The sequence below is a fragment of the Rutidosis leptorrhynchoides genome, chromosome 9, assembly GCF_046630445.1.
Source record: "Rutidosis leptorrhynchoides isolate AG116_Rl617_1_P2 chromosome 9, CSIRO_AGI_Rlap_v1, whole genome shotgun sequence".
Taxonomy (NCBI): Eukaryota; Viridiplantae; Streptophyta; class Magnoliopsida; order Asterales; family Asteraceae; genus Rutidosis; species Rutidosis leptorrhynchoides.
In genome coordinates this window covers 56,296,093-56,368,181 of record NC_092341.1, presented here as the reverse complement: position 1 = coordinate 56,368,181, position 72,089 = coordinate 56,296,093, and the positions used below count along the sequence as shown (strand labels likewise).

The window sequence follows — 72,089 nt, the reverse complement described above, 5'->3', positions numbered from 1 at the left end:
AGGAGTGTTAGTAAGCCAAAACAATCTAGGAAGAAAAACACTCAGCACACCCCTGTTAAGTTTGTTAAGGATAGTAGTACTGTGAATTCTCAGATTGTTGATCCCAAAACTGAACTTCCACCAAAAGGTGAGGGTTCAAATTTAGGAAGGGTGACGAAATATATTCCGCCTAATCGTAGAAAGACCGTTAAACAACAAGTCACGTCACCCACTCCGGCTAGGTAACAGAATACACCCCCGAGGAGACAGTATTCAACTTCTAGGCGTCAAGTGTTTAATGCTAATAGTTTTGATAATGTTAACTGTTTTAATTGTGGGATGTTGGGACACATGGCTATGAATTTCAAACCCATTCGACCGACACCACACAGGAAGATTGATCTTAGCCCTAAACGTACTTTCAATAGAAGATCATCCTCACCTGTGTTTAAATCTACTTCGGTGAAATCAACTGAAACTAAAGTTTTCTAAACAAATGACTATTACAGGAAACCTTTACCAAAAAATACTATTTGGAAATGTAAGCCAGAAGTAAAAGGTGTCTAAAATTCTGAAGGTCCTTCCGAATCTAAGGGACAATGGGTGGAATTGCCAGTGGTTGGCGTTGATGGGAAACCCACTGCCATTCGGGCATAGGTGGCCCTTTCTTACTAATCTCCTTATGTTTATGTGCAGGTCGCCTACAATCCTCGTTGCAGTACATAGATTGTTGATAGTAGGGCGTCCAGGCACATGACAGGGAACTTGTCCTTACTTTCTAATGTGAAAACAGTGGATGGAGGACCAGTTTCTTTTGCAGGTAGTGAAGGAGGTTTTATTACTGCGCAAGGAGTGATTTCAAATGAGAATGTTAGCTTTGATAAGGTCAATTTTGTAGAGCAAATGTCGAACAATTTGCTTTCAGTTTCACAGGTTGCTGACAAAAAGTATACGGTTGCTTTTGATGACAAATTGTGTTATATCTTGAAAAAAGATTTCGTGATTCCGGAAGACATGATTTTGATGACTGCTCCATGGTGTAAGGATCTATATATCCTTGATATGCGAAAGGCACGTGTTAAAGCAGCTACATGTGACAACCCAAAAATTTCAAACCAAATTTAAACTTTAATCTTTATATGTTTCCGACACGATAAGCAATATTTGTTAAGTTAAATTTCAAGAATTTTAAACTATGTTCATACATTCATTCAACCTCGACCAAGTTCCAACGATTCACGAACCATTAAACGAATATGATTATATATGTATGTGTGTATATATATATTATAACTTGAAACGTAAACAAAATATTAGATTAAATACTTTATATGATTGTATCTGTTTCAAAATGTTTATCAATGGAATTAGAAGATAAGATCAAATGATTGAATTATCAGATATATTGAATTATGATTACAAGTCTCTGTTAAAAGGCCCACGTTGATTTGAGAAATCTTTTCATTTTAACAATATTCGGAAAATGGTAAAGTGATTTATAAATAAGAACAAATTGTCAATCATTGAGAACTAGACAAAGGATAGTGGAAGATTGAATCTCATAAAGACTCGATTGATCTATTTAGTTTCAAACGTACAAAAACGTTTTCAGTTTAAAAAGAACTTTATTATTAAAACGTATATAACTTTTATAAATATCTAGAACCACTTTTGACAACTCATTACTTAACTAGTATGATAAATATAACGATATTTATATTTTATTTTATTAAATATATATAACGATTTAAATTAATATTATATATATTTATACGCGTATTATACGTACATAGTTTTATACTTTTACTATACTTAAACTTTACCTTTACTTTATTTTTACTTTACTTTAACTTTAATATTTCACTTTAATAATTCATACTTTAATAATTCACTTTAATAATTCATACTTTAATAATTCACTTTAATAATTCATACTTTAATAATTCACTTTAATAATTCATACTTTAATAATTCATACTTTAATAATTCACTTTAATAATTTAAAAATCTATTATAAATAGAATTCAATAGGTTTCATTATTTCATAGAAATTTAAAAATATTTTTTTCTCTAAACTCTCTCAATCGATTTACATAAATATATTTACTCTGTATTATTTCAAGATATTATTAGTATACATAAAATATTACGACGGAGTGCTGTCCGAGTGATTTCGAAATTGTTTTTCAAGTGGGATAAGATTAAGGAAATTATGAGTTATAGCTATGGAGGTGATTGAGTATGGTTCATGGGTATGCTCGTGAGGTCAATATAGTGTTTATCATTTCCGTTGCGTCTACGTACCTTTCCTACAATATTGAATCTCAATATTGATACGTGAGTACTCATAATTTAACTTTTACATACTAATAGTGTATCCCTGACTAGTGCTCGAGTATTTAGGATTATGCATGCTTGTACTTTTGATATTGCCCTTAGACAGGTTAGGTTGAATGTTGAATTAGTTACACTTACGGTTGAGATAAGGTATAAGATATGCATGTCCTTGGAAAGCTAGCGAAAAATTAAGAACTTTTCCTTTAGATATCGAATGGTTTCGATGAACGGATTAGAAGTTATAATCAATTGAATTTTCGATATTTTTATTAAAAATGATTATTATTATCGTCGTTTTTATCGTCGTTCTAGTTTTATCTTATTATTATCATTATTATTATCTTTATCAATAAAAGGGATTTATCATTAAAAATTGTTATTTTTTTATTATTACTGTCGTTATTATCGTTAAAGTTATAATTAGTATTATTATTATTATTATTATTATTATTATTATTATTATTGGTATTATTATTATTATTATTATTATTATTATTATCATTATTAATATATATATCATTATTTAAAAATGGTTATTGTTATTGTTATTATTATTATTACTATATTATCATTAAGATAATTATTAGTATTATTGTTAATAATGTTATAGTAACTATCATTGTTAATATTAGTGTAATTAAAACAAATATTTGTAACACCTAATTATTTTGATTACTATTATTATCATTATTATGAACACGATATAAAAGACGATTAAAAGCTATTAAACGAAACGATTAGGAAATAATGGGTAAGAGTATCATGATGAAATTAAAATATTATAAGATATTGATTTAGATAAAATTATCATTCTTATTATTTTTATCATTACTATTATTATTAAAAGTATCGTTAGTATTAAAACTATCATTTTAACAAAAATTATCATTTTAATATAAATGTCATTGTTACTATAAAATATCATTATTATTATTATTATTTTAAATAGAATTATTATTTTAAAGATAATATTAAAAATTATCGTAAATATTAAAGTTATCATAATTAGAATTATCGTTTTATCTAATGTCATCTTAGTAATTATAAATATTGATATTTTTATAATAATAATTATTATTACAAAATAATACAACTTTTACTTACTATCATTATAGATATTATTTTATCAAATAAATATGTGATACAAACATATTTTACTACGTGTAATAACTTACTTTAATAATACCTATCATATTATCTTTATGATATTAAATGAACCCTATAAATTTTATTACTTAATATATATAAAAGTATATTTTATTATATAAATTTAATATAAAATTTTATTTATTAATAAATAAATTATATTATTTACTCTAATAAATCTTTTAAAAATATTTAAAAATATAAAACAACGATATTTAAACTATATATTAATCATGTATAGATTTTTGGAAATTATTTTGAGTTAAATTTACTTTTGTTGACTTTTGCATATTAGTCTCGAGCATTAGGATTGTGGTACACTATGACTTGACTTAATTTGTTAGACAAATATTGACCAACACATAAATATATATAATTAATTTAGGTTCGTGAATCCGAGGCCAACCTTGCACTTGTTCAATGACGTTATATGTATTTTTACTACGAAATACAGTATGGTGAGTTTCATTTGATCCCCTTTTACTCTTTACATTTTTGGGGCTGAGAATACATGCAAATGCTTTATTAACTATTTTACAATATTTATATGCGTGAGTTTCATTTACCTTTTTACCCTTTATATTTTTGGGACTGAGAATACATGCGCTTTTATAAATGTTTGACGAAATAGACACAAGTAATTGAAACTACATTCTATGGTTGAATTATCGAAATCGAATATGCCCCTTTTTATTAAAGTCTGGTAATCTAAGAATTAGGGAACAGACACCCTAATTGACGCGAATCCTAAAGATAGATCTATTGGGCCTAACAAACCCCATCCAAAGTACCGGATGCTTTAGTACTTCGAAATTTATATCATGTCCGAAGGAGGATCCCGGAATGATAGGGGATATTCTTATATGTATCTAGTTAATGTCGGTTACCAGGTGTTCACCATATGAATGATTATTTTTGCCTCTATGCATGGGACGTATATTTATGAGAACTGGAAATGAAATTCTTGTGGTCTATTAAAATGATGGAAATAAATGATTATGATAAACTAATGAACTCACCAACCTTTTGGTTGACACTTTAAAGCATGTTTATTCTCAGGTGTTAAAGAAATCTTCCGCTGTGCATTTGCTCATTTTAAAGATATTACTTGGAGTCTTTCATAGCATATTTCGAAGAACGTTGCATTCGAGTCATTGAGTTCATCAAAGATTATTATTAAATCAATTTATAGTTGGATAGTGGATATTATGAAATGGTATGCATGCCTGTCAATTTTCGATGTAAAGAAAGATTGTCTTTTAAAAACGAATGCAATGTTTGTAAAATGTATCATATAGAGGTCAAATACCTCGCAATGTAATCAACTATTGTGAATCGTTTATAATGTATATGAACGGGTCCTTTCAGTTGGTATCAGAGCGGTGGTCTTAGCGAACCAGGTCTGCATTAGTGTGTCTAACTGATAAGTCGATAGGATGCATTAGTGAGTCTGGACTTCGACCGTGTCTGCATGTCAAAAGTTTTGCTTATCATTTTGTGTCAAAAATTAACTACTTATCATCCTCAGAAAATTACCTGCTTATCATTTTTAGTCTAAGACACGTCTTGCTGCATTGATTGCATGAATAGTGTATAGACAAAAATTCATATCTTAGCATATCTGCTAAATCATATCTTATTGTATCTGTTACTTTAAACTTTGCCTGACATATCTCGCAAATTCCTCCGTAATCTACGAAATCTTTTGATATATATATATATATATATATATATATATATATATATATATATATATATATATATATATATATATATATATATATATATATATATATATATATATTCTATGTAATTAGAATACCATTCGTTAGCCAAAATCATTTCATATCGAAAAAAAATCCTTTATCCAATCGTACGAAATGGAATTCGTCATCAGTACAAGTCACTCAGATTCCGAAGTGGAATACCATTCAAGCTCCGAAAGCAGTGTGACCGGAATAGATCAACCAATCAGTCATCACCTATTCTGGATGAATTGGGGATGGGTTCGTAGCCTCCTCAATCATTGGAGACAAGAAGAAGGTGATCCCTTCCATCCACCACATTGCCCTCTTGATGAAGAACCTGAAGCACTTACCGGCGAACCTGTCCGAAACACCATGTTCTCGCTCATTTCCAGAGTATCTCGTCACGATTATATATTACATCAAATTTTAGATTTTATTTATCCGCTCGTCCGAACCGACAATCACCCCGGTGTAATAGAAGAAGTCAACGAGCTTCGCGCTCGGGTAGTGGCTTTGGAGAATATGGTGCAGAGATTACAAACACCAGCAGCAGCATCAGCAGCATAACCAGTACCACCATCATCAACGCCAACAGTACCATTACCACCTCCAACCACAACCGCGTCGTAAACCTCAACTTCACAATCTGTCCCACGAGCATCAACGTCATACGCACCATAGATATCAAGGAGTTCCAACAACAATAACTGACGAAGTATTAATTCATAACTTCATTGGAGAAACATTCCGCGGCGATTATGTAATCTCTAAAGTCTTAGAGAGTATCTAATCTAGCCCTAACCATAAATCAGTTAAGCGAACCAAAAATGATAGAAGGAAGAGTAGAAACCCTGACAAAAATGGTGTGTGATTAACAAGCTAAACTTGCTTTACCAACAGCATCAGCAGTACCGTCAGAGTTACCAGCATCGTCAGTACAGTCAACATCCGAATCAACAACACCGATAACATCACAAACTCCGTCAGTTCAAGAATCACTGTGGACATCATTACGAATCAATAACTTGTATATTGTATCAACGAGTTATGAAGAATTAACTCATTCCCTCTGAAGAAATTATATGTATATTATATATATATATATATATATATATATATATATATATATATATATATATATATATATATATATATATATATATATATATATATATATATATATATATATATATATATATATATATTGAAATAAATCTTTCCGTGCTAAACTATTGTGTGTGAATCTTAACTACTCGGCTAATTCATATTACAAATATGCAATAATGTACGTCCTTCGGCCGCAACTTAACCAACGTTAACTACAATCTCTGTCGCAATTCAACAAATTTCAATTCATAATAAATCAAGTATATATTTGATTTTACACTTTCATCATCGATGTATCCGAAACTTTTCAGATAACATCATTCGTACTTTGCGAAATTCACAAGAATTCCACGAACCGAACATCATACATCAACAAATAACGAAGTATTGATTCATAATTTCAATGTCATTAAAGAAATACTGCGTAAAAGTTATGTACTTTTTAAAGCCTTTAGGGATTATTAAATTCTAGTTTCAACCGTAAATCTAATGAGTTTAATTTAACATTAACTCATTAAATCTATGTTACATCTGAATAAAATATACATATATATATTTTCATAAAGACTGTAATAAAATTCTTTTGTACAAAATATTAATTGTGAAATTTTTTTTTTAATGGGTAGGTAATACCCGAGAGATATATAAATTCACAAATAATATATTACATTCTTCGAATCTGATTCAGCAAATCATCCATTATACTCCCTACTTTCACAACAATATACATTCTTTTATAGAAATCAAAACAACCATACTCATTCAAAATTTAATTACATATTCTGATTTTGAAATCTCAAAATTCAACTCGAGATATGACCAAAATCATCACTCTTAGATCCTTACATCTTTCACAAGGTATATTTTGACTTCAAAACTGTGTTAGAACATCAAATGTATGTTAACGATTATAATCTGTGTTCAAACCCTTCAAAAATTTTTGAAGACACTTCGAATGATGAGCAATCAAGATGATGATCCAACCACATGTTACCCACAGTTATGTACCCGAAAAACTCTTGAAACCAAAGTAAAAGTTTAAACAACGTATCCGCGTCAGATTCTTTGGCATTTATTAGCAAAAATAACTTTGCGACTCCTATTCAAAGTAGCCAGTTTTGTCACAGCTCCAGCAAGTCAACTTCGACTTTTCAGTCAGACTAACCTTATTATAACCTTGAGATATACACCATCGTTACCAGGGAACCTTTTACATTCCACCACATTATTAGCAGATGTACCAACAACTTCATTACCGTTTGACTTTAACCTCTCCAAAAAGTCATTATAATTATTTATTGAAACCCCATCATTTACTCATTCGCATCTTGTAATGAGAATTGCCATACGAATCATTGGGAATTAGCAATCGGTATTTTGAAATCTCGCAGCATGTCTACGCCAACAGTTATATGTGTATATATAACGTCTATCTTCTGGACTTAATTTGAATGTGAAGTTTCTGAAAAACACTCCGAACTAAGAATTCGTTCTCCGAAAATGGAAAAAATGCTGATGAAGCAGCAAAAACTAAAAATGACTTTAAACGGTAAAAGCTGGATGATAATGATGAAGTGTGCTGGCAAAGCGCAGAAAAAGAGAAGTTTTGGAACTGGAAAACGGATTGAGCAAAGTAGGAAGGAGGCTTTGGACAAATTACAAAGACTGAACCTGACTTCAAAGGATCCAAATGATTCAGTACCTGCTGAAGTCATTAACGAATACCTTGCTCCTAACTCTAAACCCCTGCGGACAATATTCTTCATCATTCTCTGATATTAGAAATTCTAAAATATCATCATATCTTTCATTATAAATATCCTCCATATTTCTGAAGATATTTTCTTAATTTTTCTTATTTGAAATCATTTACCTCTTCGCACTATCTGTATTACATCATAAAAGAAACTATTTTAGTTTCCAAATTCTGAAACATTCAAGTTTAAAATAGGAATATTTTGAAGTAGTGTTGGGAACTGAAGCATGAATTAGTATAATATAATGACACTTGATCAATGTGATTATATTACAGTAAGTCATGCTGAGTTTCTAAATGGAAGGTGATGATTCACAGATCATAATATCATCATGTGCCATGTTATACGACTCTTGTATTCTATTTAACCTCTAAAATATCAAGAAAATATTTCTTGATGATTCAGCCTTTTCCAAGGTATTCTAGTAAATTGACAAGTCAAGATCGTGCCATCACAATTTCCTTCCTAGAACATTAACAATGTTCATTCCGAAATTCATATCTGTGAATTCTGGACCATTACAAGCGGTGCTTAATCGCAAGAAGAAGAAACAAAAGGACAAAACTCTGAAATAGAAATTGGGGTATAAATTGCAGCAAATAAAAGATAGCATTAACTGTGAATGATAATGATTATAGAAGACAGAAGCAGAGACTTTGAAATATAAGGGAACATATAAAGCCCAATGATAAACCAGAAATTATAAACCATATATATTGATGCATATAGCAATATAAAGACACGGGAGAACTAGAAACACTATAAACCCAAGAGTATAGTAGAAGTAAATAGATTCTTTCAGCGGTAGATGAAAAAGAAGAATGACCGATACGAAAGTTAGAAGTATATCGAGAATCAGAACTGGATGGAGCATATTGATGAATACTTTAAAATATGAGTTGAGAGGGAAAGAATAGAAGGTGATGAAACATGACTAGGAACTTAGAAATCAACAGATTTAACTCACACAATGGCGGAATAAGTGATTCAAACCCTCTAGTGAATAGGTTAAGTTTTTTTTTTTGATTAATTTAGTCAAACCACAACTAAATCAAGTGTGATTAGATCAACACCTAGAGCTATTATTCACCACCTGGGTGATTTGGACTGAGAGAAAATCGAAGGAGCTCACTAGATCTGAGTGTGTGTAACAAATGAGAGGCTTAACCTAAAATGAAGAACATAAGACTTTATATACCCCTGATGTTGACTCACCCATACGATTCATTCATCACACGTACGAGTTGGCTTCATCAGCCGTACGGGTGATCACTCACTCGTGTCTTCTCATTTAGGTTGTAATTGTGACTTAGCTCAGCATCAATCGTGCGTATGAGCCTGTCAGCCGTACTAGTGAGGCTTCACTCGTATGTCTGACTATGTTTAACATGGTCAAACATCTAAATCTCATTCCTGCAGTTCCTGTAACCACATACAAACACAGATAGGATAATAACGAGCAATCATGGTGGCCTGTAAACTGTTGTACCTGCAATGGACGTGGGTAGATGTCTAGGAACTTGCATAAAATGCATCAACAGAAGGTGTGAGTTGTAAGGAAACGAAGGAGGTAAATTTATAAGAAAATCTCCTACAGAACAATTAAAATGGACGATCGCATTTAAAGCGGATCCTAATTCCCTTGATTACCAGAGAGTCAAATCTTATTAAGAAGATTTTCTTCAAATCCCTTGAAATCTGGGAATCAATCATATCTACGTCAAATGATAAGATGAATCTACACTTACTCATTTCACTCTTCTATGTTAGCTTCATTCGTACTCTTCATATAAATGGATTGTTTATCCAAATTATTCGCTGATGATAAAATTCTAATTTTCAGCCCGTATGCATCATGAAAACATACTTATTATCATTCACGACCTTTCCACTCAAATTTCGGGACGAAATTTCTTTAACGGGTAGGTACTGCGACAACCCGGAAATTTCCAACCAAATTTAAACTTTAATCTTTATATGTTTCCGACACGATAAGCAATATTTGTTAAGTTAAATTTCAAGAATTTTAAACTATGTTCATACATTCATTCAACCTCGACCAAGTTCCAACGATTCACGAACCATTAAACGAATATGATTATATATGTATGTGTGTATATATATTATAACTTGAAATGTAAACAAAATATTAGATTAAATACTTTATATGATTGTATCTGTTTCAAAATGTTTATCAATGGAATTAGAAGATAAGATCAAATGATTGAATTATCAGATATATTGAATTATGATTACAAGTCTCTGTTAAAAGGCCCACGTTGATTTGAGAAATCTTTTCATTTTAACAATATTCGGAAAATGGTAAAGTGATTTATAAATAAGAACAAATTGTCAATCATTGAGAACTAGACAAAGGATAGTGGAAGATTGAATCTCATAAAGACTCGATTGATCTATTTAGTTTCAAACGTACAAAAACGTTTTCAGTTTAAAAAGAACTTTATTATTAAAACGTATATAACTTTTATAAATATCTAGAACCACTTTTGACAACTCATTACTTAACTAGTATGATAAATATAACGATATTTATATTTTATTTTATTAAATATATATAACGATTTAAATTAATATTATATATATTTATACGCGTATTATACGTACATAGTTTTATACTTTTACTATACTTAAAATTTACGTTTACTTTATTTTTACTTTACTTTAACTTTAATATTTCACTTTAATAATTCATACTTTAATAATTCACTTTAATAATTCATACTTTAATAATTCACTTTAATAATTCATACTTTAATAATTCACTTTAATAATTCATACTTTAATAATTCATACTTTAATAATTCACTTTAATAATTTAAAAATCTATTATAAATAGAATTCAATAGGTTTCATTATTTCATAGAAACTTAAAAATATTTTTTTCTCTAAACTCTCTCAATCGATTTACATAAATATATTTACTCTGTATTATTTCAAGATATTATTAGTATACATAAAATATTACGACGGAGTGCTGTCCGAGTGATTTCGAAATTGTTTTTCGAGTGAGATAGGATTAAGGATATTATGAGTTATAGCTATGGAGGTGATTGAGTATGGTTCATGGGTATGCTCGTGAGGTCAATATAGTGTTTATCATTTCCGTTGCGTCTACGTACCTTTCCTACAATATTGAATCTCAATATTGATACGTGAGTACTCATAATTTAACTTTTACATACTAATAGTGTATCCCTGACTAGTGCTCGAGTATTTAGGATTATGCATGCTTGTACTTTTGATATTGCCCTTAGACAGGTTAGGTTGAATGTTGAATTAGTTACACTTACGGTTGAGATAAGGTATAAGATATGCATGTCCTTGGAAAGCTAGCAAAAAATTAAGAACTTTTCCTTTAGATATCGAATGGTTTCGATGAACGGATTAGAAGTTATAATCAATTGAATTTTCGATATTTTTATTAAAAATGATTATTATTATCGTCGTTTTTATCGTCTTTCTAGTTTTATCTTATTATCTTTATCAATAAAAGGGATTTATCGTTAAAAATTGTTATTTTTTTATTATTACTGTCGTTATTATCATTAAAGTTATAATTAGTATTATTATTATTATTATTATTATTATTATTATTATTATTATTATTGGTATTATTATTATTATTATCATTATTAATATATATATCATTATTTAAAAATGGTTATTGTTATTGTTATTATTATTATTACTATATTATCATTAAGATAATTATTAGTATTATTGTTAATAATGTTATAGTAACTATCATTATTAATATTAGTGTAATTAAAACAAATATTTGTAACACCTAATTATTTTGATTACTATTATTATCATTATTATGAACACGATATAAAAGATGATTAAAAGCTATTAAACGAAACGATTAGGAAATAATGGGTAAGAGTATCATGATGAAATTAAAATATTATAAGATATTGATTTAGATAAAATTATCGTTCTTATTATTTTTATCATTACTATTATTATTAAAAGTATCGTTAGTATTAAAACTATCATTTTAACAAAAATTATCATTTTAATATAAATGTCATTGTTACTATAAAATATCATCATTATTATTATTATTTTAAATAGAATTATTATTTTATAGATAATATTAAAAATTATCGTAAATATTAAAGTTATCATAATTAGAATTATCGTTTTATCTAATGTCATCTTAGTAATTATAAACATTGATATTTTTATAATAATAATTATTATTACAAAATAATACAACTTTTACTTACTATCATTATAGATATTATTTTATCAAATAAATATGTGATACAAACATATTTTACTACGTGTAATAACTTACTTTAATAATACCTATCATATTATCTTTATGATATTAAATGAACCCTATAAATTTTATTACTTAATATATATAAAAGTATATTTTATTATATAAATTTAATATAAAATTTTATTTATTAATAAATAAATTATATTATTTACTCTAATAAATCTTTTAAAAATATTTAAAAATATAAAACAACGATATTTAAACTATATATTAATCATGTATAGATTTTTGGAAATTATTTTGAGTCAAATTTACTTTTGTTGACTTTTGCATATTAGTCTCGAGCATTAGGAATGTGGTACACTATGACTTGACTTAATTTGTTAGACAAATATTGACCAACACATAAATATATATAATTAATTTAGGTTCGTGAATCCGAGGCCAACCTTGCACTTGTTCAATGACGTTATATGTATTTTTACTACGAAATACAGTATGGTGAGTTTCATTTGATCCCCTTTTACTCTTTACATTTTTGGGGCTGAGAATACATGCAAATGCTTTATTAACTATTTTACAATATTTATATGCGTGAGTTTCATTTACCTTTTTACCCTTTATATTTTTGGGACTGAGAATACATGCGCTTTTATAAATGTTTGACGAAATAGACATAAGTAATTGAAACTACATTCTATGGTTGAATTATCGAAATCAAATATGCCCCTTTTTATTAAAGTCTAGTAATCTAAGAATTAGGGAACAGACACCCTAATTGACGCGAATCCTAAAGATAGATCTATTGGACCTAACAAACCCCATCCAAAGTACCGGATGCTTTAGTACTTCGAAATTTATATCATGTCCGAAGGAGGATCCCGGAATGATAGGGGATATTCTTATATGTATCTAGTTAATGTCGGTTACCAGGTGTTCACCATATGAATGATTATTTTTGTCTCTATGCATGGAACGTATATTTATGAGAACTGGAAATGAAATTCTTGTGGTCTATTAAAATGATGGAAATTAATGATTATGATAAACTAATGAACTCACCAACCTTTTGGTTGACACTTTAAAGCATGTTTATTCTCAGGTGTTAAAGAAATCTTCCGCTGTGCATTTGCTCATTTTAAAGATATTACTTGGAGTCTTTCATAGCATATTTCGAAGAACGTTGCATTCGAGTCATTGAGTTCATCAAAGATTATTATTAAATCAATTTATAGTTGGATAGTGGATATTATGAAATGGTATGCATGCCTGTCAATTTTCGATGTAAAGAAAGATTGTCTTTTAAAAACGAATGCAATGTTTGTAAAATGTATCATATAGAGGTCAAATACCTCGCAATGTAATCAACTATTGTGAATCGTTTATAATGTATATGAACGGGTCCTTTCACTACAGGCCATCAGGCTTTTGTTTCCAAAACTACTGAACATGAGTCTATTACTTGGCACAAGCGTATGGGTCATCTGAGTCTAAGAAAGATGAATAATCTAGTTCATAATGGACTAGTTGATGGTGTCAATCTTAAGAGTTTTCATATTCCAGAAGGATGTCTTCCGTGTAAGAAAGGGAAACAGACAAGAAAACCTCATGCTTCCAAGAAGCATCATTCTGTTAATGTTCCTTTGGAGTTATTGCATATGGATATTTTTGGTCCAGTTAACTGCAAGACTATCACAGGAGAGTTGTACTGCTTGGTAGTTACGGATGAGTATTCTTGTTTCTCTTGGGTTGTGATGCTGAAGCATAAATCAGATACTTTTAAGCACATTAAAGTTTTGATTCTGAATCTTGAAAGTTTGTATAAGTTGAAGGTTCGAAAGATTCGTACCGACAATAGTACAGAGTTTAAGAATAATAACATGATGCTGTTTTGTAATGAAAAGGGGATACATCAACAGTTCAGTCCTGCTTATACACCTCAGTCGAATGGGGTAGCTGAAAGAAAGAATAGGACGTTAATTGAAACCGCAAGAACTATGCTAGCTGATGCATGTTTACCTATTATTTTCTGGGGAGAAGCGGTGAGCACGGCGTGTTATGTGATGAATAGAGTTCTGGTGGTGAAGAGACACGGAAAGACCTGTTATGAACTGTTACATAAGAGAAAGCCTAACATTAAACATTTTGAACCCTTTGGTGCTCCTTGTACTATTCTAGTACGAGACACTGGAGGGAAATTCAATTCAAAGGTTGTCTCTGGTATCTTCTTGGGTTATGGGAATCCAAATAAGCGAGTGTACAATACTAAATCTAAGTGTGTTGAAGAACGTTTTGAGGTTGATATTCAACGTAACGCTCCTGCTCGTGTTAGTAAAGGATTCGCATGGCAATTTGAATATGATAAACTGTTTGAGTCTTTCAACGTTCCACCAGAGGCTACAGACGATGAGTTACTTACTCAGATGTTGTATGATGCTCAGAATTCCACAGAGAATGTCATTTCTATTCCTAGCCAGACTCAAGATCAGACTCGAAGTTCTCATCAAATTCTGATTCAGAGTCCGAGGCAAAGCACCCAGAGTGACTATTCTAATGCTGACCCTAATGTGGAGATTGTGTATGAGACAGATGAAGACAGTGATTCAGAAGAATATGAGGGTGTTAATCGAGCACGGTTGACAGAAGAGCACTTAAATCCTCTTTATAATCAACCTCCAACTATAACAGGGACTGAACAGCCAACTGAAGCAGGAGGAGTACGTAGGTCAAATCGTGTTATCATGTCTCCAAAACGTTTAGATGATTACTAGGTTGATACAAGAGGCATACCTCATATTGGGATTCCTCATGCCACGACTAATGAAGCATCTACGTTTGAAGTTCCTACTACATCTGAGACTCCAGTAGTATGTGAGAGTCAATCATCAGCAGAAGGTGTTGAATCAGAAAGTGCAAATGTGGTAACAGCTTTCTATTCCTCGTTGAACAAGACATGGAGAGTATTTGTGCATGCTTATTCATGTTATGTGCGTCAAATTGAACCAAAAGATGCTTTTGAAGCGTTGAAATATGATGAGTGGGTTAGTGCTATACAGGAAGAGCTGTTACAGTTTAAACACTTGAAGGTTTGGAGACTTGTCAATCTACCACATGGTTGTGAACCCTATGGTCTTCGATGGGTGTTGAAGAATAAAAAGGATGAACAGGGTATCGTGATCAGAAACAAAGCTAGGTTAGTGGTAAAGGGATATCAACAAATCCCTGAGATTGACTATGATGAGGTTTTTGCTCCGGTTGCTCGACTGGAAGCAATTAGAATTTTCTTGGCTTTTGCATCTATCATGGGTTTTAAAGTATTTCAGATGGATGTGAAAAGCATGTTTTTGTATGGAGAGATCAATGAAAGAGTATTTGTTGAACAACCACCTGGTTTCGAAGATCCTCATTTCCCAGAAAAGGTTTATTGACTTGAAAAGGCACTTTATGGTCTTCACCAAGCTCCTAGAGCGTGGTATGCCACGTTGTCCAACTATATGCTTGAAAACGGTTTTAGGAGAGGTGTCATTGATCAGACACTTTTCATCAAAAAGAAGGGACAACATCTTATGTTAGTGCAGGTTTATTGTAAGATCTAATTTTTCCCTGTTATGTTGGTCGCCGTCCAACAGGGTGGGACGCCGTCCCAGTTTGAAGGGCTGGACGCCGTCCAGCATTTTGGACGCCGTCCAGATGGCATGACAAGCCAACTTTTGTGTTTTTGATATTTAAAAGGGGTAACTTGGTAATTTCACATTGTGGACGACTTTAAGGCCCTAGATCAGTTGTGGAGCCTCATTTACTCCATTTACAACCACCAAACCTCTTCCATTTAAATCCTAGAGAGAGAGAGTGATTCAAGTGTGAGAAAACTCAAATCGAAGTAGAAGAAGCTTGTTTCGGGTTAGAGCTCGAGCATTAAAGTTGTTCATCTACCCACTAGCTACATTTCGATTGTAGTGGTAAGTCTTAACCTTGATTTCCTTACGATTAATTGTTTAAGGGTTAGGGTTTGGGTTAGTGATGTGTATAAAACCCATTTGTTAGTGATTTGGGGATTTTGGGTAAGTTTGAGTCATGAAGACTCAAAGGATGACTAACCTAGGGTTTTGAAACGCTAAATGTGTTTATGAGTCTTAAATTGGTTAGTTAACCACTAGCACACCTAGATGTTATGTAAATGGGTGCTATTTGGGTATGTGGTGACCCGAATGGGTGTGGAAACCTTGAATGGGTAAAACGGGTCTTTGATGACCTAAGTTGTCTTGTTAGTGTGAAAATGAGATAACATTGAGATTATATGTGTATTACGACCATAAATGGCTAGGGTTAGGGTTTTTGGCGAAGTTGACCCAATATTAGGGTTAAGTGTGCAAATGGGTCGAAATTGCACCATGGGCCAAAATGACACTAGAATGGTGAGTGAGTTGGTTGACCAACTTGATCTTGTGATTGATTATGTGCATAATGTAATAGTTAAGTTACATTGAAGTTTGCAAGCTCGGTTATCCTTCACAAAAGACTTTGAGGTGAGTGGAATAATTATATACGTAGGTATATAATGTATTTATTTGTTGTAGCGCGAGATGTGAAGTGTCGATGTGCTAAGACACCACATTTCAAGTGATGAGTGAAGTGTCAATGTGCTAAGACACTACTCAAAGTAATATGGCTGGTGAAGTGTCGATGTGTTAAGACACCACCCGGGGTGAAGTGTCGATGTGTTAAGACACCACCCGGAGTGAAGTATCGATGTGCTAAGATGCCACTCCAAGAGATTAACGGGTGAAGTGCCGATGTGTTAAGGCGCCACTCGAGGTGAAGTATCGACGTGTTAAGATGCCACCTCAAGTAAAATGAAGCGTGAGGTGTCGAAGTGTTAAGACGCCACTCAGGGTGAAGTGTCGACGTGTTAAGACGCCACCCAGGGTGAAGTATCGACGTGTTAAGATGCCACCCGTGGGGTTAGTGTACGACGTGTTAAGTGCACTAATGGTTGTTATAAACTTCGAGAGTCTTTAAACACCGTTCCCTTGTTCAATTGGTTAACCATGGTTATTGTGTTGTAGTGTAGCATACTATATATATGCCTTTGTTGTTGCTAGCTTGCGGTATTGGAGGTTACTAGATTTATACTTGAAATTGTAAGCTAATTGTGTTGCTAGCATGTATGCGGTATGTGTGTAAGTGGTTTCAAGTAGGTATATTATATATGTATGTGTATAATTATTGCATTCACTAAGCGTTTTGCTTACCCTCTCGTTGTTTATCTTTTTATAGGCTCCGGCGTTGATAAGGGGTAAGGGCATTCGATTGGATTAGAGATCCCGCTCGTGGTTTAGGGGACGCTTTTGGGTTTGATAGCTTTTGGAGTTTGACCGAGATTTGGGTAGTTTAACCCCCAAACACCATGCTCATAGTGTCGTTTGGAAATTAAACTAATGTGGTCGAAACTCATGATTTGTACGAAACTCGTAAAACAGCCGTTGTGGGCCCTGTTTTGTAAAACTCGTTTCAATGTTGGAAATCTATTAGTTTTACTTATTTTGATATGTTGTGATAATTGGTTTCGTTGGAAAGTGTCGGGAAGCGGGTTTTTCGTTCAAGCGTAATCAAAAACTGGTCAGAACTTTTTAGCCCAATTGGACGCCGTCCAAAAAGGCTGGACGCCGTCCAGGCCTTCAGTATTGGACACCGTCCAGGAATCTGGACGCCGTCCAGATGTACAGGTCCAGAATTTTTTTTTTTTGGGTCATGTTTTTGGTATAATGAGGGTTGGGTCGTTACAAGTGGTATCAGAGCATGGTCTAAGGAATTTAGGCGAATTGAGATAGGTGCCTAGGCTTAGACTTTAATTTGTATGCGTTTAAATGCGGGACTTGTAGGAGATGGGTCGGACCGAGTGTTGATTAGTGATTAGGTTTATGTGAACTAACCTTGCGCTAATTGTTTTGTGTTGTGTTAGCAATCATCAAGCGAGATAGGCGTTGTACTAGCAAGTTAATGCGACGTGCTCGCATAACAATGATTAGCTACCATTGTTACGGGTTCAAATCATGTCAACCAAGCGATGTACGACGAATGTTAAGCAAGATGGGGGTAGTGTGGTGTATATGTATATACATATGTGTTAAGTCCTTTCGTTTCGTTGTTTAAATCTTTTCCGTTTTATAGAATGAAGATGAGAAATGGACACGACACCAATGACGGAAGTACGAGTGAGGACGTTGAGTTCACGGCCAAAGTTGTGGCCATATTTAAACATTAAAAGGCGGAGTTCCTCGAGGATGTTAAGAAAATGTTTCTAGATACGATTGACGAATAACTAGTCAATGTAGTAAATGAGCAAGTTAAGGCCGTTCTTCACGAAGATAATGTGGGAAGACGGGACTTTCTCTATAAGAACTTCAAGGATTCTCAACCTCCTACCTTTGAAGGTGAACGAGACCCTCTAAAGAGTGCCCGTTGGATATCCGATATGGAGGGGGCCTTCCATACTTGTGAATGTCCTCCCGATAAGAAGACAAGCTACAGTTGTGGTATGTTGAGGGGTAATGCTAAGTTGTGGTGGGACGCAAAACTCCAAGTTTATGGTGAAGAGCAATGCATGGAATTCACTTGGGTTGAATTCAAATCCGAATTTTTCAAAGAATACCGAACTTCGGCCGATCTTACTAGGCTTAAGGACGAGTTACGTTCCTTGAGGCAAGGGTCGATGGATTTGAACACTCTCAAATCCGTGTTTTTGTCCAAGACCCAATTTTGCCCGGAGTACGTCGGAAATGATAAAATGTTGAAGGAAGACTTCTATCGAACTTTAAATGACAACTATCAAGAGAAGATTAGCGTAACGGTGGTAAAGACTTTTGATGAGTTGTTTGATATGGCCAAAGGCTTTGAGGCGCTCGTGTTAAGGAAGAGTGGCTTTACTTTTGGCAAGAGAAAGAATGAAGGTTCGAGCCATTCGAACTTTTCAAACAAAAAGAACAAGAAGGGTTCCGGTAATGTTAGTAGTGGGAAGAAGGGTGCTTCCGGGGATTTTTCTTATTCGTGCTACAATTGTGGACAAAAGGGTCACATGGCTCGTGAATGTCCGAGTCTATCCCCTGCAAACAAAATCACTTGTTTTAATTGTAGTAAAGAAGGGTACAAGAGGCCGGAATGTCCCGATTTGCGTAATGATAATGTTAAGAGGTTGGAGAAGGTGGCGGGTACGGCTAGGGGTCGCAATTATTTGATGACCAATGAGGAAGCCAAGCAATCTAACGAAGTTGTCTCAGGTACTTTCATGGTTAATTCTAATCCGACAAGGATACTTTTTGATAGTGGTGCTAACTTGTCGTTTGTGTCAACAAAATTTGTGTCGAAACTTAATAAACTGTTAGCTAAGTTAAGTAGTCCGGTAGAAGTTGAAATAGTGGATGGCAAGACGGTGCTAGTGGTTGATGTGTGTAAAAATTGTAATGTTGTGTTTGGTGCCGAAAAGTTTAAAATTGATCTCATCCCGATGACTTTGGGTGATTTTGATATCGTTGTTGGTATGGATTGGCTCGATCATAATAGAGCCGATATTGCATGCCATAAAAAATTTATTCGTGTGAAGACCCCAAGTGGGGAAGAGTTAATTATTCACGGTGATAATCGTAGAAGACTTGTGCCGATATGCACTTTTGCACGGGCACGTCGTCTCCTTGTTAGTGGTGGCATGGCTTTTCTTGCCCATGTTATTAATACTCATGATGAGCCACCACCCATTCGTGAAATTTCGGTGGTTAGTGAATTCGAAGACGTTTTTCCGGATGAGTTACCGGGTGTTCCGGAGGAAAGACAAGTTGAATTTCGCATTGAGTTGGTTTCGGGGGCTACCCCCATTGCTAAAACTACTTATCATTTAGCGCCAACGGAAATGCAAGAGTTGTTAAATCAAATCCAAGAGTTGCTTGAGAAGGGTTTCATTCGACCGAGTGCTTCGCCATGGGGCGCTCCGGTTTTATTCGTGAAGAAAAAGGATGGTAGTATGCGGATGTGCATCGATTATCGGGAGTTAAACAAAGTGACGATCAAGAATCGTTATCCATTGCCTCGGATTGACGATTTGTTTGACCAACTCCAAGGTGCAACGTATTTCTCTAAAATTGACCTACGGTCTGGCTATCACCAAATGCGGGCCCGTGAGGAAGACATTGAGAAAACGGCTTTTCGAGCGCGTTATGGGCATTTTGAATTCGTGGTAATGCCTTTTGGTACTACGAATGCACCGGCAGCATTCATGGATCTTATGAACCGAGTGTGCCAACCTATGTTGGACAATTCGGTAGTTGTGTTCATTGACAACATACTTGTCTATTCGAAGAGTATGAAGGAACATGAACATCATTTGAGGGGTGTGTTAAAGACGTTGTGGAAGGAGAAGTTGTATGCTAAATTCTCCAAATGTGAATTTTGGCTAAGGGAAGTTCAATTCCTTGGCCATATTGTGAACGAAAATGGTATTCAAGTAGATCTGGGGAAGATAGAGACGGTGAAGAGTTGGAGACGACCGACTACGCCTACAGAAATCCAAATTTTTCTCGGATTGGCCGGTTATTATCGTCTGTTTATCCAAGACTTTTCTAAGATTGCTTCTTCGTTGACGAAATTGACGAGGAAGAACGCGAGGTTTATTTGGGAGAACGAGCAAGAAATTGCTTTTCAATTATTAAAAGAAAAGTTGTGTCAAGCTCCGGTGTTGGTGTTGCCAGAAGGTGCGGAAGACATGACGGTTTATTGTGATGCTTCGCTAAATGGGCTCGAGTGTGTTCTAATGCAAAGAGGTAAAGTCATCGCTTACGCCTCTCGACAATTAAAGGAACACGAGACAAGATATCCGACTCATGATCTTGAGTTGGCGGCGGTTGTGCATGCATTGAAAATTTGGCGCCATTACTTGTATGGTGTCAAGAGTACGATTTATTCGGATCATAAGAGCTTGAAACATCTCTTTAACCAAAGAGATTTGAATTATCGTCAACGTAGGTGGATGGATGTGGTAAAAGATTATGATTGTGGAATACTTTATCATCCGGGCAAGGCGAATGTGGTCGCGGATGCGTTAAGTCGAAAGAGTCATCACCCGTCATTACGATTGGGATTGTTACGTATGATTATTACTAACGATTTTCTTGAAAAACTTGGTGTAATTCAAATAGAGGCTTACGTTCACAACAAGCATGCGGAACGAATAGTGGGGCAATCGGAGTTCATTACTATGGGCTCGCGTGGTTTGTTGTCTTTTCAAGGAAGAGTATGGGTGCCTAAGATGGGGGATTATCGACGAGTGCTACTTGATGAAGCACATAAGTCAAAGTATTCCATTCATCCGGGCGCAACAAAAATATATCTTGATTTAAGGAATGAGTATTGGTGGTCGGGCATGAAACGTGATGTTGTTAAGTATGTTGAGCAATGCGTCACGTGTTTGCAAGTTAAAGCCGAACACCAAAAGCCGTATGGTAAGTTACAACCGTTGGAAATTCCGAAATGGAAATGGGAGCACATTACCATGGATTTCATCACAAAGTTACCAAAGACGGCGAGAACCCAATTTGATTCAATTTGGGTGATAGTTGACCGATTGACAAAAAGTGCTTTGTTTCTTCCCATTCGCGAAGCGATATCGTCGGAGATCTTGGCTAAATTGTTTATTAAGGAAGTAGTCGCTCGATATGGGGTTCCTATATCTATTATTTCAGATCAAGATACCCGTTTTACATCTCGATTTTGGGAAAAGTTTCATGACGATATGGGTACACAATTAAAATTGAACACGGCGTATCATCCTCAAACGGACGGTCAGACCGAATGTACGAATCAAACATTAGAGGATATGTTACGGGCGTGTATTATTGATTTCGGTGGTAGTTGGGACGAGCACTTGCCCTTGGTGGAATTCTCGTACAATAAGAGTTATCATACTAGTATTGGGATGCCACCTTACGAGATGCTTTATGGGCGGAGGTTTCGAACCCCGATTTGTTGGGGTGAAGTGGGTCAAAGGGAAATCGGGAGTACCAATTTGGTTTTAGAGACGAATAGCAAGATTGATATGATTCGGGCTCATTTGAAAAAGGCTCAAGATAGACAAAAGTCGTATGCCGACAAACGTAGGTAAATGATCGAATTCCAATAAGGTGACATGGTGATGCTTAAGGTTTCGCCATGGAAAGGTATTATTCGGTTTCGAAAATGGGGAAAGTTAGCTCCTCGGTTTATTGGCCCATTTAAAGTTTTAGCTCGTGTTGGCGAAGTTGCATATCGTTTGGAATTACCCGAAGAACTTGCAGGGATCCATAATACATTTCATGTTTCCCATCTCCGTAAGTGTCTTGCGGATGATTTTTCGTGGGTGTCATTAGACGAAATTGAACTAAACAACAAGCTAGAGTATATTGAGGAGCCGGTTGCCATACTTGACGAAAAAGTGAAAAGATTGAGAAATAAAGAGGTGAGAACTTTTAAGGTTCAATGGCGGTGTAGTATAGGTTCCGAGATTACTTGGGAGCCCGAAGAGTTTGTTTTTGTGTATCTTCCTGCTTGTCATGCGGCTTGGATCGCGAGGTCGCAATCCGGTTCAAGTGGGGGAGAGTTGTAAGATCCAGTTTTTCCCTGTTATGTTAGACGCCGTCCAACAGGGTGGGACGCCGTCCCAGTTTGAAGGGCTGGACGCCGTCCAGAATTCTGGACGCCGTCCAGATGGCCTGACAAGCCAACTTTTGTGTTTTTGATATTTAAAAGGGGTAACTTGGTAATTTCACATTGTGGACGACTTTAAGGCCCTAGATCAGTTGTGGAGCCTCATTTACTCCATTTACAACCACCAAACCTCTTCCACTTAAATCCTAGAGAGAGAGAGAGAGTGATTCAAGTGTGAGAAAGCTCAAATCGAAGTAGAAGAAGCTTGTTTCGAGTTAGAGCTCGAGCATTAAAGTTGTTCATCTACCCACTAGCTACATTTTGATTGTAGTGGTAAGTCTTAACCTTGATTTCCTTACTATTAATTGTTTAGGGGTTAGGGTTTGGGTTACTGATGTGTATAAAACCCATTTGTTAGTGATTTGGGGATTTTGGGTAAGTTTGAGTCATGAAGACTCAAAGGATGACTAACCTAGGGTTTTGAAATGCTAAATATGTTTATGAGTCTTAAATTGGTTAGTTAACCACTAGCACACCTAGATGTTATGTAAATGGGTGCTATTTGGGTATGTGGTGACCGAATGGGTGTGGAAACCTCGAATGGGTAAAACGGGTCTTTGATGACCTAAGTTGTCTTGTTAGTGTGAAAATGAGATAACATTGTGATTATATGTATATTAAGACCATAAATGGCTAGGGTTAGGGTTTTTGGTGAAGTTGACCCAATATTAGGGTTAAGTGTGCAAATGGGTCGAAATTGCACCGTGGGCCAAAATGACACTAGAATGGTGAGTGAGTTGGTTGACCAACTTGATCTTGTGATTGATTATGTGCATAATGTAATAGGTACGTTACATTGAAGTTTGCAAGCTCGGTTATCCTTCACAAAAGACTTTGAGGTGAGTGGAATAATTATATGCGTAGGTATATAATGTATTTATTTGTTGTAGCGAGATGTGAAGTGTCGATGTGCTAAGACACCACATTTCACGTGACGAGTGAAGTGTCGATGTGCTAAGACACCACTCAAAGTAATATGACGGGTGAAGTGTCGATGTGTTAAGACGCCACCCGGGGTGAAGTGTCGATGTGTTAAGACACCACCCGGAGTGAAGTATCGATGTGCTAAGATGCTACTCCAAGAGATTAATGGGTGAAGTGCCGATGTGTTAAGGCGCCACTCGAGGTGAAGTATCGACGTGTTAATATGCCACCTCAAGTAAAATAAAGAGTGAAGTGTCGAAGTGTTAAGACGCCACTCGGGGTGAAGTGTCGACGTGTTAAGACGCCACCCAGGGTGAAGTATCGACGTGTTAAGATGCCACCCGTGGGGTTAGTGTACGACGTGTTAAGTGCACTAATGGTTGTTATGAACTCCGACGGTCTTTAAACACCGTTCCCTTGTTCAATTGGTTAACCATGGTTATTGTGTTGTAGTGTAGCATACTATATATATGCCTTTGTTGTTGCTAGCTTCCGGTATTGGAGGTTACTAGCTTTATACTTGAAATTGTAAGCTAATTGTATTGCTAGCATGTATGCGGTATGTGTGTAAGTGGTTGCAAGTAGGTATATTATATATGTATGTGTATAATTATTGCATTCACTAAGCTTTTTGCTTACCCTCTCGTTGTTTATCTTTTTATAGGCTCCGGCGTTGATAAGGGTAAGGGCATTCGATTGGATTAGAGGTCCCGCTCGTGGTTTAGGGGACGCTTTTAGGTTTGATAGCTTTTGGAGTTTGACCGAGATTTGAGTAGTTTAACCCCCAAACACCATGCTCATAGTGTCGTTTGGAAATTAAACTAATGTGGTCGAAACTCATGATTTGTACAAAACTCGTAAAACGGCCGTTGTGGGCCCCATTTTGTAAAACTCGTTTCGATGTTGGAAATCTATTAGTTTTACTTATTTTGATATGTTTTGATAATTGGTTTCTTTGGAAAGTGTCGGGAAGCGGGTTTTTCGTTCAAGCGTAATGAAAAACTGGTCAGAACTTTTTAGCCCAGTTGGACGCCGTCTAAAAAAACTGGACGTCGTCCAGACCTTCAGTACTGGACGCCGTCTAGGAATCTGGACGCCGTCCAGATGTACAGGTGCAGATATTTTTTTTTTTGGGTCGTGATTTTGGTATAATGAGAGTTGGGTCGTTACATTTATGTTGATGATATTATCTTCGGGTCAACGGATCAGGGAATGGTTGATGAGTTTGAGAAGGTCATGCAGCGGAAGTTCAAAATGAGTTCCATGGGAACTATAAAGTTTTTCTTAGGTTTGCAGGTAGCTCAGACGGATAAAGGCATCTTCTTGCATCAGACCAAGTATGTTGCTGATATTCTGAAGAGGTTTCAAGTGGAAGCAGAAAGACCAGCTAAGACTCCGTTGTCAGTGAATCATGGGATCTCACCTGATTGTGAGGGTGCTCCAGTGGATCCTACGTTATACAGGGCGATTATAGGTTCTCTAATGTATCTTACAGCTTCTCGACCAGATATTATATTTGCGGTTTATCTGTGTGCTCGTTATCAGGGGAATCCTAATGTTCATCATATGTTCGTGGTTAAGAAGATTCTGAGGTATTTGAAAGATACACCGAGTTTAGGGTTATGGTATCCGTGTGAGGATGGGTTTGATCTCACAGCTTATAGTGATTTTGACTATGGAGGTTGCAAGAAAGATTTCAAATCAATGTCAGGAGGTTGTCAGTTCCTTGGTAGCAAACTAGTCACTTGGCAGTGTAAGAAGCAGACAGCAGTGGCTCAGTCCACTTGTGAAGCAGAATATATTGTCGCGGCCAGCAGTACATCACAGGTTATCTGGATTCAACAGCAGCTACGAGACTACGGTTTGCATATTTCTAACACTCCTATTTATGTTGATAATACTGCTGCTATAGCTGTCACTAAAAATCCCGTAAATCACTCTAAAACGAAACATATAGGGATTAAATACCATTTCATTAGAGAATGCTATGAGAAAAAGTTAATAGATGTAGTGCAGATAGACACTACAACCCAACAGGCTGATCTCTTCACTAAAGCTTTTAATAAACCACGCTTTGAGTTCTTGTTAAAAGAAATCGGAATCAAATTGCTAACTGACGTGGTTTCTGAAACTGAGGATCCTAACACAGAGGAACCTTCCAAAGAAACTGAGTTGTGAATGCCCTAGAACTGCATGTATAGTATGTGTACCTTGCATAGTATTTAGTAGGTCATTTGCATGCTTAATTTTCGTTTGCATGATAGATTTTTGTTTTCTGATAGTACTGCATGCTAGTTTGTGTTTTATTTTGTTTTTATGTTTTTGTACTGATAAAATTGAAAAGCCATAAAAATTATAAAACCAGAAAATCAAATAAAAAAAGGTGAAAAATTTAGAAAATGAGTTGCTTATTCTATCTGTGGGGAAGTGATTGCAATACTGAACTGACATGTCTAGAGGATGATTGATAGTATATTGATAGACTTTATTGACATAACTTTAGACAGAGATTATCACAATAACAACGCGTAAATATCACGATGAGGAAATCATGGAAAGGTTTACAGCGGTTGAGGGTAGTCACCTACTTATCACTGAATATGTACTGAGAAATGATTGTTCAGAAACTCAACAAACGGTTGAGGTCTCCCCTACTACAATTTACACTCGGTAGCAAAGGATAATTTTGTGAGTCCCCAAGGTGAGCATACTTTGTCTAGCGTGCATACTTGTTTCTATTTACCTTTAATGCTTGGATCGAAAGTCAACAACATACATGTCGGGTATCCAAAGGGCGGTATTCTCTCTAGATGGGTTGAGAAGTGCAATTCTGTATCACAGACATAGAATGATTTGAACAACGCAACGTCATTGGGTTTTAGACTTCAACATCAAAGATTGATTTTCTGTGCAGACACCACAAAAGTCAAAGACAATGGTGAATCATCATGTACAGTTATATTTATTTTATTTATTTTGTTTACTTTTTGTAATCTAGCTTGGAGATAATTGCAACATCAGAAAATCCAAAAAAAAAAAAAAAATTACATTGATGCACCACTTTATTGCAAGAGAATCATGGATCAAGAATTGAATAAGGTGATGGATTCATACAGTATGTTTGTTCGAGACATGTTTGGATGATTAAGTTATCTACATTCGAGGGGGAGAATTGGATTGTATCAGATCTTCAGATTTAGAGAACTTAAATCATTCTGTGATATGGGATTGTACCTATTGACCTGGATAGTAGGGAATATCGTCTGTAGGATACCTTAGCGTTCCATCACTCATATATATATCACTACCATCCATCCACATCATACATCATACGATTTCGGTTTAAGTATGGGGTTTATAGCGGCCGGTATGCGTCTTTTCAAAGTATGTAATAAATTTGAGATAAACAATGTTATCTGAAACGAAAGGTATAAGTTTAAGGTAGAAGATCATGGCTGACAGGGTTTCTAGAAACATCGTGAGATGGTCATGTTCAATCAAATTGAATGTACACTGAGGTGATAAGAAGACAGAGTCAATATATTTGTGCTCAATTGTTCTACCTGAAACATCGTGCGATCTCAAATGAGGACTGACTTCATGATCAAAATTTAACATTGTAAGATGTTAAAGTAATTAATCTAACGTGATCATCAAAGTCTAGGGTAAAAGTTGGTGAATGTTTATTGATATATTTGAAAGTTATTCTGTTTATGCTATAAAATGAGTGAATCATGTCAACGTAGTTCATTTCTGATCCCCGAATCATAAGATTAAATCAATTTGATATGTCAACTCACAAAAATATGTGTTATGCTCCTCGTAGTGTGATTCATGATAAGCTGTATCACTTGTTTTCATGCTAATAACATCATTTATCTGCTTACGCTACCGTGTAATGAAATTGATGTTAGAAGGTGAATTATTATAGACCTGTAAGGTTAAATGTTATTTACTATGTCTGTCGTAACTCTGTTGATCATGACACGCTGGATCTTGTACAGTTGTTCGCTTTGTAAATTTACATGTGCATACATATCTGAAAAATCAAAAATATTTACATTCATAAGTTAGTTGCGTGTGCATTTCTGTTTTGTTTATTAAGCTTAGCAACTCAGTTCTCGAAAAGGTTTACTGTGAAAGGAATCCTATGTTTTACGTTAGACTTGAAAATAAGTTGTTCAGATCTTAAAGGAACAAAGCGTGTTTGTTTTTATACTGTAGAGATCAGTCCCAGGGGGAGTGGACAGGAAAAGTCAGTGAAATTAGATGTTAAAGTTTTTTAAGTTTTAAAGCTAAAAGACAGTCGGTCGAGTGAGTATACACACACGACCCTGTGACTCTCTCACACGACCGATTGAGTTGGTAAGATAATGTGTTTTATTTTATAAACACACTCATCCGAGTATGTATACTCACACGGCCGAGTGAGTGACACACTCGACCGAGTGTCTCTGAGGGTATAAAAAGGTTGGGTCACGAACGGCTCAGAACACTTGGTGATTTTGAGTCGAATTTTACCTAGATTTTTCGTTGTTAAGGAAGAAGGTTTTGAGTCAGTATTCTAGATACAACTTTCTCTTGTGATTCCAGCGCCAGTAACGAGGTAATCTAACTGGTTTTTATATGCTCTAAATCATTGATTTTATGTTCGATGTGTAAAACTCTAATCGAGTGCTTTTTAGACTTAAATTGTTAAAATTGATGATATAAGTGTATTAATCGGCTTATTTAGAGGCTAATATGACCAGGAATCGAACCAAAAACAACAAATTTGATCGATTTGAAAAGTTGGGTGAACACAGATCTGAAGAACACACTCGACCGAGTGTGTGACACACTCGACCGAGTGAGTTCACACACTTGAATGTTTGTCAACACACACCACCGTGTGTGTATACACACTCGACCGAGTGTATAGAAACCCTAATTTTTGAATTTTGCTGTTTTTGATTATTTTGTTGAGTTCATGCCATATTATTCTGAATGTTACGTATAGTATTGTGTAAGAATGTCAGGTGGTTCTTTTGTTGGACAATGGATGTTTGACATTGAGCGTAGGAGAATTCTAGCTAGTAATCGACGCATTCTAGTGGAACAGAAATTCATTACGACTCGACTGACCTATGCTCTTTGGGAAAAAATTGAGTGTCAGGCATTCCTAGATATTGGAGATTACTTTTGTCCAGTATTGGTATGTGAATTCTATGCCAATGTGGCATTAGAAGATGGTAAGAGGAAGTTTATTCATTCCATACTGTTTGAGCAACAGTACAAATGGACCTTGGAGGAATTTTCAACTTTGTTGAATGTTCCTCACACTGGTGTCAAGATACTGTATCCTAGCAAGAACATGAGAAAGATTCCTAACAAGTTCAACCTGTCTGAGCTAATTGCAAAGATATGTAAGCCAGGGAAAGAAGTTAGTTCTGGTAGGATTGAGATTAGTGATGATGAGGTGTTACCTCAACTTGAACTTCACCTAAGGATAATCAAGCAAAATGTCACTTTTAGGAATTATGAAGATAATCTATTGAGCGATACTGAAGCACTGCTATTGTATTGCTTACTAGAGGGTATTCAGGTGAATATGGGTCACTTTCTCATTAATGTGATGAAAGATTTTCTTGAGATGGAAGAACCATTTCCCTATGCAGCCTTATTACATAACTTGTTTGATAAACTTGGCGTGGTGCAATATGCCACAAGGCTGGTGCCAGAGAATCCCATTGTGGGATAAGTGATTATGAGTTTCAGTTTTTATGCTTAGTTTGGTATATTGTGTAATTTGATAAGGCTAGTCTGTTAGCCTTGGAACTATGGTCTGTAATAAACGATAACCTCTGAACGATGTATTTGTGCGTTTCTTAGTTAATGTGCTTATTATGTTTGTTTATCAACGGATTCATGAAATTAACTTGATACCCCATGATTCATGGAGGTAAACGCTTAATATTTGTATTGTTTTGAGTTTCGTACAGATTATTTGAGATGTCTCAAGAACAACAACATATGGAAGAGGAAGTATAAGAACAACAGATCCCGCTATCATCTGAACTGCCAGGTCTAATCGAACGAGAAGATACTAATGTGCTTGCTTGTGTTGATGACACCGGAACGGAAGCTCAAAGAGGAGGTTTTGGTCCAATTATCGCATTTCTGAAGCGATCCAGAATCTTTAAGGCAATTACAGATGAGTGCACTCCATACTATTGACATCAGAGAAAGTTTTGGGAAGTTGCTAGCATTGTTATTGAGAACAATCGGCAGGTGATTCTTAGCTCAGTCAACAATACCATTGTTTGGATCTCTGCTCATACTATCAGGGAAGATTTGGGGTTCCCGGATGATGATGATATGCCAACTTCTTTACCAATTCTGAAGGTAAGAAGGTGTTTGAAGAGATGTGGTTATGCTGGTGATATAACCAAGGCTGTGAAACGTACTAAGCTCCCAAGGCAGTAAATATACTTTACGTACGTTCTTCTGAGGTATTTGAGCCCGATGCAGGGTGGTTTCGATGAGATGACTGCAAAATATAGTTCTATGTTTGTTGCATTGGTCTGGACGGATGATTTTAACTTTTCTCAAGTTATATTTGATGGAATGGTTCTGAATGTTAAAAGGAAGGAACATCTGGTGTTTTCGAGGTTTCTTCAGATTATGCTAGAGAAGCAAGTTCAAGGGTTAGTGAAAATTCCTCAAGATGAACTGAAGCAGAATCATTTGAATGATCAGTCCTTAATAGGTTTTTGCAGAACAGGGTTGAGGTTCCATAGAAGAGGTTGATCAGCCATCTGGCTAATGAAAAGTACGTGTGTCCAGAAGGTTTAAGCTGCCGACATGAAAATAGTACTTCTGGAGATGAGACCGACATTACTATCGAAGGTGAGGAAGAGGTAAATCAGCCTCCACCGAAGCACACTGGTCCTCGATTAGTTGATGAAGAGGATGTGACTGCGCTTGATGACAGTCAAGTTGATTTGGTTAAAAGAAAGTTAGCTGAAGCTCCTAAGGTGTCAACCAGACAGAGACAGGAGCGTTTGAAGATCTTGGTTAAGGACGAAAGTTCATCTTCTACAACAAAGTCACAACTAAAGGTTGCTCTAACTGTTCAAGCTACTGGTGATGCTGGTGGTTCTACTCAAGTTGAGACGACCCATCCTAATCCATAAGGACGAATACAATAACATATGATTACATTTCGAGGTATTTGACCTCTATATGATACATTTTACAAACATTGCATTCATTCTAAAAGACAAACTTTCATTCATCGAAAGTTGATAGGCATGCATACCATTTCGTAATATCCAACTATAAATGACCTAATCTTTCATTTTCTTAATCATAATCTTTAATGAACTTAACGACTTTAATGCAACGTCTTTGAAATATGCCATGAATGACTCCAAGTAATATCTTTAAATTGAGCAAATTCATAGCGGAAGATTTCTTTCAATCCTGAGAATAAACATGCTTTAAAGTGTCAACCAAAAGGTTGGTGAATTCATTAGTTTATCATTAATATTTATTTCCATCATTTTTCATAGACCACAAGATTTCATATTTTCATTTCTCATAAACATCATGCATGCATATAGCCATCTGCATAAAAATCATTCATATGGATTGAACACCTGGTAACCGACATTAACCATAATGCATAGAATATCTCCACAGACATCGTCGTTTGTATAATAATAATCTCGAAGTACTAAAGCCATCCATAAACATGAATGGGGGTTGTTAGGCCCAATAGATCTATCTTTAGGATTCGCGTCAATTAGGGGTCATTTCCCTAATTCTTAGGTTACCAGACTTGAAGGGCGATATTCGATTTCGATAATCCAACCATAGAATGTAATTTTGATTACTTGTGCCTATTTCGTAAAACATTTATAAAAGCAGCATATGTATTCTCAGTCCCAAAAATATATATTGCAAAAGCATTTAAAAAAGGAGCAAATGAAACTCACAATACTGTATTTCGTAGTAAAAATACATATGACGTCATTAAACAAGTGCAGGGTTGGCCTCGGATTCACGAACCTATATTAATTATATATATTTATATGTTGGTCAATATCTGTCTAACAATTTAGGTCAAACCGTAGTGTATCACAATCCTAATGCTCGAGACCGATATGCAAAAGTTAAGAAAAGTCAACTTGATTCAAAATAACTTCCAAAATCTATACATGCTTATTACATAAGTTAAATATAGTCTTTTTATATATTTAAATATATTTAACAGATTTTATTAGAGTAAATAATATAAATTATTTATTAATAAATAAAAATTTATATTAAAATTTATATAAAATAAAAATATACTTATATATACCTTAAGTAATAAATTTTATAAAGTTCATAAAAATATAGTGGTATGTATGTAATTATATTACAAATTATCCTTGTATCACATATTTATTTGATAAAATAATTTTGATAATAATAATAATTAAAGGTTGTATTATTTTGTAATAATAATAATTATGATTATTATTATTCTACTAATAATAATAACAATAATTATATTTACTAATGATGATATTAGTTATGATAAAATGATAATTCTAATCATGATAGTTTTAATAATAATGATACTTTTTAATATTAATTGTAATAATAATAATATTTTATAAAATAATAATTCTATTCAAAATGATAATTTTTAATAATAATAATACTAAAATGATAATAATAATGATATTTTATATTAACAATGATATGATAATTTTTGATAAAATGATAGCTTTAATATTAGCGATACCTTTAATAATAATAATAATGATAAAGGTAATAAAAACGATAATTTTATCTAAATCAATATTTTACAATATTTTAATTTCATCATGATACTTATACTCATTATTTCCTAATCGATTTGTTTAATAGCTTTTAGTCCTCTTTTATATCGCGTTCATAATAATGATAATAATAACAATCATAATAATTAGTTGATACTAATATTAGTTTTAATGATAATAATACTAATAAGTATTATAATAATATTAATGATAACACTAATAGTTATAATAATAATAATAATAATGATAATATTAATAATAATCTTGATGATAATAACGATAGTAATAATAACAACAATAACAATTTTTAATGATAATATTAATATTAATAATGATAATAATAATAATAATAATAATAACAATAATAATAATAATAATAATAATAATAATAATAATAATAATAATAACGATGATAATAACGACGATAGTAATAACAATAATTTTAACAATAATAATACTAAAGTTAATAATAATTCAGTTGGCTATATCTTTTAATCCGTTCATCGAAATCACACGATTCTTAAATGAAAAGTTATTAATTTTTCGCCAGCTTTCCAACGACATGCATATCATATACCTTATCTCCGCAGTATATGTATTTAATTCATGATTCATCATAAACTATTTAACGACAAAATTAAACATACAAGCATGCATAGTCCTATATACTCGAGCACTAGTCAGGGATACACTATTAATATATAAAAGATAAGTTATGAGTGCTCACGTATCAATATTGTGATTCAATATTGCAGGAAAATTACGCAGACGCAATGGAGATGATAAACACTAGATTGACCTCACGAACAATACCCCTGAACCATACCCATAACCTCCTTAGTTATAACCCATAATTTCCTTAGCTCTATCCCGCTCGAAAACCAGTTTTGAAATAAACCGAACATGACCTCGTCATAGTATTTTATGTATAATACTATCAATAATAATACTCCTAATTATAATAATACGATTAATAATATATATATATATATATATATATATATTAAGAGAAGAGAGATTGAGAGAATGATGGAATGAAAACTGAATTACTCGAACGAAATCGTTGCATTTATAAGATTGTTGCCACCACCTACCCCCTCATGCGATCGCATGAGGATGTGAGGAGAACTCATGCGATTGCATGAGATCTCTTTCCAGCTAATATTGCTTCAATCATATTGCCGACACCTTAGTTTTAATAATATATATATATAATATTTAATATATAATATATTTAATCTTTAGAATTAATTAAATATTATATTATATTCTAGTGCATAGTTGATTTATAATTTTTACACCGATCTATTGTACGTTGACGCTCGACTTAAGTACCGATTCCGGTTTTTTGAACGCATTTTCGTACGCTTAGAAAACTGGTACTTTACGTTTCGTGTAATGTACCTTTATCAAAAATTAGGCTTAATCATCGATAAATTATATTATAAGAATTGTAACTTACATATTTGAGTGTTGTGGTCATTTGCTTCTATAAATCAATGGCTCATTGTTTATCAAAATATATTATTTTAAATCAAACGTTTTATGACTAGTCAATATTATATTTTATCACTTTGTAATATATATATATATATATATATATATATATATATATATATATATATATATATATATATATTTATTTATTTATTTATTTATTTATTTATTTGGAAATATAAATTGATATCTTAGAAATATCTATAATATGTAGTTTTTCAAAACTAATTATATTTCAGAGTTTATATAATTTAAAATCGTTTTCATAATATAACATAATTTGAAATGAATCATTTATGTATTATCGTTTACTCTGACTTCTCAAATATTCTAATTAACTTATGTAAATATTAATCGTGTCACTAATCGAATATTATTATCGTTTGTTAATAATTCAAAATATATATGAACATGTTTTTAATTACACGTTGCAAGTTATATATATTTATATTCAATTAAACCACGGACCGTTATTATTTATAACTTGTCAAAAAGTTTCTAGAAAGATTCTAGATTTTAAGATAATGTTAAAACCTTTTTCCTTATCATAATGACCCAGTAACAATTTGTCAAAAGTGGTTCTAGATATTTATAAAATGATATTTGTTTCAAAGAAGACGTGGCACTCAAATCCTTTTATATAATTTCTAAAAATTTTAACAATAAAAGATAATGGTAATAACTTTAATTACTTGTAAAGTTTTATAATATGTTTCTACTTCTCGACATTTATATCCTTATATATATTACGAGAAAATTAATATTGTTTCCTTTTATATATTCAAAACGTTTTTGTAACAAAGTTTCTTTTAGATAGAAAAACGTTTTCATACATTTGGAGTAATTTATAAATTTGGTTTTCCATAATCAGTTATAATTCTCAATTATCCTTTAAAAAGGTTTCATCTATATAGTAAAACGTTTTCAATATTATGAAAACTAAATCATTTAACTTATCAAGAGTTACGAGACAATCATTATAAAGCATGCATTGAAAGTTAAGCAGGAATCTCCACTAACTTTTATCTAGTTCTCGTTAATTGACACTTTCGTTCTTACATGTAAATCACTTTACCAATTATTCCGAATACCGTTAAAAAAATAGATTTCTTAAATCATAGTGGACTTCATAACAGAGATCCGTAATCATAATCACAATGTATCTGATAATTCAATCATTTGATATCATCTTTTAATTCGTCGATAATTATATTAACTATATAATGAAGCAAATACGTTCATGTAAAGTATTATACATCTAATACTTTGTTATCATTTTCAATTAATATAATTATATCTTATACATATCTATACACATAAATGTTCATGAATCGTCGAGCACAGACAAATGGTAATTGATTACGTGAACACAGTTCAAAGTTTTTGAGATTTCAACATTACAGACTTTGCTTATCGTGTCTCAATATATAAAGATTAAGTTTAAATTTAATCGGAAATTTTCGGGTTGTCACACAAGTGCCACCCACTCAACAACAACAAACTCCATCTACTCAACAAGTCCAAACTACTCAGCGTCCTGAAGGAGTTACATGTGATCTGACAGGAATAGTTAATCGGCGATTGATTCATTTGACTGCTGATTTTGCTAAATTTCAAAAGGCTGCTGATGAAGATAAGCAAAGAAGGGAAACTGAAATGTCTGCGTTGAGGGAGTTAGTTGATCGACAATAATTGAAAATTGAGGAACTTGAGAAAAATGTGGGAAGTCAGGCTGGAGAAATTTGGACTCTTCAGACTCAAAATCAAGAATTGACTGAGATGTTAAATGAATGGGAGAAGAAAATAGTGATTGAAAAAGAGGAGGAGGGTCCAGATCCTTTTGGTACCCTAGGTAATGAGGAGGACATGGCAGTTGAGATTGCTAAAGGTTACACTGAGGATCACCCACTGTATGTAACTCCACTTCAAGTAATAACAGTTTCTGACTTTTTAGCTATGCAGGATCGACTTAATCACTCTACTATTTATGCTGATTTAGAAGAAGGGGAGATCCCTCTGGATCTCACTGAGACGGAACAGGAATTGATGGAGCGTCTAGAGCGATAAGCTAAGGAATCTGCTAACGCTGCATCAAAGGCCTCGACTGAAGCTTCGACTTCAGGGGCTCATAATTTTGATGATGAGTTGAGTGATACAGAAGTTGTTGATGAAAGTGATAATAGTTTTGATGAGGTGATTATTGAGGATGAGCCGACAGAGCCGTATCCACGTTATGAAGGTTTTGCTGATAATGATCTTCCAACTTTTGCTGGTTACTTTCAAATGAATGATGAACTTTTGAATAGAAAGTGCAAGGAAAAAGAACAGAAAGAACAAGAAAGTGTATTGTCGGAAGGGTTTTTGCCTGTGAAAAACAACAAAGAAAAGGTTGAAGTTTTGGAAGAAGAATGGAAGATCTTGATACGAATTAGGCAGTATGTTATGAAGCCTAAGGTGGAGCTGCAGTTTTTGAAGTTTATCGAGCACTGTGAAGTTTACGTGCTAAGGGAAAGATAATAGCCTGGGCTTATATAAAAGAGTTTGATATATATGCGATCAAGAAAGAACACGTAGTGGATTATATCAAGTATACACACGAGTTCAAATCGTTACCATATTTTGAGTTTATGCAGGTAGCCAGGCTTAAGATATTGTATCAGGATTATTGTGGAATTCCTGATATTTTGGTTCATAAGATAAGAAGATCATTTCAGTCACCTAATTTTGTAGGCTTTCGACCACAATTTCCAAAGATCTCTTACAGGACGAACAGGAAAACAGGGGTAAGAAGGAAGATAGTAAAATATCAACCTGTGAAGTATATGCGAAAGGTTCCTTTGCGAAAGATGCCGCAGCACTTCAGTCCTCGTTTTCGTTGGTGGTATTATGATGAACGCTCGGAGGAAGCGGTTATTGTGTTAGACAAAGATGGAGGAGATGAAAATGATAGTATAAGGGTTTTGGATCCAGTTTGGTTGAGGAAATGCTGTGAGGAAGATATGTTCACCTTATACTACAACTGGATGCTGTATCATCCAGAAAATCGTGTTCAAGCTGAACAGTACTGCAGAGTTGTGAAACTCTGCTATCTAAAGAACTGGGTGACAGATCCACTTACTGATTGATAACTGAATTTTTATGTTCTACGGCTAGGTCTTAGGGTGTAGTGACCCGAACTTTTCCATGTTTATATATATTAAATGAAATTGATATTTACATGATTAAGTGTTTCCAACATGTTAAGCAATCAAACTTGTTAAGACTTGATTAATTGAAATAGGTTTCATATAGACAATTGACCACCCAAGTTGATCGGTGATTCACGAACGTTAAAACTTGTAAAAACTATATGATGTCATATATATGGATATATATATATATATATAGTTAACATGATATTATGATAAGTAAACATATCATTAAGTATATTAACAATGAACTACATATGTAAAAAAAAACAAGACTACTAACTTAAGGTTTTCGAAACAAGACATATATGTAACGATTATTGTTGTAACGACATTTAATGTATATATATTATATTAAGATATATTAATACATCATGATATCATGATAATGTAATAATTTAACATCTCATTAGATATAATAAACAATGGGTTAACAACATTTAACAAGATCGTTAACTTAAAGGTTTCAAAACAACACTTACATGTAACGACTAACGATGACTTAACGACTCAGTTAAAATGTATATACATGTAGTGTTTTAATATGTATTCATACACTTTTGAAAGACTTCAAGACACTTATCAAAGTACTTCTACTTAACAAAAATTCTTACAATTACATCCTCATTCATTTTCATCAACAATTCTACTCGTATGCACTCGTATTTGTACTCGTACAATACACAACTTCTAAATGTATTTACTATTGGTATATACACTCTAGTAATCAGCTCTTAGCAGCCCATGTGAGTCACCTAACACATGTGGGAACCATCATTTGGCAACTAGCATGAAATATCTAACAAAACAACAAACTAATGGAGACTATATTGACACCATAATTCACGTGTAAGAACACACACATAAACACTTTCATTTTGCAACTTACATGCATCAAACTACTCTCTCTCAAGTGTTCTTCCATTGTTCTAAGTGTTATTCATCATCTTCATCAAAATCTAGCTCAATCTAGTTCATAAATCTATACATAACCAAGTTATAAAACAACTACTCAAGAACACACCAACAACACTTCCAAGTTTACTAGCTTACTTTCAATCTTGCAAATCCACTTTGAGTGATCATCCAACCTCAAGAAATCTTTCTTAATTACAGTAATATATCTTTCTAATACAAAGTAATACTCATATTCAAACTTTGATTCAATTCCTATAACTTTAACAATCTTATTTCGAGTGAAAATCTTACTTGAATTTGTTTTCGTGTCATGATTCTACTTCAAGAACTTTCAAGCCATCCAAGGATACTTTAAAGCTAGATCTATTTTTCTCATTTCCAGTAGGTTTATCCACAAAACCTGAGGTAATAATGATGTTCTTAACATCATTCGATTCATATATATAAAACTACCTTATTCGAAGGTTTAAACTTGTAATCACTAGAACATAATTTAGTTAATTCTAAACTTGTTCGCAAATAAAAGTTAATCCTTCTAACTTGACTTTTAAAACCAACTAGACACATGTTCTATATCTATATTATATGCTAACTTAATGATTTAAAACCTGAAAACATGAAAAACACCGTAAAACCGGATATACGCCGTCGTAGTAACACCGCGGGCTGTTTTGGGTTAGTTAATTAAAAACTATGATAAACTTTGATTTAAAAGCTATTCTTTTGGAAAAATGATTTTTCTTATGAACATGAAACTATGTCCAAAAATCATGGTTAAACTCAAAGTGGAAGTATGTTTTCCAAAATGGTCATCTAGACGTCGTTCTTTCGACTGAAATGACTACCTTTACAAAAATGACTTGTAACTTGTATTTCCGTCTATAAACTTATACTTTTTCTGTTTAGATTCATAAACTTAAGTTAAATATGAAACCATAGAAACTTTAATCACTCAAAACGGATTTAAAACGAATAAGTTATGGGTAAAACAAGATTGGATAATTTTGCTTGTTGTAGCTACGTGAAAATTGGTAACAAATCTATATTAATCATATCCTAGCTAACTTATATTGTATTATACATGTATTCTAATATATTATGTAATCTTTGGATACCATAGACACGAATGCAAATATTTTGACATATCATATCGACCCATCTATATATATTATTTGGAACAACCATAGACGCTCTATATGCAGTAATGGTTGAGTTAGCTATACAGGGTTGAGGTTGATTCCAAAAATATACATACTTTGAGTTTTGATCTAGCCTGAGACGTGTATACACTGGGTCGTGGATTGATTCAAGATAATATATATCGATTTATTTATGTACATCTAACTGTGGACAACTAGTTGTAGGTTACTAACGAGGACAACTGACTTAATAAACTTAAAACATTAAAACATATTAAAAATGTTGTAAATATATTTTGAACATACTTTGATATATATGTACATATTTGTTATAGGTTCGTGAATTGACCAGTGGCCAAGTCTTACTTTCCGACGAAGTAAAAAATCTGTGAAAGTGAGTTATAGTCTCACTTTTAAAATCTAATATTTTGGGATGAGAATACATGCAATTTTATAAATGTTTAATGAAATAGACACAAGTAAATAAAACTACATTATATGGGTGAATGATCGAAGTCGAATATGCCCCTTTTTAGCTTGGTAGCCTAAGAATTTGGGAACAGACCCCCAAATTGACGCGAATCCAAAAGATAGATCTATCGGGCCCAACAAGCCCCATTATGGAATTTGGAATGCTTTAGTACTTCGAAATTATCATATCCGATGGGTGTCCCGGAATGATGGGGATATTCTATATGCATCTTGTTAATGTCGGTTACCAGATGTTCACCATATGAATGATTTTTATCTCTATGTATGTGATGTATATTGAAATATAAAATCTTGTGGTCTATTATTATGATTTGATAATATATAGGTTAAACCTATAACTCACCAACATTTTTGTTGACGTTTTAAGCATGTTTATTCTCAGGTAATTATCAAGAACTTCCGCTGTTGCATATTAAAATAAAGACAAGATTTGGAGTCCATGCTTGTATGTTATTGTGTAAAAACTGCATTCAAGAAACTTATTTTTGATGTAATATATTCTTATTGTAAACCATTATGTAATGGTCGTGTGTAAACGGTATATTTTAGATTATCATTATTTGATAATCTACGTAATGCTTTTTAAACCTTTATCGATAAAATAAAGGTTATGGTTGTTTTAAAAATGAATGCAGTCTTTGAAAAAACATCTCATATAGAGGTCAAAACCTCGCGACGAAATCAATTAATATGGAACGTTTATAATCAATATGAACGAGATATTTCAGTTGGTATCCGAGCGTTGATCTTAGAGAACCAGAAATTTACATTAGTGTGTCTTATCGAGTTTGTTTGGATACATTAGTGAGTCTGGACTTCGACCGTGTTTTCTTTAAAAACGATTGCTTAACACTTTTGTTGGAAACTATATATTATTAACATGTAAATATTATGTGATATATTAACCTCTTAATGTGTTTGATATTATGTGATAGATGTCTACCACTAGTACAAATCCCATCAACTCACCTAATGATAATGAAGAGTCGAATATAATTTGGGAAGATTCACAAATTCCCGAAGAAGAACCGGAAGAGGAGGAACTGGAAGAGGAGGAACCGAAAGAGGAGGAACCGGAAGAGGAAGAACCGGAAGAAGAAGAGGTTCCGGAGGAAGAAATATTGATACCTACAGTAAATCATTTAAATAAAAGAAAATCCTCAACCAACGGACCAAAGTTAAAAATGGTCAATGGTGTTTCCGCCGAGGAAGCAAAATATTGGGAAGATTACCAGTTTTTCGATGAATCGGATCCCGATGAGGATTCCGATGATGTTATAGAAATTACCTCGACCCAATTTAATATAGCAAAAGAAAATGATAAGGGAAAAGGTGTAAAAATAGAGAAACCTGATTCCAACCCCGATGAACTTTATATGTATCGGCAACATCCGTATCTCCCAAATTGTAACAATAATTCGGGAACCTCTAAACCACCAGGTTTTTCTAAACCATTGTGGAAAATGATGGCTCGTATTAGAGGAGCACCATATATCCCTAGAAAATTAGGAAAACGAACCAAGTCCGAAGAAGAAGAAGCTAGTGATTCAGATTAGAGGGTTGTAATCATGTTGTGTATTATATGTATTGTAGTGTGCTTGTACTTTTATGTTCTATGTAAAAATTTCTTGTATTGTTTGTTAATTATCTTTTACAAATCTAATCATTGTCTATTTTACAGTATAAAAACACAAAATGGAAGTTAAGGATAGACAACCAAAAATTTTAGAAGACCTACCAGGAGATATGATTGATAAAATCTTGTCTAGAGTCGGGCAGAATTCATCAGCACAATTAGTTACGGAAAAATTAGTTTGTCAAACGTTTGAAAGACATTCCAGGCATGCCTTAGTATATAAAAGGCTTTCCTTTGAAAGATGGGGTATATCACATTGGGGAGACTTTAAGTTACGCCAAGTTTTCTTTAAGGCATTTAGTGCGGAAAACCCAGATGCAATTTTACGCTACGGGTTACGAACCTATTTTGACATAACATATCCCAACATAGGACTCCGTTCTTTAGAAAGAGCTTCTAACATGCAACATAAAGAATCATGTTATGCTTACGGGTTAATAATGTTCACTTCTCATCAAATTGAGTAAAAGAACATTGGGTTGCAACTTTTAAATAAAACATTCTCACAAGTGACAGACTCAGTAGTTGGGGTAAGAAACAAGGTTTTTAGATTGCTACGAGGCTGTTGGGCATTACGAAACCCTCGTCCTTTTGACGATATTACAACATGCTGCCTAGCCAATGGTCATAACGGTTACTTTCAACAATACCATGGATGGGAAGTCGTCTTAGTAAAACCAGAATGCATGACTTATTTCTGGACATATGAATTACGTGTCTTTATTTCTTTTGCTGAACAACTTGCGTATTAACTAGAATTGCCTTTATAGCTACCGAGTAGCAAAGTTATTATGTGTTATATTTCACCCTATATGTATAATAGTGGTATTGTAAGTTTGTAAATTTTTGTATAAAGTTTGAACACGAAATATTATTGTAATAAGTTTTTCATATAGAAGCGTAGTAGTTGAGTTGTATAGTAGCTAGTAAGTATGAACTTAACGGGTAGGTATTACCCGAACTAAAACTATAAAATGCTAATATGAAGAAAAAGCTTTTATAAATAAGTTCATATAATGCTACAAAATACTATTGACCACTCTTAAATTCTATATTTTTGGCTATTTTTGAAGGAAATGGCACCGACGAGTCGTCAGAACTTGAACATGAGTGAGGAAGATTTCCGTGTTTTCCTTGCTACGAACATAGCCGCAGTACAGGCTGCAATGCAAAATAACAATAACTCTGGATCTAGCAGTGGAACTAATTCCACAAGAAATCGTGTAGGATGCTCCTACAAAGAATTCACTGCCTGCAAACCTTTGGAATTTGATGGAACCGAAGGACCAATTGGATTGAAACGGTTGAGCGAGAAAGTCGAATCGGTGTTTGCCATAAGTAAGTGTACTGAAGAGGACAAAGTTAAGTACGCTACGCATACCTTCACAGGTACTGCATTAACGTGGTGGAACACCTATCTTGAACAGGTAGGACAAAATGCTGCTTACGCACTACCGTGATCGGCATTCAAGCAATTGATGAACGAGCAGTACCGTCCTAGAAACGAAGTCAATAAGCTCAAAGTAGAACTTAGGGAGTTACGAACACAAGGGTTTGACATTACCACATATGAACGACGATTCACAAAGTTGTGCCTATTGTGTCCGGGAGCGTTCGAAGATGAAGAAGAGAAGATCGACGCGTTTGTAAAAGGGTTACCAGTAAGGATTCAAGAAGATGTGAGTTCACACGAGTCCGCTTCCATACAAAAGGCAAGTTGAATGGCTCATAAACTCATAAATCAGATTGAGAGAAGAATTAAAGAGCAGGCGGCCGAAGAAGTCAACACGAAACAACTCAAGAGAAAGTGGGAAGAAACTAGTGACAAGGGTCACCAATACAACAACAACAACAATCTCAACCATAATCACAATAACAATCATAACAACCGCAACAACAATTGCAACAATAACCGCAATCCTAACAATAACTACAACAAACGTCCCAACAACAACAACTACTACAACAATCGTTTCAACAACGATAAAAATCTCAACAACAACAATGGCAACAAAAACCAAAAATGCCAAAGGTGTGAAGAGTACCACTAGAATGAGTTCTGCATTACATTTTGCACCAAGTGTAAAAGAACTGGCCATGTTGCGAAAAAGTGTGAGGTATACGGACCAAAGTTTAACAGAACTAAAGGAACAAATAGTGGCGAAACAAGTAATGCCGCCTTTGTTTGTTATGGATGTGGAAAACTGGGCCACATTAGAAGTAATTGCCCGAATCAGGGGAATACTAATGGGCAGGGCCGCGAAAGAGTTTTTCAATATTAATATGGCAGAAGCGCAGGAAGACCCGGAGCTTGTTACGGGTACGTTTCTTATTGACAATAAATCTACTTATGTTTTATTTGATTCGGGTGCGGATAGAAGCTATATGAGTAGAGATTTTTATGCTAAATTAAGTTGCCCATTGACGCCTTTGGATAGTAAATTTTTACTCGAATTAGCAAATGGTAAATTAATTTCAGCAGATAATATATGTCAGGATAGAGAAATTAAACTGAGGGATGAAACGTTTAAAATTGATTTAATACCAGTCGAGTTAGGGAGTTTTGATGTAATAATTGACATGGAATGGTTGAAAAAGGTGAGAGCAGAGGTCGTTTGTTACAAAAATGCGATTCGCATTATGCGTGAAAAAGGAAAACCTTTAATGGTGTACGGAGAAAAGAACAACGCGAAATTAAATCTTATTAGTAGTTTGAAGGCGCAAAAACTAATAAGAAAATGTTGTTATGTCATTCTAGCACACATCAAGGAAGTTAAACCTGAAGAAAAGAACATCAGTGATGTTCCCGTCGCAAAAGAATTTCCCGATGTATTTCCGAAATAACTACCGGGATTACCCCCACATCGATCCGTTGAATTTCAAATAGACCTTGTACCAGGAGCAGCACCAATAGCTCGTACTCCATACAGACTCGCACCCAGTGAAATGAAAGAATTACAAAGTCAGTTACAGGAACTTTTAGAGCGTGGTTTCATTCGACCAAGCACATCACCGTAGGGAGCTCCTGTTTTGTTTTTCAAGAAGAAGGATGGTACATTTAGGTTGTGTATCGACTACCGAGAGTTGAACAAAGTTACCATCAAGAACCGCTACCCACTACCGAGAATTGACGACTTATGCGATCAACTACAAGGCTCGTCGGTTTATTCGAAGATTGATTTACGTTCTAGGTATCATCAAATGCGGGTGAAGGAGGATGATATTCCAAAGACTGCTTTTAGGACGCGTTACGGTCATTACGAGTTTATGATTATGCCATTTGGGTTGACTAACGCACCAGCTGTGTTCATGGACCTCATGAACCGAGTGTGTGGACCATACCTTAACAAGTTTGTCATTATTTTCATCGATGACATACTTATTTACTCAAAGAATTACCAAGAGCACGAAGAACATTTGAGAAAAGTGCTAGAGTTGTTAAGGAAAGAAAAACTATACGCTAAGTTTTCAAAGTGTGCATTTTGGTTAGAAGAAGTTCAATTCTTCGGTCATATAGTGAACAAAGAAGGTATTCAGGTGGATCCAGTAAAGATTGAAACCGTTGAAAAGTGGGAAACCCCAAAAACTCCGAAACATATACGCCAATTTTTAGGACTAGCTGGTTACTACAGAAGATTCATCCAAGATTTTTCCAAAATAGCAAAACCCTTGACTGCATTAACGCATAAAGGGAAGAAATTTGAATGGAGAGATGAACAAGAGAAAGCGTTTCAATTGTTAAAGAAAAAGTTAACTACGGCACCAATATTGTCATTACCTAAAGGGAATGATGATTTTGAGATATATTGTGACACCTCAAAGCAAGGTCTCGGTGGTGTATTAATGCAACGAACGAAAGTAATTGCTTATGCGTCTAGACAATTGAAGATTCACGAGCAGAATTATACGACGCATGATTTGGAATTAGGCGCGGTTGTTTTTGCATTAAAGACTTGGAGGCACTACTTATATGGGGTCAAAAGTATTATATATACCGACCACAAAAGTCTTCAACACATATTTAATCAGAAACAACTGAACATGAGACAGCGCAGGTGGATTGAATTGTTGAATGATTACGACTTTGAGATTCTTTACCACCCGGGGAAGGCAAATGTGGTAGCCGACGCCTTGAGCAGAAAGGACAGAGAACCCATTCGAGTAAAAGCTATGAATATAATGATTCACACTAACCTTACTACTCAAATAAAGGAGGCGCAACAACGAGTTTTAAAAGAGGGAAACTTAAGGGATGAAATACCCAAAGGATCGAAGAAGCATCTTAATATTTGGGAAGACGGAACCCGATATAGGGCTGAAAGAATTTGGGTACCAAAATTTGGAGATATGAGAGAAATGGTACTTAGAGAAGCTCATAAAACCAAATACTTAATACATCCTAGAACGGGAAAGATGTACAAGGATCTTAAGAAACATTTTTGGTGGCCAGGTATGAAAGCCGATGTTGCTAAATATGTAGAAGAATGTTTGACGTGTTCTAAGGTCAAAGCTGAGCATCAAAAACCATCAGGTCTACTTCAACAACCCGAAATCTCGGAATGGAAATGGGAAAACATTACCATGGATTTCATCACTAAATTGCCAAGGACTGCAAGTGGTTTTGATACTATTTGGGTAATAGTTGATCGTCTCACCAAATCAGCACACTTCCTGCCAATAAGAGAAGATGACAAGATGGAGAAGTTAGCACGACTGTATTTGAAGGAAGTCGTCTCCAGACATGGAATACCAATCTCTATCATCTCTGATAGGGATGGCAGATTTATTTCAAGATTCTGGCAGACATTACAGCAAGCATTAGGAACTCGTCTAGACATGAGTACTGCCTATCATCCACAAATGCTTGAAGACATGCTACGAGCATGTGTTATTGATTTCGGAAACAGTTGGGATCGACACCTTCCGCTAGCAGAATTTTCCTACAACAACAGCTACCATTCAAGCATTGAGATGGCGCCGTTTGAAGCACTTTATGGTAGAAAGTGCAGGTCTCCGATTTGTTGGAGTGAAGTGGGGGATAGACAGATTACGGGTCCGGAGATAATACAAGAAACTACCGAGAAGATCATCCAAATTCAACAACGGTTGAAAATCGCCCAAAGTCGACAAAAGAGCTACGCTGACATTAAAAGAAAAGATATAGAATTTGAAATTGGAGAGATGGTCATGCTTAAAGTTGCACCTTGGAAAGGCGTTGTTCGATTTGGTAAACGGGGGAAATTAAATCCAAGGTATATTGGACCATTCAAGATTATTAATCGTGTCGGACCAGTTGCTTATCGACTTGAATTACCTCAACAACTCGCGACTGTACATAACACCTTCCACGTCTCAAATTTGAAGAAATGTTTTGCTAAAGAAGATCTCACTATTCCGTTAGACGAAATCCAAATCAACGAAAAACTTCAATTCATCGAAGAACCCGTCGAAATAATGGATCCTGAGGTTAAAAGACTTAAGCAAAACAAGATACCAATTGTTAAAGTTCAATGGAATGCTCGTAGAGGACCTGAGTTCACCTGGGAATGAGAAGATCAGATGAAGAAGAAATACCCGCACTTATTTCCAGAAGATACGTCAACACCTCCAACTGCTTAAAATTTCGGGACGAAATTTATTTAACGGGTAGGTACTGTAGTGACCCGAACTTTTCCATGTTTATATATATTAAATGAAATTGATATTTACATGATTAAGTGTTTCCAACATGTTAAGCAATAAAATTTGTTAAGACTTGATTAATTGAAATAAGTTTCATATAGACAATTGACCACCCAAGTTGACCGGTGATTCACGAACGTTAAAACTTGTAAAAACTATATGATGTCATATATATGGATATATATGTATAGTTAACATGATATTATGATAAGTAAACATATCATTAAGTATATTAACAATGAACTACATATGTAAAAAACAAGACTACTAACTTAAGGTTTTCGAAACGAGACATATATGTAACGATTATCGTTGTAACGACATTTAATGTATATTTATTATATTAAGATATATTAATACATCATGATATCATGATAATTTAATAATTTAACATCTCATTAGATATAATAAACAATGGGTTAACAACATTTAACAAGATCGTTAACTTAAAGGTTTCAAAACAACACTTACATGTAACGACTCGATGACTTAATGACTCAGTTAAAATGTATATACATGTAGTGTTTTAATATGTATTCATACACTTTTGAAAGACTTCAAGACACTTATCAAAGTACTTCTACTTAACAAAAATGCTTACAATTACATCCTCATTCATTTTCATCAGCAATTCTACTCGTATGCACTCGTATTTGTACTCGTACAATACACAGCTTCTAAATGTATTTACTATTGGTATATACACTCCAATAATCAGCTCTTAGCAGCCCATGTGAGTCACCTAACACATGTGGGAACCATTATTTGGCAACTAGCATGAAATATCTAACAAAACAACAAACTAATGGAGACTATATTGACACCATAATTCACGTGTAAGAACACACACATAAACACTTTCATTTTGCAACTTACATGCATCAAACTACTCTCTCTCAAGTGTTCTTCCATTTTTCTAAGTGTTCTTCATCATATTCATCAAAATCTAGCTCAATCTAGTTCATAAATCCATACATAAACCAAGTTATAAAACAACTACTCAAGAACACACCAACAACACTTCCAAGTTTACTAGCTTACTTTTAATCTTGCAAATCCACTTTAAGTGATCATCCAACCTCAAGAAATCTTTCTTAATTACAGTAAGATATCTTTCTAATACAAGGTAATACTCATATTCAAACTTTGATTCAATTCCTATAACTTTAACAATCTTATTTCGAGTGGAAATCTTACTTGAATTTGTTTTCGTGTCATGATTCTACTTCAAGAACTTTCAAGCCATCCAAGGATCCTTTGAAGCTAGATCTATTTTTCTCATTTCCAGTAGGTTTATCCACAAAACCTGAGGTAGTAATGATGTTCTTAACATCATTCGATTTATATATTTATATAACTACCTTATTCGAAGGTTTAAACTTGTAATCACTAGAACATAGTTTAGTTAATTCTAAACTTGTTCGCAAACAAAAGTTAATCCTTCTAACTTGACTTTTAAAACCAACTAGACACATGTTCTATATCTATATGATATGCTAACTTAATGATTTAAAACCTGAAAACACGAAAAACACCGTAAAACCGGATATACGCCGTCGTAGTTAATTAAAAAATATGATAAACTTTGATTTAAAAGCTATTATTCTGGAAAAATGATTTTTCTTATGAACATGAAACTATATCCAAAAATCATGGTTAAACTCAAAGTGGAAGTTTGTTTTCCAAAATGGTCATCTAGACGTCGTTCTTTCGACTGAAATGACTACCTTTAAAAAATGACTTGTAACTTGTATTTCCGTCTATAAACTTATATTTTTTCTGTTTAGATTCATAAACTTAAGTTAAATATGAAACCATAGCAACTTGAATCACTCAAAATAGATTTAAAACGAAGAAGTTATGGGTAAAACAAGATTGGATAATTTTGCTTGTTGTAGCTACGTGAAAATTGGTAACAAATCTATATTAATCATATCCTATCTAACTTATATTGTATTATACATGTATTCTAATATATTATGTAATCTTGGGATACCATAGACACGTATGCAAATGTTTTGACATATCATATCGACCCATATATATATATTATTTGGAACAACCATAGACACTCTATATGCAGTAATGGTTGAGTTAGCTATACAGGGTTGAGGTTGATTCCAAAAATATATATACTTTGAGTTGTGATCTAGCCTGAGACGTGTATACACTGGGTCGTGGATTGATTCAAGATAATATATATCGATTTATTTCTGTACATCTAACTGTGGACAACTAGTTGTAGATTAATAACGAGGACAGCTGACTTAATAAACTTAAAACATTAAAACATATTAAAAATGTTGTAAATATATTTTGAACATACTTTGATATATATATACGTATTTGTTATAGGTTCATGAATTGACCAGTGGCCAAGTCTTACTTCCCGACGAAGTAAAAATATGTGAAAGTGAGTTATAGTCCCACTTTTAAAATCTAATATTTTGGGATGAGAATACATGCAATTTTATAAATGTTTTACGAAATAGACACAAGTAAATGAAACTACATTATATGGGTGAATGATCGAAGCCGAATATGCCCCTTTTTAGCTTGGTAGCCTAAGAATTTGAGAACAGACCCCCAAATTGACGCGAATCCTAAAGATAGATCTATCGGGCCCAACAAGCCCCATTCTGGAATTTGGAATGCTTTAGTACTTCGAAATTATCATGTCCGATGGGTGTCCCGAAATGATGGGGATATTCTCTATGCATCTTGTTAATGTCGGTTACCAGGTGTTCACCATATGAATGATTTTTATCTCTATGTATGGGATGTATATTGAAATATGAAATCTTGTGGTCTATTATTATGATTTGATAATATATAGGTTAAACCTATAACTCACCAACATTTTTGTTGATGTTTTAAGCATGTTTATTCTCAGGTGATTATTAAGAACTTCCGCTGTTGCATACTAAAATAAGGACAAGATTTGGAGTCCATGCTTGTATGATATTGTGTAAAAACTACATTCAAGAAACTTATTTTTGATTTAATATATTCTTATTGTAAACCATTATGTAATGGTCGTGTGTAAACGGTATATTTTAGATTATCATTATTTGATAATCTACGTAATGCTTTTTAAATCTTTATCGATAAAATAAAGGTTATGGTTGTTTTAAAAATGAATGCAGTCTTTGAAAACCGTCTCATATAGAGGTCAAAACCTCGCGACGAAATCAATTAATATGGAACGTTTATAATCAATATGAATGGGACATTTTATAGGGGGAGTTTGTTGGTGCATGAATCCCCAGCCGTAGATTGATTCGTAGTCTGATACATTCGGTTATGTAATAATGTTTACTTGTGACTATTGATTACGTTTGTGATTGTGCGGGCTTAATTTGTTAAACAATCAATTAGTTAAACTGCACACACAGTCGACCGATTGTGTCTGATATGCAGTATATATACGGGTTGAGACTTCTTTGTTGAGGTTACTCATCCCATTTACCCTAATCGACAGGTTTTCGTCTCTGCCGAACTCTAACACCAAATACCACCGAAATACTTCGTTTAGGCGTCGATCTAATCTAGTATTTGTCCTAGGTTTGATCTATTCGATCCCGATACGACCCATATCTCGGTTTAACCCAATTTTAGTGTATTCCGCTTCTAGGATTGTTAGCAAGCGACCTAAGATCCTTAAATCTTCGTCTACACACACTACCATATCAGTGTCACATAACTATTTCTTTCACATTTCCTTCTCATCACTAGCCCATCACAATTTACTCTCAACCATAACACTTTTTTCACTATCACATGGACTCACTAAAATAATAAATTAATATATACGTAGTAGTAATATAGTATAACTTGTAATGAGAAATGTACAATAAAATAGTGCAAAGAGTCCGTGATGAAAAAAGTTAAGAATGCGAATTGAAGAACGGGACTAAATTGGCTGAGGATTGGCATGAGGGTGTGAATGTTGTTAAATATTGGCTAGCTAGAAGACGAATGTTTAACCAATCCGATGGGAACCCTCTAAAAAGACAACGAAAATATTTAAAAAGATGGTAATTTATTATGATTCTTAGTTGTAAACTTTGAGGGGTCGCGACACCTATCATACTTTTTTTCAAAAGAGAAGATCTCAAACTGTAATGAGGATTGAATCCAAGTCTTCTTTAAAAAAATTCAAATATACATTCAAATATACAACCACTAGATCACTTTTTAAAGTTGGCCCTCTATCCTATTTAAACTTCGTCCTTGACCCCCACTAGTCAACTACTCTATATATTCATGTATAAATACATGCGCAAATCACACTTATCCTAAATAAATCATCTCACCTTTTACATAAAAGAAGAAAAAAAAACGCAATGAAGTTAAAGGATTCAGTAGTGATAGTAGGTTTATTTCTACTATCCTTCTTTAACCTCAACTCGATCGTTGAAGCCCGGATTCGACACTATAGATGGGAGGTTAAGTACGAGTTTAAATCACCCGATTGCTTCAAGAAACTCGTTATCACGATTAACGGAATAAGCCCTGGCCCGTCAATAATAGCGCAACAAGGTGACACCATCATTGTCGACCTTACCAATAGTTTGGTGACCGAAAATGTCGCCATTCATTGGCATGGTATCAGACAGGTAACACTATAAGTTAATTAACTCAAGATCGTTATTTTCTTTTTCTTATAAATATTATTTGATTTGATTTGATGATTAATTAATTATTAAATTAAAATAATTGTATTGCAGATTGGAACTCCATGGGCTGATGGAACTGAAGGTGTTACCCAATGTCCTATTTTACCCGGTGACACGTTTAGATATCAGTTCGTTGCTGACAAGGTAATTATTATAATACAAAATATACGATAAAGTTTCACCGTTTATAAGTACTCAAAATTATTATAATACAAAATATACGATAAAGTTTCACCGTTTATAAGTACTCAAATGTACGCAGTTTAATTAAGGTGCTTCTTTGTAATTATAATTATAATACAAAGTATATTATGATAGTAAGGTTTGAACTGAGACCTCTTATATAAAGTTTCACTCTTGGACGTATTTTTTATGATAATTTTATGTAAATGTGTAGGCAGGGACATTCTTGTACCATGCGCATTACGGTATGCAACGAGAAGCAGGGTTATACGGGTCGATTCGAGTAGGGTTACCGAAGGGTGAAGCTGAACCGTTTTCGTATGATTATGACAGAAGCATAATTTTAAACGATTGGTATCACAAGAGTACATATGAACAGGCTGCCGGCCTTTCTTCTATTCCCTTTGTTTGGGTCGGTGATCCTCAGGTAATAAATTTATAACTAATGAAAAGTTTATACCAAGAATCCATTAATGACATAATTATTACGTACGTTTATACTCCGTAATAACTATTATTTTATGATTTTATGATAGTTACTTTAGTATTATCATCACAATTGTTTAAGAGAATTTGTTAGGTGTAGATATAATAAGTGGTGACTTAATTAACGTGCAAGGTAATGGGATAGATGGTATAAAAAAAAAATGGACCAGTTGAGTTAATATTCAATTAAAATGCAGCTATTTTAGTAATGCTATGAATTTTAGACAATATCCATCCATCTCATTTCTTCTCATTTACTCATCCAGTGGCAGTCTATTCATAAAGAATCGATTTGCCATGTCCAATGTCATTTCTATTGATAAAGAATCGATTTCAAACCACAATACTAGCAGATGTCCAGCTTTCACTTTTATTTTAATTCATTTTTTCGATTAAAATAAATAAAAAAAAACACCTAGCGATCTTTGACCGGGCAAGGTAGGAGTTTTACCCTCATTAATTTAATTATTAGTTATTAAAAAATTAGCTTATAAACGTTGAATTATTAAATACATATAAAAAAATAATGCTTTTAAAATATCATCATTATTTTAACATATATATGAGCCATGAATCTGGTCGGTGGGAACAATAACTTAGCTGACGTCATGTTAACGTAAGCATGATATTAATTTTGTTCTTTTTCTATTTTTTTAAGATATTTACTTTTTAGGCCAAGTTTTTTGCCCAACGAAGTCAACTCACTATGTGAAAGTTTGTTTGTAAAATTTATGTGAATGTAAAATTGTTCATTATTTAACATTGCGAGGTAATTTAACCAAAATAACAAGTATCAAAATGAGGAGCGAAAAACTTAGATTTAAGAAAGAAAAAAAAACTTCTTTTTGAATGAATTTTATTAACGACGGCCTTTTGGGTTGTCGTTAATATGTTTTAAAATATTGTACATTTTGATAGTCGCGTTTATGAAAATGATTAATAACCGTCATGTGCAATAATTTAATGCATGTTAACGATAACCCTTAGAGTTGTCGTTAGCAAATATTTTTTTTTATATATACACAAGTTAATTGTCAACTCATTGTGTGAAAGTTTGTATATAAAATTTATGTGGCGGTTGCTCGTTTATTAATATCATACGAGTATGCCAGTACCACTTTGGTTACAATCAAATCGTTAATTAATGCTAACCATGATCGTAAAGCTTCTTCTAATTAATCATAGTTTTAAGCCCATTATTAGCACATCAAAAAAATTATTATTCAATAATTTGATTGTGAACACCCAACTAGAGTATTACTCCATAATTTGCCAAACACTTATACAAAAGGATAAGTTTAAACTTCTATTTTAATTGTCTAAGAATTTCACTAAAAGTATTTTAAAAAAGACAATAGGCTTTTTATGTTAACTAAAAGTTTAGTACTTGTGAAACTTAATGTTTTTTATGATCTTGTTTGCTTTCAGTCATTGTTGATTCAAGGCAAAGGAAGATTCAATTGCAGTACACCGGGGATTATGGCAGGTGTCTGTAACGCTACAAATCCTGAATGCTCACCTTATGTTTTAACTGTTGTTCCTGGGAAAACATATCGTCTTAGAATCGGAAGTTTAACCGCCTTGGCTGCTCTCAGTTTCGAAATAGAGGTAAACTTAACCAAAGTATACAATAATGGTAATGTCTTATTACCAAGGTTGTAAAAGTCGCGAGTCGGCGACGCATCGGTCGAGACCTAAAAAGGACGCGTCGATCGAGTCGGGAACGCGTCGGGGACGCATCGGTCGTTGACCAACCTTGACTTTATTAATAATTTCTTAAATATATATTTATATATGTATAAAATAATTGATTCTGTACCATAAATTTCTTAAATAAGAACTTGAATTTAAATACAATCAAACTTCAAACTCAATTAATGTTACCGAGTAAATAATCAGTAAGGACACAGAGAAAAGAGCGGCCCAAAAAATGAAAACAAACCCTAATTTTAAAACATATCACATCTTGACGAAAATTTGACCGCTTTTGACCAACTTTGACCGTCTTTGACAGACTTTGACCGAACTTTTAACTTTGACCGTCTGTTGAGTCGTTTTCAAAAAAAACGGGATGGGAACCCAAAAAACCGACGCATCGGCTGACGCGTCGGCCAATTCGGCCGACTTTTACAACACTGCTTATTACTTTGTTAGTTGTTGGGTTCTGATATCCTTATAAGATGCTGCAAAAGGGCCAAAACGACCTAGTAATCTGAACATAAAAACCTTTATCTGTTTATATTTAATAATATATTGTTTTTAGAAAGAAACTTCTTCCTAGCTAACATGTTATGTTTCAAAAAACAGGGGCACAATATGACGGTTGTTGAAGCCGATGGTCACATGGTCGATCCGTTCGTCGTTAATAATCTTTACATTTACTCCGGTGAAACCTACTCGGTTTTAGTCACAGCAAATCAAGACTCATCACGAAACTACTGGGTCGTGTCAAAGATGGTTAGTCGTAACAACAAGACCCCAAAAGGTTTAGCCATCTTTAATTACTACCCAAACCATCCAACCAAATCACCGCCAACGGTCCCACCGAATGGACCCATGTGGAACGACGTCGAATCTAGGGTTAACCAAAGTCTCAAAATCAAATCTCATCCTAACTACATACATCCCGTGCCTAAAACATCAGACAGAGTGATTATTTTTTTAAACACACAAAACAAAATAAACGGATATAATAAATGGGCTATTAATAATATCTCTTTTACCCTTCCTCATACCCCATATCTCTTATCACTTAAAGAGAATCTACTTAGTACATTCGAACAAACCTTGCCTCCTGACGTCATCAATGGGTATTCAAACTACGACATCAATGCGGTCGAGACAAATGTTAACGCTACGACTAGTAACTCGTTGTATAGACTAAAGTTTAATTCGACAGTAGACGTTATTCTACAAAATGCAAACACGATGACTGTTAATAATAGTGAAACGCACCCGTGGCATTTGCACGGGCACAACTTTTGGGTGCTTGGGTACGGAAAGGGAAAGTTTAATGTTACGGAAGATCCTAAGAGTTATAATTTAGTGAACCCGGTTATGAAAAATACGGTACCGGTTCATTTGTACGGGTGGACCGCTATAAGGTTTGTAGCGAATAACCCGGGTGTTTGGGCATTTCATTGTCATATTGAATCTCATTTTTACATGGGTATGGGGACCGTGTTTGAAGAAGGGATTGAGAAGGTGGGGAAATTGCCCCCGGCTATTATGGGGTGTGGTGACACCAAAAGACTAATTAAGCCATAGATGTTTAATTAATGTAAAATGAATAAGATGTTTTGTGTATTTTTTTTAGTGATTTATTTATGAGTGTATTTATGTCTCTGAAGGAATTTATACGTCATTGAAGATTTGAATACGATGACTATAGAAGTTTTATGTATAGCTCATTTTCATATATACTTAGGAAGTTTAAACTCACATGTTAGATATAAGCACTTGATATAAGACGATCGAGATCGTTTACTAAACAACTCTAAAATATGTTCGACTGAAACTCATTTAAATTCGAATCGAATTGAGCTTCTAAGGAGTTCAGCTCGAGTAACCAGTCTTACACAAATCCCTAATATTAAGGTGGAAATTGGACCTCCGTGATTTGCTAATAGTAATAGATTTCGTGGCTAACATCTAACCAGAACGGATACGCTATCCTAGATGGAAATGACTTTCTCGCTGGGCATATTATCTTTCGTCCTCGGACGTTCGAATCTTCTGTTTGATTCTAGCACTTGCATTCTTCTGTCCAAAACCCCCCCGCGATTGGTTGGAAGTTATTTACTAGAATTCTAATCAGTAAGAAATATTATCAAAAAGCTTATAGCTTAGTGGTATGTGATGAACCCTTTAATCAAGAGGTTGAGGGGTCAAGCCTCGTAATAGGCATATATATATTCGTAGAAAATTCACGCAAGGCGTGTGAGTTATTCACATATCTTCATCTCATTTCTTTTCTTTCGTATAAGACCACTCCTAACCATGATATAGTTCCTTCTCAACAGTGACGGTACTTAGTATAACCCGAAGGGGTTATTCGTCCCACCTGGATTTTACGGGGAAAAAAATTTACACTAAAAAAATATTTTTTTTTACTAAAAAATAAGGGTTTTTTTTTTAGTGTTTACCCTTCCTGACAATAAAGAATTTATTTAATTTTTACACTCGCCCCATCTGTATTCGGGTTCAAATTTCGCCACTACTCATCAAGACTCGACGCCACATCAACGATACATCAACACTTCTCACCATCACTAACCCATGACTAATTACTCACAACTATGACATACTTCTTCATAATAACTATAACACACTTTATATCAATGTACAAGTATAAAAGGTAATTATATAAGTTGTTAATTCTATACATTACATCACACTCGCCTTCAATTGCAAGACATAATGCTGCACAGACAAGGGGATGGCTACTAGAGCGATGACAATGCCATTAATCACATCCGCACTCTGATTGTGTTTAAATAAGACATATGCAACATAGGCAAGGGGGCTTACCAGGGCGATGACAATGCCACCAAAGCCCAAGTCGTGGAGGTGTGCGGCTAGGGCTAACAACCCGTTGGGCTAACACGCATTACAAAAATAATATAATAATAATAATCAAATGATAAGAAAGGCAGAAAAAAAAGCAAACAATGTTACGACCCTAAATTAAGAATCTTTTTAATGACAATCATATGTGCTATTATTAAGACATTCGGACATGCATAAAATTGCTTGTACATTCAAATTAGTACTCATAAAGATAAGTGGCTCATGTACAACTAAATTAAGCGTAAATTTAATTCTTAATGGAAAATTCACTAAATTAAAAATGAAAATGTTACTACTATTAATAAAAATATAAAATAGAACAAAAATAGGTTTGCGTCTGTTTGAAGAACAATAAAATCAAGAGTTGGGAGTCGGAATTTAAAACTAGCGTCGTCTTGGTTAAAGTTTTTCCTTGAAGAAGAAGAAGAAGAAGAAGAAGTGATGGGAGTGATAAACAAAGTTGGAGATTTAACGTTTAAAGCTTTCACCTTAGGTCTCGGTGTCGCCACTATTTATCTCGGCGCCACTTTTTCCGTTAACGTTTACCGCGGTCTCGCCTGGCACAACGCTCAATCGGTATACATATAAACCCTAATTCTCCCTTCATTATTATCTAATTCTCAAAGACATAGCTTGTTAAATTGCTTCCGTCGATTTGAATCCGACATCACACCTAATTTGTTAGGGTTTATATGAATCTAGGTATTATAAATTGGTTTAAATAGAGTATGATACTATGAATTGATTAATGAGGTTAACTAGGTAATAGATTAAATTCGGTTTTTCATACAGCTAATTACGGAGTTTAAGAATTAGGTTTTAGCTGTTGAACAAGTTCATTGCATTCCTTACCGTCATTAACAACTATGAATTGATATGGCATTTGTTGATATCCTTCGGAAACGTTTGAGTTTGATTATATTTGGAACAAGTTCCGGCTTTCGTAATGTTGGGACTTGGGTAGAGGTCTTAATATCTTGTTATGTGTTTCGAACTGATGTTACACGCACCAAATTGATGTTATCAAATTAGTTGAACGAGAGAAGATCAGAGCATTAAGTACTGTAGCTGTATTTAGTTATAAAATGCCTGTTTACATTCTTTCTGTAAATCAGTTCATTGCATTCCTTACCGTCATTAACAACTTGTCTAATATTTAGGATTTATTTATTACCAATCAGATGAATCGGAATTGATTATCTATGTTAATAATATTGTATTGCATATTCTCCTGTTCCATCTTGTTGATAGGTGCTAATTATCAGTACATCTAGATAGAAATTAAATTATCCTTTGCGCAAGTGTGGTCAAATCAGGAGAGTTTGGACTTTTCAATCTGTCAATGTTTGAATGGTTTGAGTTGTGAAAAGGGAGTTGTTATGATAAATAACCCAATGGTTATTAATTCAAGATAGATGATCAAAATCTTAATAGCAAAGAAGTGATGCGAGATAGATGTTAACACTTAATTGCAAAGATGTTTTTGATCTCGAGTCGCATATTTTTTCTTCCTATTTTTTTCAACTTTATCCGACCACTAAAAGTAAAGTTATAAAACTAGTTGTGTTGGGCAACTCTTCTCATAGTTCAGTTATCATGAGCATACGATTATGCAAAGTTAGCTCTTGTTGGTTCTCAATTTGTAAGCAAGAAAGTGACTAGCTCCTCCTTGTTCTTGTGGTCTTTATCATGGATATTAAACGTCTTTTTAATATAGTTGGAAGTTCAGTATTTGCACAGCATAAAGTAACACTGAAGGATAAAAATTTACTCAAGTTTTCTGATTAAAAGTGAAGAAATGATATGCAACTTATTCTGTTGGTGTGGACAAGTTAATGCGTTAAGTTGTAAAGGGCAAAACCATGTGAAATTCTTCTGAAAAGATAAATAGAATAGTGTAAACCCGCCCGGTGGTTGACCTTTTCATGTTTTTCCAGAGCGCATCTAGCATAACTTCTCTTCATCCCTCTTAGTTTTTTAGTCATTGAGTAGCGTTTATGGATTCGAGATGTAGCTTGCTTGAGTAGGGGATCTTGACTGATCATGACCTGATACCAATATGTTAATGACATGCTAGTTGCATATCTTTTTCTGAAATTACTACTCTTGGTTTCTATCTGCTTGTTGTAAGAGTTTACTGTTTGCATTTGTTCTATCATATAAATACATCAACTTATAACATAATTTTTTTTCGTTTTGTTTACAAGTTTCACTTGTCTTTCTGTTTCAGAAACCCGAGAATGATGTGACACCTGAACAGAAGTCATAATTGCATGATGTTGTGGTGTCTTCAATCTGTCTGGTCAAGTCGTTTAGCTTCCCTTACTTCGAGCATCCCTCTAAGGTTCAGTGGATAGAATCTAGTACCTTTTCACTATGTTATAAAGGACCTAATTACACATTTATGTTATTCTTTTATTCTATCATGACTTGATCTCGGTTTGAACAAAGGTGATTATAAATGGTTTACGTGCTGCTGCTTGGCAAATGCATGTTTTAAACCGCATAAAGACTAAATAAGTGAAAGTGTAATGCCTTTGTTGATGTGTGTATTTTGGTTGAGAAAATTTCAACTTCGATAATTTGAAATCTTTACATTTGTCATCGTTATATTGTATACTCGTGATACTGGTTTTTGTTCACTTGATTTGGTTATAGACATATGATCCTCGACTGTTAGGTGTATGTTCTATCTAGTAACTTATTTAGTTTGAATTGTTTTAGATTTATGATTTGCAGGTGATGAAAGGGTGTTTGGTTTATGGGACCTTTTAGGGATTGGTCTGTAGGACTAATTGATCTAGTCGAGGGCTTGTTGGCCGTTGACTAACTTTGACTTTGACCTTGACCAATTTGATTGATTTTCACCAAAAATAAGTCCGATTTTATTGAATAATTCGACATTAATCGACTGAATTCGATTTGGCCTACTAAGTTCAACTTTCGAGTGATTTTGACCCGTTGACCGGTGATTTTGATTAACCTGGCGTTGATATGGATTAGTCCCCAAATCTGACTGATCAGCGACTAACTCGATTTTTTACAACACTGATTATAGTCAACTCCCATTTAGAGTCAACTCTCATTTAGGATGATTAAAATCAACTTCCATTTAGAACTTCCTATGAATTTAAATTAGTTTATATTTATGAGAAAATTAGAGTGGAGAAATCGGTATTATCTTATTTATAGCTACTTAATCTACTAAGTAGTAAACACAGGAGGCACCAACGGGTGACTGACAACGGTAACCAACAACTCATCTAGTCGGGTGGTGCCTCAGCGAAATATTGGAAGGAATCTGGAAACGAGAACAAGAAAATCACCACGGAGAGATTAAAATGAAGTAACGAGAAATGTAGTCCATGTGCAACAGGATAAAAAAATATTGAAATACCAAGCCACCTCATACTAATAATTTGTCGATCAAACATCTCAAAAATCCCTATATCAAACTAAAAATAGCACGAACATAAAATAAACTACCAGTGCATACAACAAACTAAAACCAAACAAGAAAGTACCCATATCTACTGCGAAACCGCGAAACAAATCCACAAACCAGCCAAAAATCAAAACAAACAGTAGGTTTCTCCGGACCTGGACGAAGCCGGAGATTGACATGTGAATGAAACAAATAGTAGGTGAAATGAAGTAGCGGCAACGGCACTGGGGTCGAACAGAAAAGGAGGAGTGGTGTTAAGCATAGAAAAGGCAGCGCCACAAGGTAGCACAAGAATTGCACATAATTTGTACTCATGGTGTATGTTGTTTCATTATGTACTCTGTACAGCGACTGTTACCAATTCCTATCAAACATATAAAACTACCAACATCAGGTTATTTAAAAGCTCCTGGATGTAAAAATTAAATGTTAGAGCTCCATTTCAATCTTCTTATCATCTATTGATAAATTTTTATGACTACTATGGGTGTTATATCGTTTTTCTTGAATGGCAGTTAAGAGTCACTAACAAGTCCGAACGCGATGTTGAAACCTACCCACCCAAATCGGCTGAAAAAAAAAGAAAAAAAGCTTTCATCATCTTTTTCCCGCTGGGTGAACCATTTACAATCCTACCACCCCTCACGACGAATCATGCGGGAATCACATTTCGAGGCTCGAACGCAAGACGTTTGCAACCTCCGAGGCCATGAAATAGGTGGGTAACCTCAAAGGAAATATTTTGCAGCTAATTATTTTTTTTATTTATTATTTTTTTTTGGCGAAAAAATGATAACTTTTATAAATACGGAAAACGTTTTCGAATAGAAAACGTCTTCAACAAAGGTTACAACGAGAGAGAACTTCGATGAGGCTCGTACCTAGAAAGCGGAAAACATACGTACTATCTATACTAAGCCTCATATTGACCAAACCTAGACAAAAACCGAAATGAAATGGAATAAACTACAAACCGGATATGAAACAAGCATACCACAATCCTAACAATGACATCAATGTCAAAGCCGAAAAAGACACTAGTAAACACGATACCGAGATCACGAAACCAAATGTCTTATGGGAAGTCAGGTCAACTATGGGTGTAAAATCTTGATAGGACGAAAGCAGTGCAATAAAGACATCGAGGGTACTTTATTATGGTCAATATACTGTTCTGCTTCAGCAATTTGCTTGCCCATATAAGGTTACGAAATGCCATAACAGGTACACTGATCCTAATAAATATACACTTACCAAGAAAAGAAGAAGCTTAAAAGGATGAAACATGCTTCTGATCAACCCACGAGAACTAAACAAACGAACAAACAAATAAATTAACGAGAGCAATAATTGCCCTGATTCATAAATTACAATGCCCGATGAATCAACTCAACCTTCGATAGACTCGTGATACACGTATTATCAACATATATATTTACAATCAACTGTTCTCCAAGTTCACTCATTTAATACTATGCATCAATGTTCTTGCTTCCACAACGAATACACAAGATCCTACTAGTAGTAAGTAATAACGTAACAATACCTGTTGCAAAAGATATGATAGTGTAATAACGCATCAAAAGACAATTAGGGAATTAAATCTCAGCCAATGGATTCTTGATTAACCCACTACGACCTCCATAGCGTCGAAATCGCCTTTTCTCTGGGTCACGTGAATCAAGATTCATCCTCTTGCCAGTCATGTGGGTTGTGGCTGCAAATGGGGATGAAGAAATTGTGGTGTTTGATGGTTGAGTTTCCATTTTCTTCCAGAGCTTAGAAGTCAAAAAGTCAGCACCAGGTAACTTGCAGCATAAGGTTTCTGTAGGTTCTGTACGAGACAACCTTCCAGTTGACCTGGCCAAATCAAATGATATCTCATCCAATATTAACTCTAGGCCTTGCACTCGTGTCTCCAGTGACCGCATCCCAGTTTGTGAGCTTCCAATGAATTTCTATATTTTTAAGATTTGGATTATTACTTTTTATGATTATCATAACCAAGGTATTCATAAATATTACTAACATAGAAAACAATGGATATTCAATAATTCAGTAAGAAGTCACATAAGTCCAAGGGTTCATTTGCTAACAAATAAATTGACCTACTGAAAGGAGATTATTGTCGGCAATATATTGCACAGATCTGCTTATCCTATTTTTAGAAATTATTACTTATTATACTCGTATGTGTCGGCAGGATTTGTAATTATGTTTCAAACATTTGGTAAGAAGGTAGTACTTAATTTTCAAGCCCCACGATATAGTGACAAACAAACTGATTTTAAATGTGTGTTTGTCGTTCAAACTAGTGTATGTAAAGCAAGTGGCCCATGTTGTCTAGAAACAAAGCTAAACAAATTTTGACAATATCCTCAAATACAAATCACCAACTGCATAAAAATCTTAACAGTTAAGAATAATAATTAGCAAGTTACCTGAAGGAGATCCACCAAATTGGACTGCTGAGTTTCAATTTGAACAAGTTGATTCCGAATCAACGATAACTCCTCACAATCTCTACGGCTCTTATGAATATCCGGAGTGATATTAGTTCCTACGACAGTGGAACTTAATTTTGCATTCGGATGTTCAGATTCATACATTTCTTCATCGACAATTCGCTTTGTCTCTGGTTTTGTATATCTATTGTTAAGACGATTATCATCAACGGATAACAGATTTGCAGGATGAGGAACAGCAGCAGATACAAGTTTCTGTCCACTTGGCTTCTTGCGATCCAGTTTCCGAAACATTGCTGGACCAGCTTTTTTGTTGCTATTTTCAAATGAAATCCGTCTTGTTGCACTAGCATTAGAGGGACCATTAGGGACAGTTTTTCTATTAGCCGTTGTTAAAGCTCTTGTTGGATACCTTCCATCACTAGCAACTTCAGCTCCTGGACCACACATAAGCCAATTAACTATTAACTAATAAACATAAATTGACTAAGATCTAAAATGTATAACACGAACACATTCCTTTTTCCCAAAATCACACCAAAAGCAGATAGTAACATGTGATCCTATAGCTTTCTATGATCCATCACTGAACAAACAAAATTGACAAAAAACTAATTCATAAAAATTTGTAAAAATTTGCGTACGTTTAGAAGACAGCTGCGATTCAGGGGGAGTTAACACGTCATCCGCCACATCTGGAATCGCCTTCCAAGCTTCAATCATTTGATTCATAGTTTCCCTAACACTTTTCACCTGTGCATTATATCAAACAGGTTCCGTAGTAATTTAAATAACTAAATCTAAAACAATCACAATCAGTTTCAATTGCAGTAAAACTATAACAAATTAACCACACCTTATCAAATTTCTTAGTCTCAAACGTCTTCAAACACGGCGCCTTAAATTCAGATAACAAATCGGTCTCAAGAACAGCCAATTTCTCCAACGCTTCAGCAGCCGACTTCCTCGCGCTCCAATCCTCACTCTTCGCCACAAATTCAACCAAAACACTAACTAGATTCCTCACAATCACCGCACTGGAAGCAGCGCCGGCACCGATCACGCTACCTAACACCGTCAACAACGCTGATTTCGCCTTAAAACTATCAGACTTCAATAACTTCTCAATCCTTGGCAACATTCTCCTCAAATAAACCGGCTCCGGATCCGGAGCTCCGTCAACAGCCGAGGCTAAACACAAAGCCGCACCGATCTGTGAATTCAAATCCTGTTCCGTTACTAAAGCGTCAACTAACGGTTTCGCAACAGAAGTAAACGGCGGTTTCGTAACATGAATCGCAATTGAGCCAGTAGCAGCGACACACGCGGACCTAACGGAAGTATCCGGATCACGGAGACGCCGTACGATTGCGGAAATAAGTTTCGACAAATGTGATGATAACGCATCACCGTGAGCTTCTGATAATGTACAGATTAAACGAACGCATTGTTTACGTACCGGAGACTTATCAGATGAGTCGGTAGCGGTGATTGATGATAGAAACAGTGAGATTGAGTCGTGAGTTAGGGTTTTAGCGATGAATTCGAGCTCAGTTGCGGCGGCGGAGTGTGTATCACGGTCTGATAATTTGTTAAGGCATGTGAGGACTCGGTGTTTAAATTCACGTGTGGATGATTGGTTGTTTGAAGACGGTGACATTGTGAGAAATTTTGTTGAGTTTGTTACGGTGGTGGTGTTTCTGGATTTACCGGCAGCATCGCCGGTGGCGGGGTGGCGGTGTGACGGTGTGGGTTATAGCAGGCTTTATCCACTCACTCAATTATATAAAGAGAGAATGAATTGGCTTTAATATGACAGTATGTCAGGGAACATGGGACTCATGGGAGATGTATGATGCCGTTATTTTCTGATTTGTTGAAAGCTGAAAACGATGTCGTTTAAAATTAATGGGACAGTTGTTAAAGAAGGCTGTGTGGTATTGATATATTGATATTGATATTGATATTGATATTAATATTTATAATAGGTAATGTGAATATGGTGCCTGTTACACATATAACATTATATGCCACTCCCACAAATATGGTGCTGTTACTCATATAACATTATATGCCACTCCCACAAATACGACACCGTGTAACTCAAAAATAAAAAAACCTAACAAAAACGTCCTACTCACGTTGCTTTCTTCTTCCACGTACCAGGTACTTACGCTTTCTCGATCACGACTATACCAATTCACAATCCTAATTGTTCATCATAATCAACCACACTTCTTAATTATTCAATTAATTTCGTTGTAGAACTACGCAGGTACGAATTTACGATCATTTATAATTGATCGTTTACATCACACCAATCGAAATCGATGTTTATCTCTTTTCTATTTAAAGAATGTACATTAATCGAATACTAACTTCATATTACTTCATATTATCCCATCTGAGATTCCAAAGCAACAACTTTGATAACTGCATATGAGACTTTGACTTTCAAAGTCAACAGTTTGTTCCTAACATGATTCTTCACAGTTTTGCTTACGCTGCATTCTCAAATTTATATTATGATCGAAAGGAAATGAATTGAGCGGATTAAAAAATAATAGGCATTTTCGAGTTTCTATTTTTAGTGGAAAGGATAGGAGAGGAGAGGAGAAGATTATGAAGGAGAGTACATAATATTTTTAAGACAAAATGTCATTCCTCGTTCTTGAACTTTACATCAAATTTAACTCCTCGTCCTTATTCTTTTTTTTTTTTTGTGCATCCCTCGTCCCTAATGTATCACAATTATACATCTCTCGTCCTTTTTCTTGACTCCTCGTCCTTTTTCTTTCTGTCAATTCTACATCCCTCGTTCCTAAAAAGGACGAAGGATGTAGAATTGTGATACATTAGGGACGAGGGATGCACAAAAAAAGAAAAAGGACGAGAAGTCAAATTTGATGAAAGTTCAGGGACGAGGAATGGAATTTTGTCTATTTTTATTAACAAAACACTTTCCGCTCATATTTTGACAGATTGAGAGAGAACATGACTTAATTATCTTAATATTATCTCTAATCCTTCTATTATCTCATAACTAACATTATTTTTATTGTACGTAACACAGGATAATGAAAATTAATTAGTTGATTCGTCATTCTATAGTTTTTCCCATGTTAAAAAAATATACATAAAACTGACAACTAGACACTGATTAAATGATATATATGAATCATATAATGTATTTCAAAATCAGTTTAGTTCAAATATTACAAATGATATAATTATAAAATGTTTATTATTTTGCTCATATTTATTTTTCTTTCTTTTTTTCTCATCTCAACTCGAGAATACATATATCTTCTTTTATATTACCTTTTTGTAAGTGCTTAATAATGATATTAACTCTGAATGGTTCAACACTGAATGTTGAACCATTCAACATCATATGTCATTCAGAGGTCAGAAATAAACGCGTTAAATGTTGAATGGTTTAGCATTCAGTGATGAACCTTCAATTAAGAGGTAAACAAATACACCCATTTGGAGAGGCTTATGATCACGTAAATTTCGATTTAGTTTAGGCATTATTTTCTTTAGAAGATAACTAAACAGTTTAAACATATTATGATTATTAACTTCTATTCTCGATATAATTACTTATTAGTATTTGATATAGTATTTATTATATTTATCTAATTATTGCGTAAGTCACCTTATTTTCAAGTTCTAGCTCTGCTCATCTCTCTAGATCAAATTATCGTAATTTTGATATAAATTTATTATTGGTTATGCATATTTACAACTTATAATTATATATATAATCAAAATCATGGTCATTATAAATAACTGTAGTTGTTCTAATGAAAACGTGTTAATGATTAGTGTTAACCTTGTGTTTGGTGTTTCGAAGAAAGGTGAATGGCCATGATCATTATTGGTGAACTTGAAAAAAGAAGCTATATTTGCTTATAATCAAAGATTTCATTCATTTCCTTTCAAGATGATAAATTATTTAAGAATTGACCGTTTAAATAGTATGAAAATGAAAATGATATCATCCAAGATTTTATAATCACCCTTATTACTCATTGTGCTAATAGGCTTAAAATCTTAAACATATACCCTAATTTTATTGTTTGATCGTAAGTTAGTGTCGTTGGCCTCAGTTTAATTGACATTAGTATGCTAAGACGGAGGCCGACATCTTTGTTGTTAGATTTAGCAACCAAGATGCATAGACAATTGAGATTGATCTGATAATAATTAAGCATGATGTTATAAACTTCTTTTAATTATATTTAATTAGAATAATTTAAAATTAGCATGGTATAGGATGATAATCATGAAAAGACCAAAGTCCAAAAAAGAATTGGCCCCTTAGTAGCTTTTGATTTTTCTTCTTTATATTTGGAATTGATTTCCCACCCGTATATCTTATATATTAAGTGTACTGAACTACTGATAGTGTAATATGTAAGTCATTCTTATTGAAGCTTTACTGCAATTACAGAACTATTTTTCTCTAGTCGGTTTAGGAGTTTCTCTTTGGAAAAAGGAAAAAGGAAAAATAACTTGAAAGAAATAAAAACTGTTTTATTAAGTAGATAAAGTAAAAAAATGAATGTATCATTAAAGTAACTATAGTTCAATGTTTTAATCCATTTAAGTATTTGTGAGAATATTGTTCAAGTAGAAGTGATTCTTATTGTAGTAATGAAACAGAAACATTTTTATTTTTGGCTCTAACATTAACTAACCTTTATTTAAATTAATACGGAGTAATAGCCAACATTAACTAATAGCCAATGGGGCTTTGCCTCATTGGTAACCATGCTTGCATGGTTTCGAGGAGACCCGGGTTCGAGTCTCACCAGAGGGTTTTCCCCACCTGCCCGTTTGGATGGTGGCGGTTTCCTCCTGGAATGTGCGATGCGATGCGATCTAACCACTAACCGTGCGATGAAAAACTAACATGCCGTTAAAAAAAAAAAAAAATAAAAAAAAATACGGAGTAATATATATCATAATAATCAAAATTTTATGCTTATGAATACAGGATTATTAGTTTCTACAAAAAATTAATTGATATGAGTAACTAATTTTTGTAATATACACTATATATTGATATTGATTAATTGTGTGTACCATAAATAAAAAGTGTGTCTCATATTTTTCCCCCATAAATACAATAATATTAATAGATCCGAAGATCAGCAACAATAATCGATACATTATAAATCCAAACTAAGCCAACCAAGTGGCGTAACAAATGTGACCTAATAAACAACTCCACCAACTTGGTTAGAAAAACATTTATCGAGAATCTAATAACTAATTGCAAAAAACAAGAAAAAAGAACAAAACAACGTCAACAGGTGGGAGAACACCATCCACTACCCGAACAAACCTAAAACCCAACCATTTCGGGCAAAGCATCGAGCCTCCAAGAGAACGTCAAAAGTCGTAGTGATACGGGAAATCGGAAACATGAAAAGTCCGATCGCCGCAAGCCACATCATGCCGTCACAAAAATGAATCCGTCACAAATGAATCTGTAATGACCCGGATTTTTCCGATCATTTTATACCTATGAGATTAATATTTACATAAATTAAACCTTACCAACATGATAAGCAATCTAAATTGTTGAGATTTATGTTTTTAAAAAGAGTTTTACACAACGTTTGACTGTCCAATTTGACCGATGATATCACGAACTATATAACAAACGATAATTATACGTTTGTGTATATATATGTATTTATATATATTTAACATGATCTAAGAATGGTTTAACATCTCATTGTGTACTAATAACAATAAGTTATAAGTATACTTTGAGACTACTAACTTAAGTTTTCAAAATGATAACTATACGTAACGTTTTTTGACATATATACCTTTAACCTATAATACTTATACAAGTATCGTATAAATATGTATTTAATCACTTTTAAAGGGCTTATATACATAAAACAATATAAGTATATTTACAAAAGATAGCTATATTTGAATTCTCGTTCCGTTTCCTCAAAATTTCTACACGTATACCTAGAGTATATGTACTCGTATCATACCCAGCTCCTATACGTATTTACTATTAGTATATACACATCACAATCACTTTATTAGCAGCCATGAGTCAGCCAATTTTGGATCTTAGCATGCATGATTAATCAATTTGGCATATTACAAGACTTTTGCACAATATTACAAATCTATACATCTTTTCACCACAATTTATACTCCATTCCAATTTCATTTTTACTACACATTTTCTCTAACCAAAAACACACTCTTAGGAACCTTAAGTGTTCTTCACAATCTCAGCAAATAACCATGAAGATCTAGCTTCAAAAACAAGCCTTAATCATCATAATAAATTCCTTACAAGAAAACTTCAATAATCTTTCCAAAAATACAAGTTTACTTCCAACCTTTTGATCCAACTCCACCACTCTTTTGATTCTAGGATTTTTCTCATCTCTTACAGTAACTTTGTCCAAGTAACTTGAGGTAGTAACCTTATTCATAATCTTATTCAATTCATATTCATATAGCTATCTTATTTTGTGGTATAAAATTTTAACAACAAGAACATAGTTTGAATGATTTCAAACTTGTTCGCAAACTAAATAGATCCTTCTAACTTGACTTTTAAAACACTTCAAGACCTGTAATATATCATAATGATATGCTAACTTAACAAGATATAACTTGGTTTTACAAAGAACATCTTAAAAACTGAATCTACGTCGTCGGAGTGCAACCGGGGGCTGTTTTGGGTTGGATAATTAAAAACCATCTTAAGCTTTGAATTGGAAGTTCATGTTCTGGAAAAATGATATTTCTTATGAATATGTTAAGACATAAAAATTTCATGGTTTAACTCAAAGTGTAAGTATTTTTAGAAAAATGATCATTAAATGTTGTTTTTATGATGAAAAATGATCACTTTCATAAGTTTCACCAAAGTTTGACCTATAACCTGTGATTTCGAATACAACCTAAGGTATTTTCAGTTCATATTCTTAAAATTTGACTCGATCCAAGGAAGTGGCAAGTTGAACAAACAAAAACGGAGTTGTAATGAAGAAACTACGACTAAAACAAGATCGGGTATCCGAAGCTAGTTTAGCTACGAAAATATTTGGAGAAAAATTAAATTAATCATATATTTCTAATTAATATGATATTTCATATATATTTACTTATGATTTGATTTTATATATTTCAGGACCACCCGTAAACAACACGAGAAGATTAATCATAAGACCTCATGATTGTACGCAACACGTCATTTGACAACACGGTACTTTATGTACGCAACATGTCATTTGACAACATGGTACCATGGGTCAAGATTAATTCTGATCAATACGAATACGATGGGGTCTTTATTTATTTTATTGAGCAACTAATTGTGGACCACTAACATCGGACTGCTAACTACGGACTAAGAAAATATTAAAAGTATATATATATATATATATATATATATATATATATATATATATATATATATATATATATATATATATATATATGTAACGATTACTTAAAAAGAAAATATGTTGATATATTATATATATGGTTAGGTTTGTGATATCTATCGGAGACCAAGTCGTGATAAATACCTTCAAGGCAAAAGTGAGTATATAGTCCCACTTTTAAACTCTAAAGATTTCGGGATGAGAATACATGCATTTTATGATTTACGTTATGGACACAAGTGATTAAAAATATATATTCTACGTTGAGTTGTACCACTGGCATACTTCCCTGTAACTTGGTAACTATTATTTACATGAGGTATTGTAAACGCGAATCCTGTTGATAGATCTATCGGGCCTGATAACCCCAACCGGACTGGACGACCAGTATTCAACAGTTGCACAGTACTTCGTTTCGGTGACTACACTTGGTACGGTGTAGTAAGATTTCATAATAAAGGGAATATGCGACGTTGATTAAATGTTAAGTATGGTTATCAAGTGCTCAACAACTTAGAATATTTTTATTAAAACGTTTATATATGAAATCTTGTGGTCTATATTTATAACGCTGCCGGCATTAAACCTATATCTTACCAACTTTATGTTGACGTTTTAAGCATGTTTATTTTCAGGTGATAACTAAAAGCTTCCGCTGCAACATGTTGAATTTAAGCAAGATCTTGAGTATGCATATTTGTTTCAAAAATAAAACTGCATATCGGAGGATTTGTAATGTAAAATATGTTGGAAGTCGTATTGTTATTATCACATGTAAAGTTTGTAAGTCTAAGATTATCGCTAAACGATAATCATTATTAAGTTGTTTAAACCTTGTATTTGTAATAAAAGCTATGGTTTGTATTGTAAAAACGAATGCAGTTTTTGAAAAATGTCGCATATAGAGGTCAATACCTCGCGATGAAATCATATGTTATTGTATTCGTCTTTATGGTTAAGGTCGGGTTATGACATGTGGTATCAGAGCGTTGGTCTTAGAGAACCAGAAAATTTGCATTAGTGTGTCTTATCGAGTTTGTTAGGATGCATTAGTGAGTCTGGACTTTGACCGTGTTTGATTTAGAAAACTATTGCTTATCCCTGTTGGTTAAAAAAAATTAATATGTAAATATTATGTGATACTAACATGCTAGTTGTTATGTGATAGATGTCTAGCTTAGAACTTGTTATCACATTCAGTGACTCCGAACCAGAATCTTCAGATGATGTTCCAGTCATTAACCTATCCGATGATGAAAACGACACCTTTGGGGAAGACTCACAAGTTCCGGATGAATCAATTGAAGAGAAACCAGAAGGTGATCCTGAGGAGGATGAAATACAGGAAATTACGAAAGACAAGTTCGAACGAGGAAAGAAACGAAAGGCTACTGAATTGGAAAATCCAAATCCCGAGTTTAGAGAGGATGTTGTGGCACCAACTCCACCAGATACTTCCACACCTATTCCCGCTATT

The 72,089-nt window shown here is 34.0% G+C and overlaps 2 protein-coding genes and 1 long non-coding RNA gene across 3 annotated transcripts; 2 read left to right on the top strand and 1 right to left on the bottom strand.

Moving 5' to 3' along the window:
- Window positions 1-51,689: 51,689 nt before the first annotated feature.
- Window positions 51,690-55,958, top strand: LOC139868066 (L-ascorbate oxidase-like). Its single transcript, XM_071856404.1, has 5 exons — window positions 51,690-51,962; window positions 52,074-52,166; window positions 52,420-52,632; window positions 54,120-54,299; window positions 54,999-55,958. Exons 1-5 carry the CDS (start codon window positions 51,690-51,692, stop codon window positions 55,956-55,958), a joined length of 1,719 nt encoding a protein of 572 aa, XP_071712505.1.
- Window positions 55,959-57,584: 1,626 nt separating this feature from the next.
- LOC139866383 (uncharacterized) lies at window positions 57,585-59,851 on the top strand. Its single transcript, XR_011765424.1, has 2 exons — window positions 57,585-57,836; window positions 59,491-59,851. It is a non-coding gene; the product is annotated as an uncharacterized lncRNA (long non-coding RNA).
- A 2,151-nt stretch (window positions 59,852-62,002) lies between these two features.
- Window positions 62,003-65,002, bottom strand: LOC139866382 (TORTIFOLIA1-like protein 3). Its single transcript, XM_071854611.1, has 4 exons — window positions 64,027-65,002; window positions 63,815-63,923; window positions 63,147-63,607; window positions 62,003-62,663 (listed from the first exon to the last, which is right to left on the bottom strand). The coding sequence occupies exons 1-4, from the start codon at window positions 64,828-64,830 to the stop codon at window positions 62,304-62,306; spliced, it is 1,734 nt and encodes a 577-aa protein (XP_071710712.1). The 5' UTR covers window positions 64,831-65,002; the 3' UTR covers window positions 62,003-62,303.
- Between the last annotated feature and the right edge of the window lie 7,087 nt (window positions 65,003-72,089).

Excerpts from the sequence above, each read along its gene's own strand:
- LOC139866382 (XM_071854611.1), bottom strand. The coding sequence starts at position 64,830 with ATGTCACCGTCTTCAAACAACCAATCATCCACACGTGAATTTAAACAC. Across the intron at positions 63,924-64,026 it reads AGACTAAGAAATTTGATAAG|GTGAAAAGTGTTAGGGAAAC; the intron begins GTGTGGTTAATT and ends TATAATGCACAG. Across the intron at positions 63,608-63,814 it reads ATCGCAGCTGTCTTCTAAAC|GAGCTGAAGTTGCTAGTGAT; the intron begins GTACGCAAATTT and ends TGTGTGGTCCAG.
- LOC139868066 (XM_071856404.1), top strand. The coding sequence starts at position 51,690 with ATGAAGTTAAAGGATTCAGTAGTGATAGTAGGTTTATTTCTACTATCC. Across the intron at positions 51,963-52,073 it reads ATTGGCATGGTATCAGACAG|ATTGGAACTCCATGGGCTGA; the intron begins GTAACACTATAA and ends ATTGTATTGCAG. Across the intron at positions 54,300-54,998 it reads CTCTCAGTTTCGAAATAGAG|GGGCACAATATGACGGTTGT; the intron begins GTAAACTTAACC and ends TTCAAAAAACAG.